Genomic DNA, 72,089 nt, shown 5'->3' on the forward strand with positions numbered 1-72,089 from the left:
TGCTGAGTTACATCGGCTGGAATACATTTATCAAGAAAAATGAGCCTCCTCTAATTTAGATGGAATTATCTCGACTTGCCAAGGCTTTGTGTAATCAAATTCAATAAGTTATATAATTTTGTCTTATACAAGGAATCAGTACTTTCCCCAACTGATTAAGAAATAGATTTCATTCTTTGGTGGTAGTGATTCATTTTTATATTCTTTCTTTTGATTTTTATAGCTTCATATTGAAACAGAATGATTGTGTCTGTTTTATTTACCGAAACAACTGAAAGTGATGATTTATAGCATCAACAGTAGGCAAACTGTACTCAGATTCACTGATTCATAATCAAATATAATAATCATCATCTCTTATGGAGTGCCTACTAAATACCAAGAACCAAGTTAAGTACTCTTTATCACATAACAATCTTGTCAGCAAAGTGTAAATACTTAAAAAGCTGCCACAGAAAAGGAGTATATACTTATTTTTTTGTTGTTCAAAAGAGATGAGTCGCATACAAAGATATATGCAGATCAATATAAAGAATGTTCTAATAATGAGAATTGTCCAAAAATAACCCGTGCAACCTCATAATATGCTCTAACCATCACCGGTTTGGGGGGCAGAAATAAGATGAATGTCCACCATACTTAGATGTGTTTTTGTCATCTCATCAGAGTTAGAACTAGATTTAAAGATGATTTCTAGCTCTAAAGTCCAATAATTTAGAATTTGACTATTTTAATGGTCTGATTGCATAAGAGTATGCATTTAATTGTCTTATCTCCACTTTTATAATTCATTATGAAAGTAATTGAGATTATTTTAAAAATAAATAAAATATAAACATACTCTTAAATAATAAATTATAATTATTACTGCACCATTGTTTATGAGTAAAAAATTAAAGCAAGGTAAATCTCCATTGTTTGAGAAAAGGTTAAACAAATCTTGAAACAAATATAGTAGACTACTATGTAGTGACTAAATATAGCTAATATATAGCTACTATATAGTGACTAATACTCAGGCCCAATTCCTTAAGTATTTGATATGTGAAAAACCGCTTATGATATAATGTTAAGCATAAGAGGATGTAACTTACAGATGAAAATAGAAATTTTATGACCTATAATATAAGCCTTCTCGTGGTTATCTTTAAAATGTTTGAACCTATAATTGTGAGCCTATATATTTTTATCAGCTATGTCCAAGTTCATCTCAATATTGTCACAGGGCCTGGCCCATTAAAAGTGCTCAATAAATACTTGATAAGTGAATAAGAGAGGAAAAGATGTGATGTATTCTTTTAATAATTGTTTTATTTTTTCAACTGCAGTTGACACAAAATACTATATTAGTTTCGGGTGTATGACATAGAGATTAGACATTTATATAACTTATGAAGTGTTCACCCTGATAAGTATAGTTCTCATCTGACACCATACATAGTTATTACAGTATTATTGACTACATTCCCTATACTGTACTTTACATCCCTGTGACAATTTATATAACTGCCAATTTGTACTTCTTAATCCCTTCCCCTTTTTCACCCATCCTCCCAACTCCCCTCCCTTCTGACAACCATCAAAATGTTCTCTGTAACTAAGAATCTGTTTCTGTTTCACTTGTTTATTTTCTTTTTAGATACCACATGTAAGTGAAATAATATAGTATTTGTCTTTTTCTGTCTTATTTCTCTCAGCATAACATCTTCTAGGCCATCCATGTTACTGCAAATGGCAAGATTTTATTCTTTTTTATGGCTGAATAATATTTCATTGTATATATGTTCAATTTCTTTATCCAATTGTCTATCAATGAACATTTAGGTTGCTTCCGTATCTTGGCTATTGGAAATAAGGCTGTAATGAACTTAGGGGTACATATGTCTTTTCAAATTAGTGATTTGGTTTTCTCTGGATAAATATCCAGAAGTGGAATCACTGGATCATAGGGTAGTTCTATTCTTAAATTTTTGAAGGAACTCCATACTGCTTTTTACAGTGGCTGCACCAATTTACTATCCTACCAGCGGTGCACTAGGGTTCTCTTTTCTCCACATCCTCGCCAACACTCGGTTGTTCATTTATTGCTGATAGCTATTCTGACAAGTGTGAGGTGATATCTCATTGTGGCTTTAATTTGCATTTCCCTGATGATTAATGATGTTGAACATCTTTTCGTATGGCTAACTGGCCATCTGCATGCCCTCTTTGGAGAAATGTCTATTCAGATCCTCTGCCTATATTTTAATCAGATTATTTGTTTGTTTGGTGTTAATATATGCCTTACTGTTAGAGTGTACAGCTGAAACTTATTGGACTTCGTTAACCAAGGAATCAAAAAAATAAAGAAATAAATTTTAAAAAAAAGAATTCTCTCAGTTTACATCCTTTTGTTTTATAGTCCTCTCTCTAGAGATTTACCTTAAGTTACTTCCAGTAGAAAGAAAGCAGATTAAATATACTGACACATAGATAGCAATGGTCATTTTATCAAAACCTCAAAAAAAATTAGAAACAAATTAAAATACCCAATAATATTAAAACTGTAGGCTAGATTTACAGTAATTCCACTTAACAAAGTATTTTTCAAATATTAAATTGAGAACCACGTGATTTCATTTATATGTGAAATATAAAACTGAAAGCAACAGACAAATAAGACAAACAAACAGAGACTCATAGACATAGACAACAGTTTCATGATTAGCAGAGGAAGGTAGATAAGAGTAAAGGGGGTCAAATATATGGTGACAGAAGGAAATTTAACTCTGGGTGGCGAACACACAATGCAATACCCATATGACATAGTATTGAATTGTACATTTAAACCTATATGATTTTATTAACCAATATCACCCCAATATATTTAATAGAAAACAAAAAGGAATATTATAAACACTATGAAAAATTGCACAAAAATTATAGCTATAAAGTGACAAATACTTATTAAAATTTATCTATTAAAATTTATCTGACATAAAGAAAAATTGTATATGTTCTAAAATTGACAAAATTATGAAAGACAAAAAGAATTTAAATAAGTCATTTCTGGAATGACTTATTTAGGATTCAGGAGGATTGACATAGTATTGTTTGTCGAATAAAAATAAAAACAAATTTCCAGAAAGACAAATACTTATGATCTAGATCACTTATATGTGGAATCTACAAAGTTTGACTTTATAGAAACAGAATAGATTGGTGGTTGCCAGGGGCTGCAGAAGGGGAAAATGGGTGATGGTGGTCAGAGGGTGCAAATTTCCAGTTATAAGACGAATAAGTTCCGGAGACCTAATGTACAGTATGGGGACTACAGTTAACAATATGTATTGCATACTAGAAAGTTGCTGAGAGTTGGATTTTAAATGTTCTCAACACCACAATATAGGCAACTATGTGAAATGATGTATGTTAACTCATCTTACTGTGGTAATCATTGTGCGATATGTATGTACATCAAACCATCATACTGTATACTTTAAACATAAAATGTTATGTCAATTATATATTAAAAAGCTGGGGGGAGGTGGAAGAAAAACAAATTCTTGGAGAAAGTTTAACTCTTCTTAGAACTGTTGGACATATTCTGATTCCGGTCCCAACTTATGTTGAAACCATCAAAGACAGACATATTCACTGAATACTCAAAGAAACATATAAAAGATTTTCTTTAAGTCAAGATAATTAGGTCTTTGCAATGTTCAGAAGTCAGTGACTTTATCTCTAGGGAATCCTAAATTTCTGACTCACCGCCTTAGGGACTGAAGAAGTTTGTAAAAATAGTGCTAAACTGACTTCCAAAAGAAGCTGAGTCTCTCTTAAGTAAACATCGACCTTAGGGTAAATCATGTAAAACTGGAGTTGCATCCTTGACTTTTATTTATAATGTTTTATTTCCTTGACACTCTCTTAAGAAGATTCATGTAAAGGCAAATTGCCTGACAGTATCTATTCTCTCCATTTCTCTCCATTTTTTTTTTTTAAGAAAGGGAGAGCAATCATCTTTAAAATTGAGTATCTTTTGGTCTCCTCTGAAAAATGCAAATGAAATTCACATTCCTGAGAATTTTTTCTATTACTTAATAGAGTATAATGGTGTGGATGACTTTAAAATCCAGTCAAGAGGTAAGATAATGAGAGAGGTTTTTACTGAAACTATTTCAAAAGAAAAACATCCTATCAATAAACAAAGATTTCTTAGTTGAAATGATACTTGCTGGTGAGATTTTGAAAATATGTGTGCATATACATATATATGTATATGTATATGTGTGTATATATATACATGTGTGTATACACACACATATATATGTACATATATACACATGTATATATATATATATATATATATGTAAAGGAACAAAATACAAAAACCCAGGCATCACCTCTAAGATCAGAATATTGTTTCAATTTTGTTTAATCCCAAAATAGTCCATGGAAGAGACTATTGAGGAAGAGAAAGTTGCTTGCAATGTAACAGACTCATAAATAATAAACTAATGACTAACGTATTCAAGTAACCAATTCACTAAAATCTTAAGTAAAAATTATGTGAAATCATCTGTTGAAAGAATACATAGTGATTTATATATTATTCGTGCATAAATTATGCTTAATAAGGGTTTGAGGAAACGTGTAATGAAATGTGTTTATGATAAAAATAGGATTAAAAACAAAAAAATATGTAACAGAGGGCAGAAGTAATTATAATCGTTAGTCCGAACCCCAGGTGGCAAAGGCAAAAGAAGAAATTTAAAAATTTTTTGAGTTCTCATTTATATAACAAATCAAATTGCACTATCCTAGACCTTAATGCTCCACACTAGGTTAAAAAAATTGGGGCCTGTATTTCATTTAAATTCATTATTGTGAATAATGTCTTCATAAGTAGAAGGCAATGAATGTCTTCAATGTTGTAAGAAGAGGGAAATATATTTTATTTGTGTAGTTTTCATGTGGATCCTTTATGAAAGTTAATTGTGTCATATTAAATTATGGTTTTATAAAACAATTATAAATTAGTAAACATGGTATAGTGGTGAAAATGGGGACTTGAGGATCAAAAGTAAGGGTTTAAATCATAGTTCTAGTACTTACCAACTATTAGATATTGAAAATTTTACTTCACCTTTGAAATCTCAAATTAATTCCTCATTGATAAAAATTTCATAATAATATTTGGGTTATTTTGAAGATTAAATGATAAAAATTATATGAAGTGCTTCATACTAGGACCTCTCATGTTGTCAATTACTCTTTATGAACTAAAATAGCACATCTTTCCTTGAAGCATATTAATTGAAAATTAGACTTCATAAAATCTATAAATTGAGAGTTGGCAAATCCATTAATCTTTGCACAGTATCAATGGTTTTAATTGATCTTTATAGAAGAGTTGAAGAGGATAACAAGATTATTTCCTATAATGAGAATTTAGAGTGCATATGGTATATATTCTTCAACAAAAAATCTTAGTACTTTAAACATTAGATCTTTAAGTAACTAAGTCAATAAAACAAAAGAAAAAACATAGAAAGTTAGAGGTCCTTCTATAGCATTAAAGAGTTTGACTTCTGGCTTGGGCAACAAAATCACAAACTTTCCTAGGTCTATTACAACACTAAAACCGTGCCTGAATGAAGTCTCAAAGCATTAAACCAGAGTGGTGATTTCCTGTAAAAGAACAGGGGTTGGGAGAGAGGAATTAGAGGATTAAGCCTTTACATTTTCAAGGACAATTCTGTTTTAGGAATCAGTGCTCTGCAGTCTCCTTTGATACATATGATTAAGTCAAGAACTCAAGTTCTTTTTCTTGGTATACCTCCTGAAAACTATAAACATTGTTACCTGGAAGATTTTAAGGGTAGGGATTATAAACGCCCTAGGTCCACCAGAAAAAGCAGCTTCCTATCGTTAACTGGACAGGGCACACAAGCACAACGTAGTCTCATTATGTAGTCTCTAGATATCTAAGACGATCAGTGTACTATTTACATTATTTTAACATTTTTTGTGACTTAATTTTCCTAACAAAATTGGGCACCTGCTTCAGTATTTTTCTCTATTTTATATTTTTTTCTCTATGCATATCTATCTTAGAAATTTGGGTAATTCAGAAAAGTAGAAAAACGGTCTTTAAGATAACCATTGGTGTTTTTGCTCTTTCCAGTCTTCCTATTCTGTCTAGGTTATTCTTAGTTTTTGGTTTTGCAAACAATGCTGTAACTGTTGTTTTGTTTCTGTTAACATGTAATCATTTTAACATAATTGAAACATCATTTTTATGCTTATACAAATTTGTCACAAATGTCTTATTAATAGGTGCATAATGATCTATCAAATAAGTGTATAATGATTATTTAATATTTCCGCTGTCATTAGCCAAAAAAGAAAAACTGTTCTACAAACAGGAACTATCTCAAGACTGTTAGGATATCAAATGCACACCATATTTTCTAAAAGTAATTTCAAAATAGCAACCAATCTGTAGGAGATGTTCTAGAAAAAAAAGGACTGTTGATTTGATTCATATCTTGCCTGCAAAAACTTTACCACAGGCTCCAAAGGACTGATGCTTCTTCAAAGCCTCTATAATAATTTTATTTCCAGATTCAGAGTAGGTGGATATATGCACCTACAGCCAATCAAATTCCAATCTTAATACCAAATAGAAGTATATCCTGGCCTACCCAACCCTTCCTATACTCTACATAATGTGCAGCCACAAAGTAGAGTGAAGCTTTAATTGAATGAGAGTCTTCCTTTCCATAGCCAACAGATATATAAGAATTCTATTATCCTGATTAATACGTCACACCATTAAAAACTGGAATTTTCATAGAAAGCAGCATAATCTGTTAGCAAAAACTACCACAGAGAGAAATGGCAAATCCTATACCAGAAACACTGCCAATGTATGAAAACACTTAGTAGAAACTCATCCATTGAATCAATTTTTTCCCCGCTAAAGATATTTTTAAAGCTAGGTAGAATTCCTTGAGGATAAAAAGCTGTTTTCAAAATTACATTCTTTATTAAACATAAAGAAGATCACCTACTAATATCTACGCTTTACATTTTTCTCAAATTAAAGTCATTTGCTCCATGTTCCATACATAGTACACAACCGAGATGCTTGAGCTGACCTCAAATTCCTGTTTTGGAAAATACTAACCCTAATTGCAAGTTCAACAAATGGAAGAGGAATGCTTTTTAGACGAGCAGCAATAAAAAGCAGGGGCTCTTCTGCATGCAATTTGATTGCTTATATATCTAAAATCTAAAGAACACAAAATTTATTGCAACGCACTTACCTCCAACTCTTACAAAATGTTCAGTTTTGCATTGTTTACTATTCAGTTACAATCTTACATTCAATCAAAACACCAGTGGCACTCTCCAAAGGTATTAGAGAGAGATGGTCTAAAAGTCCTTACTATTCACTTGAGTTCTGTAAAGGAGCAGCATCAACAACTGGGAACATGTTAATAAATGCAGACCTTAGAATTCACTTCAGACACACTGATTAAGAATCTTTTACAAAGATTCTCTATGTGATTCATCTGTATACTAAAGCTTGGAAGCACTCCACTAGACAGGTGGTTCTCTTCCTGTCTTCCAGGTGGTTGCACATTAGAATCATCTGGAGAGCATTAGATAAAAATATGCCTGATTCTCACTCCTTAGACAACTTACATAATTTTGGGAAGGAAATAAGCATGCAGTTTTAAAAAAGAGGGAGTATAAAGTAAGAAAATGCAGATTGAATACTGTGTTTTTATATACATTCCACTTATTATGTTTTTATATACATTTTACGTCTATGAATTTCATTCTCCTCAGAGAATTATAGTGATGATAAGTAATATGTGTGAACATATTTGTAAACCAATGGTATTGTTAATGATTGGCATAGTAAAAAATCAAATAAATCCTTTTACCAGATTAAGCATGCTCTTTCCAAAATAATAATATTCGAAATGAAGTCTGTGAGTCCACTGAATCAGAAATAATAGATGTTTGTTAAAAATGCAAATAGTTCCCTACCTCAGAACTTGTGCATCATAATCTCAGGAATAGAATGCAGAAGCTATATTTTTAATAAGCTACCAATGTAATTATTACAAATAATCAATCCCCTGCCTTATGATCTAGAAGAGGAATTCAAAAAGCTAAACTCACAGCTGTTATCATCTTTCCAGCTAGTGTTGACACACTCGTTGCCCCTCCTGCAATGATCTCTTACTCCGTTAACATTGTACAGATTCATTAAATTCACAGGCAGTTTTTTCTCTTCTGGAATACTCCAGGTATAAAATAATGGAATGGAAAGGACCAACTGGACAGAAATCGAGTTCATTCTACAGGGACTTTCCGAGTACCCTAGAGCTGAAAAACTCCTTTTTGTGATGTGCTTGATGATGTACCTAGTGATTCTCCTAGGGAACAGCACCTTGGTCATCCTAACTCTCCTGGATTCCCGCCTCCATACACCCATGTACTTCTTCCTTGGTAACCTTTCCTTCCTAGACATTTGGTACACATCCTCCTTCATCCCCACAATGTTGATACACTTCCTATCAAAGAAAAAAACCATATCCTTCACTAGATGTATTATTCAGATGTCTGTCTCCTACAGTATGGGGTCCACAGAGTGTGTGCTCCTAGCAGTGATGGCATACGACCGTTATGTGGCCATCTGCAACCCTCTGAGATACTCCATCATCATGAGCAAGGCACTTTGTATTCAGATGTCAGCTCTCTCCTGGGGACTGGGCTTTCTCAATTCATTGGCAGAAACTATTCTTGCAATACGGTTGCCCTTCTGTGGCAAAAATGTAATTAATCATTTTGCTTGTGAAATATTGGCCTTTGTCAAGCTGGCTTGCACAGATATTTTCTTGAACGAGATTGCTATAATGTTAGGTAATGTAATATTTTTGTTTTCTCCATTACTGTTGATTTGCATCTCCTACATTTTCATCCTCTCTACTGTACTAAGAATCAATTCAGCAGAAGGAAAAAAAAGGCCTTTTCCACCTGCTCGGCCCATGTAACAGTGGTGACTGTGTTTTACGGGACAATCCTTTTCATGTATATGAAACCAAAGTCCAAAGATGCTGTTTTTGAAAAACTGATTGCCCTATTCTATGGAGTAGTCACGCCCATGCTCAATCCTATCATCTACAGCCTGAGAAATAAGGAGGTGCATGGAGCTCTGAGAAAATTGATGACTAGACAGTGGTTCTGGAAGGAAGGATGAGAAACTTACATCTTTGAGTTCATTCACAAAATAATCTCATATAATGGAGGCAACGGCTTTTAATGCAAATGTAACAAAATAAAGATTATATGTAGAATCACAAAATTTGGGAGTTAGAAATTTCAAGATGATAATCTAACTATCTTTTTATGAAAATTACATAAATGTGAGGACGACTGGTTGAAAAATCGAGAGTGAACTTTTAAAAACAAAAAAATTGATGTTTAGCTTCTCCAAGAAAATCCAGTACATACATCTACTTAACAATAAAACACATGTTTTTCATCCCCCTTTTTGAGAGAACTATTTAAGTTCGTGTTTATCTGGGGGGGGTTGTATTTTTTGTTTGTTTGTTTATTATTAGTTTTTGTTTACCTATGGACTTGATCTGACCCAAGCCTAATTTTTCAGGTACATGTTTCCCCTTCTTCTGTCTGTCCCCATGATTCTCACACCCTCTATGCACACGCTGTGCTCCATTCACTATGTAGTTATCCAATTATATCATGTCTTCATGCCTAAGGACAATAGCATATGCCACTTTGTCCCTATCGTCACATTTCTCTTTGTATGGTTACATCCTAGCACACTCATTAAAGACAATGCAAGTGTTATATTTTCTGCAAATCTTTCCAAAATTTACCTAGAGTTAGTTATCTCCTCTTCCATGCTGCCTTGAATTTTATCTGTTATAGCAACTTTTCTTTCGCACTATAATCATTTGTTAACTTCTGAAATCTCCCCAATGGCAGAATTCACTGTTCTTTTTATGAAGACCAATGTCAAGATTAATTAAAAAGTAGACAGTAATTAACTGTTGAACTAATCAATTAATTAAAACTTTAAAAGGAGAACAAAATATAGTACAAGTACTCGATATAATAAAGGGAGATAAGAACATTTGAATTTATGTATTATTTCATTTCTCAAAAGACAAATCCAAAAGCTAATTTTAAATGTATAGAAAAAATAAGAGCAAATAAAAGATTGAATAAAATATACTGGAGTGATGATTTGGGCTGGATAAGACAAAAATAATATACACACCAGTGTATATTATTCTCTAATAAGCAATTGCTAAGAAAAATATATCAGTTATATAAATCCTTCTTAAAGAACACTGACAATTTCACTCAAAAGCAGAAGATACTCATTTAAAAATATTTTTTCAAAAACATACCCTTGAAATTGCTAGGGAATAATAATATATAATTGTATTTTTCATTTAATAATATCTCACAGCACACATTTATATGTTTATAGTTGAGCTGCCTGCTACGCTGTCATGGACTAAGGAGAGCACTTATACTCAAGGGCCACTCAGCAAAGTTTTAGTAACTCAACAGTGTTCAGGCAGGTATCTTTGCTTGTTCTGCCCAGCATAATGGTTTAGAGACTGATGGCATAAGTGAAATGTTAATATGGAAGGGATGTCTAGTTCAGGTTGTCAGAACCCAAGCAGAATGAAGAAGATGTCTATACAGGAAATGGCCCAACTTAGGTTGCTCAGGCCCAGCTCATGTTATACACACAAGAGGCAGGGTATGGATCCCAGCACCTGGTTGGGAATCACAATGGCAAAGGAAGGCTACCTAGCAGAAGATATCAGAACACAAGCAGAATAAGGAAAATGTTGACCAGAGAAAGGAGTGGAACAGGTGACCCAACATGAGTTATCAGAGTCTGGATGAGTGAAGGAGGCATCCACAGGCCGATGATTAAGATCTCGAGTGCTCAAATTTGAGAGGGGTGTAGAGGGAATCCCTGAATAGAACTAAATGGTGTGAGAAGGGTATACCTAAGGAGGGGGAAATGGTCAAGTGTGTCAGAATCAATCAGTCTGAAATAGGCATTCTTGAAGTGGGACAGCCTTGCCTAAAGTGTTAGATCTAAATCAACTTAAAAAAAGTGTTAGCGTGGGAACAGTGGGTAATGTAAAGCAAAATGGGAGATCGGTTACATACAGGGGATGAAACAAGTAACAAGCAAACATTAGGTACAATAAGAGCCAGGTTTCTCACTGTCAGAGAAGGAGTTACAAATATGGAAAAGGGGAAAACTAGTATAAACCCTGTGGTGTTGGATTAGAAGTAGAGATGGTGTGAACTGATGGTTTTCAATATGTATAGATATACAGAGTGATACACACATACATATAGAAAAATAGAGAGATGATGGCTAGATGTAAGTATATGTATAGAAGTTAATATGAATATAAATGTAAATGTTTGTGTATACATACACACACACATATATATACATTATACACATATCTGTATATGTGTATAATGTATATATAAAAATACATTTGTTCAATAGATATGCCCACTGAGAAGGCCTGAGAGCAATGAGATGCTAATAGTAATTGTGCATTTAGTACTGCATTTGTTCATTTGTACTATTCAAGGAGAAGTCTAAGCAACTTGATTATGATGTGCCTTGGTATGGTTTTCTTCGTTTCTTATTCTTTTGATTACTGAGCTTCTTACATGTTTCTTGTTTTCATCAAATTTAGAAAATTTCCATCCTTTATTTTTAGTTATTATTCTGCCAACACTTTTTCCTTTCTGGACTCCAGTTCCATGCATATCAGACCACTTAAAGTTGTCTAACAGCAATTAATGGTATTTTCACTTTTTTCAGCCTTTTTTCTCTGTTTTATTTTGAAGAGTTACTATTGCTCTGATTATAAATTCACTAATCTTTTCTTCTGCAGTGTCCAATTATTTTAATTCCATCCCAAGTATATTGGGTATAACCATGTTAGATGTATTCTTCATTTTTAGATCTTAGATTCTGTATTTTTAAAAATCTATATATCTAAATGTCATCTATATTTCAAATGAAATGCTTGAGTTTTTCTCTATCTTCTTGACTATATAGGATATAGTTAGAATAACTTTTTAATGCCTTGCCTAGCAATTCTGGTGTTTTCTTAAATCTACTTTCTTTTTTTCAGCTTTATTGATGTATGATTAACAAATAAAAAATGTATTTTGGTGTACAATGTGACTTTTTTAAAGGTATACAGTGTGTTGATTTTATTTTCATCCTTGTGTGAGTTCTGAATATCATTCCCTTTAATCCTCTCAAATGATTCTTTCCCAGACCCCAGTTAGTTTCTTCACTAATACACCTGCTAATCACTACTCAATTGCAGTTGACACAAAATACTATATTAGTTTCAGGTGTACAACATAGAGATTAGACATTTATATAACTTATGAAGTGTTCACCCTGATAAGTATAGTACTTATCTGACACCATACATAGTTATTACAGTATTATTGACTACATTCCCTATACTGTACTTTACATCCCTGTGACAATTTATATAACTGCCAATTTGTACTTCTTAATCCCTTCCCCTTTTTCACCCATCCTCCCAACTCCCCTCCCATCTGACAACCATCAAAATGTTCTCTGTAACTAAGAATCTGTTTCTGTTTCACTTGTTTATTTTCTTTTTAGATACCACATGTAAGTGAAATAATATAGTATTTGTCTTTTTCTGTCTTATTTCTCTCAGCATAACATCTTCTAGGTCCATCCATGTTACTGCAAATGGCAAGATTTTATTCTTTTTTATGGCTGAATAATATTTCATTGTATATATGTTCAATTTCTTTATCCAATTGTCTATCAATGAACATTTAGGTTGCTTCCGTATCTTGGCTATTGGAAATAAGGCTGTAATGAACTTAGGGGTACATATGTCTTTTCAAATTAGTGATTTGGTTTTCTCTGGATAAATATCCAGAAGTGGAATCACTGGATCATAGGGTAGTTCTATTCTTAAATTTTTGAAGGAACTCCATACTGCTTTTTACAGTGGCTGCACCAATTTACTATCCTACCAGCGGTGCACTAGGGTTCTCTTTTCTCCACATCCTCGCCAACACTCGGTTGTTCATTTATTGCTGATAGCTATTCTGACAAGTGTGAGGTGATATCTCATTGTGGCTTTAATTTGCATTTCCCTGATGATTAATGATGTTGAACATCTTTTCGTATGGCTAACTGGCCATCTGCATGCCCTCTTTGGAGAAATGTCTATTCAGATCTTCTGCCTATATTTTAATCAGATTATTTGTTTGTTTGGTGTTAATATATGCCTTACTGTTAGAGTGTACAGCTGAAACTTATTGGACTTCATTAACCAAGGAACTAAAAAAATAAAGAAATAAATTTAAAAAAAAAGAATTCTCTCAGTTTACATCCTTTTGTTCTATAGTCCTCTCTCTAGAGATTTACCTTAAGTTACTTCCAGTAGAAAGAAAGCAGATTAAATAGACTGACACATAGATAGCAATGGTCATTTTATCAAAACCTCAAAAAAATTAGAAACAAATTAAAATACCCAATAATATTAAAACTGTAGGCTAGATTTACAGCAATTCCACTTAACAAAATATTTTTCAAATATTAAATTGAGAACCACGTGATTTCATTTATATGTGAAATATAAAACTGAAAGCAACAAACAAATAAGACAAACAAACAGAGACTCATAGACATAGACAACAGTTTCATGGTTAGCAGAGGAAGGTAGATAAGAGTAAAGGGGGTCAAATATATGGTGACAGAAGGAAATTTAACTCTGGGTGACGAACACACAATGCAATACCCATATGACATAGTATTGAATTGTACATTTAAACCTATATGATTTTATTAACCAATATCACCCCAATATATTTAATAGAAAACAAAAAGGAATATTATAAACACTATGAAAAATTGCACAAAAATTATAGCTATAAAGTGACAAATACTTATTAAAATTTATCTATTAAAATTTATCTGACATAAAGAAAAATTGTATATGTTCTAAAATTGACAAAATTATGAAAGACAAAAAGAATTTAAATAAGTCATTTCTGGAATGACTTATTTAGGATTCAGGGGGATTGACATAGCATTGTTTGTCGAATAAAAATAAAAACAAATTTCCAGAAAGACAAATACTTATGATCTAGATCACTTATATGTGGAATCTACAAAGTTTGACTTTATAGAAACAGAATAGATTGGTGGTTGCCAGGGGCTGCAGAAGGGGAAAATGGGTGATGGTGGTCAGAGGGTGCAAATTTCCAGTTATAAAATGAATAAGTTCCGGAGACCTAATGTACAGTATGGGGACTACAGTTAACAATATGTATTGCATACTAGAAAGTTGCTGAGAGTTAGATTTTAAATGTTCTCAACACCACAATATAGACAACTATGTGAAATGATGTATGTTAACTCATCTTACTGTGGTAATCATTGTGCAATATGTTTGTACATCAAACCATCATACTGTATACTTTAAACATAAAATGTTATGTCAATTATATATTAAGAAGCTGGGGGGAGGTGGAAGAAAAACAAATTCTTGGAGAAAGTTTAACTCTTCTTAGAACTGTTAGACATATTCTGATTCCGGTCCCAACTTATGTTGAAACCATCAAAGACAGACATATTCACTGAATACTCAAAGAAACATATAAAAGATTTTCTTTAAGTCAAGATAATTAGGTCTTTGCGATGTTCAGAAGTCAGTGACTTTATCTCTAGGGAATCCTAAGTTTCTGACTCACCACCTTAGGGACTGAAGAAGTTTGTACAAATAGTGCTAAACTAACTTCCAAAAGAAGCTGAGTCTCTCTTAAGTAAACATCGACCTTAGGGTAAATCATGTAAAACTGGAGTTGCATCCTTGACTTTTATTTATAATGTTTTATTTCCTTGACACTCTCTTAAGAAGATTCATGTAAAGACAAATTGCCTGACAGTATCTATTCTCTCCATTTTTTTTTATTTTAAGAAAGGAAGAGCAATCATCTTTAAAATTGAGTATCTTTTGGTCTCCTCTGAAAAATGCAAATGAAATTCACATTCCTGAGAATTTTTTCTATTACTTAATAGAGTATAATGGTGTGGATGACTTTAAAATCCAGTCAAGAGGTAAGATAATGAGAGAGGTTTTTACTGAAACTATTTCAAAAGAAAAACATCCTATCAATAAACAAAGATTTCTTAGTTGAAATGATACTTGCTGGTGAGATTTTGAAAATATGTGTGTATATACATATATATGTATATGTATATGTGTGTATATATATATACATGTGTGTATACACACACACATATATATGTACATATATATATATATACACACACATGTATATATATATATATGTAAAGGAACAAAATACAAAAACTCAGGCATCACCTCTAAGATCAGAATATTGTTTCAATTTTGTTTAATCCCAAAATAGTCCATGGAAGAGACTATTGAGGAAGAGAAAGTTGCTTTCAATGTAACAGACTCAAAAATAATAAACTAATGACTAACGTATTCAAGTAACCAATTCACTAAAATCTTAAGTAAAAATTATGTGCAAATCATCTGCTGAAAGAATACATAGTGATTCATATATTATTCGTGCATAAATTATGCTTAATAAGGGTTTGAGGAAACGTGTAATGAAATGTGTTTATGATAAAAATAGGATTAAAAACAAAAAAATATGTAACAGAGGGCAGAAGTAATTATAATCGTTAGTCCGAACCCCAGGTGGCAAAGGCAAAAGAAGAAATTTAAAAATTTTTTGAGTTCTCATTTATATAACAAATCAAATTGCACTATCCTAGACCTTAATGCTCCACACTAGGTTAAAGAAATTGGGGCCTGTATTTCATTTAAATTCATTATTGTGAATAATGTCTTCATAATTAGAAGGCAATGAATGTCTTCAATGTTGTAAGAAGAGGGAAATATATTTTATTTGTGTAGTTTTCATGTGGATCCTTTATGAAAGTTAATTGTGTCATATTAAATTATAGTTTTATAAAACAATTATAAATTAGTAAACATGGTATAGTGGTGAAAATGGGGACTTGAGGATCAAAAGTAAGGGTTTAAATCATAGTTCTAGTATTTACCAACTATTAGATATTGAAAATTTTACTTTACCTTTGAAATCTCAAATTAATTCCTCATTGATAAAAATTTCATAATAATATTTGGGTTATTTTGAAGATTAAATGATAAAAATTATATGAAGTGCTTCATACTAGGACCTCTCATGTTGTCAATTACTCTTTATGAGCTAAAATAGTACATCTTTCCTTGAAGCATATTAATTGAAAATTAGACTTCATAAAATCTATAAATTGAGAGTTGGCAAATCCATTAATCTTTGCACAGTATCAATGGTTTTAATTGATCTTTATAGAAGAGTTGAAGAGGATAACAAGATTATTTCCTATAATGAGAATTTAGAGTGCATATGGTATATGTTCTTCATCAAAAAATCTTAGTACTTTAAACATTAGATCTTTAAGTAACTAAGTCAATAAAACAAAAGAAAAAACATAGAAAGTTAGAGGTCCTTCTATAGCATTAAAGAGTTTGACTTCTGGCTTGGGCAACAAAATCACAAACTTTCCTAGGTCTATTACAACACTAAAACCGTGCCTGAATGAAGTCTCAAAGCATTAAACCAGAGTGGTGATTTCCTGTAAAAGAACAGGGGTTGGGAGAGAGGGATTAGAGGATTAAGCCTTTACATTTTCAAAGACAATTCTGTTTTAGGAATCAATGCTCTGCAGTCTCCTTTGATACATATGATTAAGTCAAGAACTCAAGTTCTTTTTCTTGGTATACCTCCTGAAAACTATAAACACTGTTACCTGGAAGATTTTAAGGGTAGGGATATAAACGCCCTAGATCCACCAGAAAAAGCAGTTTCCTATCGTTAACTGGACAGGGCACACAAGCACAACGCAGGCTCATTATGTAGTCTCTAGATATCTAAGACGATCAGTGTACTATTTACATTATTTTAACATTTTTGTGACTTAATTTTCCTAACAAAATTGGGCACCTGCTTCAGTATTTTTCTCTATTTTATATTTTTTTCTCTATGCATATCTATCTTAGAAATTTGGGTAATTCAGAAAAATAGAAAAACGGTCTTTAAGATAACCATTGGTGTTTTTGCTATTTCTTTCCAGTCTTCCTATTCTGTCTAGGTTATTCTTAGTTTTTGGTTTTGCAAACAATGCTGTAACTGTTGTTTTGTTTCTGTTAACATGTAATCATTTTAACATAATTGAAACATCATTTTTGTGCTTATACAAATTTGTCACAAATGTCTTATTAATAGGTGCATAATGATCCATCAAATGAGTGTATAATTATTATTTAATATTTCCTCTGTCATTAGCCAAAAAAGAAAAACTGTTCTACAAACAGGAACTATCTCAAGACTGTTATGCACACCATATTTTCTAAAAGTAATTTGAAATGCACACCATATTTTCTAAAAGTAATTTCAAAATAGCAACCAGTCTGTGAGTCCACTGAATCAGAAATAATAGATGTTTGTTAAAAATGCAAATAGTTCTTCCCTACCTCAGAACTTCATAATCTCAGGAATAGAATGCAGAAGCTATCTCAGGAATAGAATGCAGAAGCTATATTTTTAATAAGCTACCAATGTAATTATTACAAATAATCAATCCCCTGCCTTATGATCTAGAAGAGGAATTCAAAAAGCTAAACTCACAGCTGTTATCATCATTCCAGCTAGTGTTGACACACTCATTGCCCCTCCTGCAATGATCTCTTACTCTGTTAACATTGTACAGACTAATTAAATTCACATGCAGTTTTTTCTCTTCTGGAATACTCCAGGTATAAAATAATGGAATGGAAAGGACCAACTGGACAGAAATCGAGTTCATTCTACAGGGACTTTCCGAGTACCCTAGAGCTGAAAAACTCCTTTTTGTGATGTGCTTGATGATGTACCTAGTGATTCTCCTAGGGAACAGCACCTTGGTCATCCTAACTCTCCTGGATTCCCGCCTCCATACACCCATGTACTTCTTCCTTGGAAACCTTTCCTTCCTAGACATTTGGTACACATCCTCCTTCATCCCCACAATGTTGATACACTTCCTATCAAAGAAAAAAACCATCTCCTTCACTAGATGTATTATTCAGATGTCTGTCTCCTACAGTATGGGGTCCACAGAGTGTGTGCTCCTAGCAGTGATGGCATACGACCGTTATGTGGCCATCTGCAACCCTCTGAGATACTCCATCATCATGAGCAAGGCACTTTGTATTCAGATGTCAGCTCTCTCCTGGGGACTGGGCTTTCTCAATTCATTGGCAGAAACTATTCTTGCAATACGGTTGCCCTTCTGTGGCAAATATGTAATTAATCATTTTGCTTGTGAAATATTGGCCTTTGTCAAGCTGGCTTGCACAGATATTTTCTTGAACGAGATTGCTATAATGTTAGGTAATGTAATATTTTTGTTTTCTCCATTACTGTTGATTTGCATCTCCTACATTTTCATCCTCTCTACTGTACTAAGAATCAATTCAGCAGAAGGAAAAAAAAAGGCCTTTTCCACCTGCTCGGCCCATGTAACAGTGGTGACTGTGTTTTACGGGACAATCCTTTTCATGTATATAAAGCCAAAGTCTAAAGATGCTGTTTTTGAAAAACTGATTGCCCTATTCTATGGAGTAGTCACGCCCATGCTCAATCCTATCATCTACAGCCTGAGAAATAAGGAGGTGCATGGAGCTCTGAGAAAATTGATGACTAGACAGTGGTTCTGGAAGGAAGGATGAGAAACTTACATCTTTGAGTTCATTCACAAAATAATCTCATATAATGGAGGCAACGGCTTTTAATGCAAATGTAACAAAAAAAAGATTATATGTAGAATCACAAAATTTGGGAGTTAGAAATTTCAAGATGATAATCTAACTATCTTTTTATGAAAATTACATAAATGTGAGGACGACTGGTTGAAAAATCGAGAGTGAACTTTTAAAAACAAAAAAATTGATGTTTAGCTTCTCCAAGAAAATCCAGTACATACGTCTACTTAACAATAAAACACATGTTTTTCATCCCCCTTTTTGAGAGAACTATTTAAGTTCATGTTTTTCTGGGGGGGGTTGTATTTTTTGTTTGTTTGTTTATTATTAGTTTTTGTTTTACCTATGGACTTGATCTGACCCAAGCCTAATTTTTCAGGTACGTATTTCCCCTTCTTCTGTCCCTCCCCATGATTCTCACACCCTCTATGCACATGCTGTGCTCCATTCACTATGTAGTTATCCAATTATATCATGTCTTTCATGCCTAAGGACAATAGCATATGCCACTTCGTCCCTATCGTCACATTTCTCTTTTTATGGTTACTTCCTAGCACACTCATTAAAGACAATGCAAGTGTTATATTTTCTGCAAATCTTTCCAAAATTTACCTAGAGTTAGTTATCTCCTCTTCCATGCTGCCTTGAATTTTATCTGTTATAGCAACTTTTCTTTCGCACTATAATCATTTGTTAATTTCTGAAATCTCCCCAATGGCAGAATTCACTGTTCTTTTTATGAAGACCAATGTCAAGATTAATTAAAAAGTAGACAGTAATTAACTGTTGAACTAATCAATTAATTAAAACTTTAAAAGGAGAACAAAATATAGTACAAGTACTCGATATAATAAAGGGAGATAAGAACATTTGAATTTATGTATTATTTCATTTCTCAAAAGACAAATCCAAAAGCTAATTTTAAATGTATAGAAAAAATAAGAGCAAATAAAAGATTGAACAAAATATACTGAAGCGATGATTTGGGCTGGATAAGACAAAAATCACATCAGTGTATATTATTCTCTAATAAGCAATTGCTAAGAAAAATATATCAGTTGTATAAATCCTTCTTAAAGAACATTGACAATTTCATTCAAAAGCAGAAGATACTCATTTAAAAATATTTTTTCAAAAAAGTAACCTTGAAATTGCTAGGGAATAATAACATATAATTGTATTTTTCATATAATAACATCTCACAGCACACATTTCTATGTTTATAGTTGAACTGCCTGCTACGTTGTCATAGACTGAGGAGAGTACTTATACTCAAGGGCCACTCAGCAAAGTTTTAGTAACTCAACAGTGTTCAGGCAGGGAGGCATCCACAGGCCGATGATTAAGATCTTGGGTGCTCAAATTTGAGAGGGGTGTAGAGGGAATCCCTGAATAGAACTAAATGGTGTGAGAAGGGTATACCTAAGGAGGGGGAAATGGTCAAGTGTGTCAGAATCAATCGGTCTGAAATAGGCATTCTTGAAGTGGGACAGCCTTGCCTAAAGTGTTAGATCTAAATCAACTTAAAAAAAGTGTTAGCGTGGGAACAGTGGGTAATGTAAAGCAAAATGGGAGATCAGTTACATACAGGGGATGAAACAAGTAACAAGCAAACATTAGGTACAATAAGAGCCAGGTTTCTCACTGTCAGAGAAGGAGTTACAAATATGGAAAAGGGGAAAACTAGTATAAACCCTGTGGTGTTGGATTAGAAGTAGAGATGGTGTGAACTGATGGTTTTCAATATGTATAGTGATACACACATACATATAGAAAAATAGAGTGATACAGAGTGATACACACATACATATAGAAAAATAGAGAGATGATGGCTAGATATTAGTATATGTATAGAAATTAATATGAATATAAATGTAAATGTTTGTGTATATATCACACACACACATATATATATATTATACACATATATATGTGTATAATGTATATATAAAAATACATTTGTTCAATAGATATGCCCACTGAGAGGGCCTGAGAGCAATGAGATGCTAATAGTAATTGTGCATTTAGTACTGCATTTGTTCATTTGTACTATTCAAGGAGAAGTCCTGTCGTTCCTAGAGAGGAACAAAAATCTTTTTTAGAACCATGACCTTTTTTTCTGATTTTAAGCAATTTGATTATGATGTGCCTTGGTATGGTTTTCTTTGTTTCTTATTCTTTTGATTATTGAGCTTCTTACATGTTTCTTGTTTCATCAAATTTAGAAAATTTCCATCCTTTATTTTTAGTTATTATTCTGCCAACACTTTTTCCTTTCTGGACTCCAGTTCCATGCATATCAGACCACTTAAAGTTGTCTAACAGCAATTAATGGTATTTTCACTTTTTTCAGCCTTTTTTCTCTGTTTTATTTTGAAGAGTTACTATTGCTCTGATTATAAATTCACTAATCTTTTCTTCTGCAGTGTCCAATTATTTTAATTCCATCCCAAGTATATTGGGTATAACCATGTTAGATGTATTCTTTTTTTTTAGATCTTAGATTCTGTATTTTTAAAAATCTGTATATCTAAATGTCATCTATATTTCAAATGAAATGCTTGAGTTTTTCTCTATCTTCTTGACTATATAGGATATAGTTAGAATAACTTTTTAATGCCTTGCCTAGCAATTCTGGTATTTTCTTAAATCTACTTTCTTTTTTTCAGCTTTATTGATGTATGATTAACAAATAAAAAATGTATTTTGGTGTACAATGTGACTTTTTTAAAGGTATACAGTGTGTTGATTTTATTTTCATCCTTGTGTGATTTCTGAATATCATTCCCTTTAATCCTCTCAAATGATTCTTTCCCAGGCCCCAGTTAGTTTCTTCACTAATACACCTGCTAATCACTACTCGGTTGAAGACTCAAGGGGTATCCCCTTACATCTCCAGAGCTCTTTTTCTCTGTAACTTTCCTCTCTCTGGTATCTTGTTCTTGAAAACTAGCTGCCTTGTTCTCTCTGGACTCTCAACTCCATCCCCTAAACTCACTCTCCCTACGTATTACCTAGAAACTCACTCAAAAAAGTAAGCTGGAAAAATTATAGGGCCCAATTTATTTGTTTCTCATCTTACAGGAATCATTGTCCTATGTTGCCCAGTGTCCAATATCTTAAAATTAGTGTTTTATGTATTTTTTTCTTAATTTTACTGTTATAGGGAGAAAAGTAAATCTGGTCCCTGTTACTCTATCTTGGTCAGAAGTAGAAATCTGAATACTCGCCACTTACCTGTTTTCCCCAAAGGAATTTTTTTCCTGCATATTCCAATATGCATGGCTATGGAGTAAAGATGGAAAAGAGAAAGACTAAAAAGAGAGAGACAAACAGATATCTTGGGATATTTTATGATTATATCCCTAAGTACTGCCATAGTAATAGGCCTAGACTTGTAATACACTAATAGATGTTGCTCAATATGCTTAAATCACAGTTAAATTCAAACTAACTGAAGCTAGTCTAGCCAGGACAAAAAAGATTCAAAAATTGATTGTATCAAAGTGATAACTCCATCATCCCTATTTCATAGGAGAGGAAATTAGAGTAGGCCATTTAATAAATTGCCTAAGAACCCTCAGCTTGCTTAGACGAACCAAATTTGAATTCTTTACTCCAGATCCCAAGTATATTGGTTTTTCCCCTCTACTATAGTTCTGACCAGTTACAGAAAAATATAGCTAACCATTTTATAAACATTTGTCCTAAACTTCTCCCTAGAGAACATCATCCACATCTAAGGCTCATTTTTCATCTCTGTTTAAAGGACTTCCCAATATATAGCTTTAGTCCTGATTTCTCTTCTGGACTTCACAATCTTTTCACCTGGAAGTCTGACCATCAACATAGTCAACCAGTCGATCAACTCACATCCTTATCTTTATGAAGTCATCACACTAAGCTTCTCCTCTCACCCAATCAATGGCTGCATCAGAGTTCTTTACTTTAGACCAATGGAATCATCTTTGATGATTGTTTGTCCATATATAAGATATCCTCAAATCTAATCCTACAACCCTGTAATTCCCATATTCATCCTATCTTCTTCATTCCGTTGCTATCATTGTTTAAGTCTTCACTGCCTCAATGGGCACTGCTGCGATGGTCCTCTAACACATTTATCCCATTCTTAATCAGTCCTCCACAAAACCAGTCTTTCTAACCTAAGAGATTAATCTGATCACATCACGAATGAGAAAAAAGTCTTCATTGATTTTACATTTTCTACAGAAAAAAAAAAAAGACCGATATAAAAGGTTCCTGACAATCTGGCCTCATCAAACCATTTCACCTTCATCTCTTAAATTAATGCTAATCAATAGTCCTGAAAGGGTCTTTCCCTTCCTTTGCCTTTGATAATAAATATTAGTAGCAGTTGGCTGCTTATTTTGAATTTATTTTCTCATTTAATTATCACAACCTCGTGATATAAGCATTGCTGTATCCATCTTCCAAATGAAGCAACCAAAGCATAGAGAGGTCAAATTAAGTTTTCCAAGGTCACACAGCTAAAAAGTGGAAAAACAGGAATTCAATCCTGAGTTCTTTGGTTGTAAAGGCTCTGATTTTCCATAATACCACATCACCACTCCTGTAAATTGACATTGACAAGCATTGACATTGTAAATGAGAAAGAGATTACTTTTTTCCACAAATTTTTATTTCTTCAAATAGAATAATATACTTTGTGATTTTAATGGAAAATCGGGTTATCATATATCTTATTTAATTGTGCTAATGAGGATTCAGTATTAGCTGTTCCTTATATATATTGTTACTCTCCTTTCTATTACCTCTACTCCCTCACCCTGCTATTACTCTTTGAGAGGTCATGGATCATTGCCTTCAAGGATTATCACTGGATAATGATTAGCCAATCCATACCCTAATCTACCTACCTGTCTCAATGAAGTTGTCATCTTTTAGACAGACTAGATAAATCTTTGGTATAATTTTCTCACATGCCCTAAAGTTAATTCCAATACATCTTCTGTCTCTTTTTTCTACACCAATGGGCAACCCTCAACCTGGGTCTAAACCACCACAATTCTACTGACTCTGGTGACAACTGCATGATAAAAAGCAAATAAGTTTTGCACAGTAACCTCACATTTAGTCATCTGGTCCAGAGGAGATGCAAAAATACTGTACAAGTTGTTGAGTATACATTTTTAAATCCCTTTTATATTGTGATTTATATGATAATATATATTTCGACATTTTATACAAATATTTCAATATTTTATATATTTCAATATTTTATACAAATTTAGTGTGTTTGGGGTATTGTAAATTCTGTAATATAAATACCATGTCTTTTATAAGTGCTAGTAGGTACATTAAAAGTCATTGATTATTTGTTATATGGAACATACCATTAAGAAACCAGATATCATGGAAAAGCATAATTTAAAAAAGCATAATTCACTGAGATACCCTGTAATTTCTTTGAATTTTCAAAATAATGTCAGTGCCCTAAAACAAACAACATACCACTAAACTCTCTGATAATTTTTCTCCTGAAGTATTTACCCTACTTCATTCCAGGTATATTTGTGCAGACCTTTTATATTTGTATATAGACATTCAAATCACACACATCTATCTGCATACACAAACATATCTATACATGAAAAACACAGCTACACATATATAAAATATGAAATTATCTCCATTAAATTTAGTTATGCTGAAAAAGAGGTTGTATTATTTGCTAACTGCCATAACAAAATACTACAGATTGGAGGGCTTAAACAACAGAAATTTATTTGCTCAAAGTTCCTGAGGTTGGAAGTCCAAGATTAAGGTGTTGACAAGTTTGATTTCTTCTGAGGCCTCTCCTTGGTTTGCAGGTACCCAACTTCTCATTATGCCCTTTCCTGTGTGTGAGCACCCCTGGTATATCTATGTGTGTGAAAATCTCCTCTTCTTATAATGACACAACTCAGATTGTATGAAGACCCACACTAACAGACTCATTTTAACTTAATCACATCTTTAAAGGCCATATCTCCAAATACAGATACATTATGAGGTACCGAAGGGTTAAAGCTTCAACATAAGAGTTTTGGAAGGAAACAATTTAGCCAAAAACAATCACGAATTAGGTTTAAAAAAATCTACTAGAGTTATATTTACATATTACAAGTATACCTATCATACGTATATGTTACTTCATTTCTAGAGTCTCAGCGCTTGCTTGGTCAAGGAAGAGACTTAGGAAATCACACATTTCATTTAAAATGAGTTATATTCTCCCATTATCCCAACGTTGTAGTGTATACCGACCATTAACTATCCCTTAATGTTTATCAATATTATTTGCTACTATGGATTAAAAGAACACACAGAGGATTCCTAATCAGCAATTTTTTCACAGCAGCTTTCACCTCTTTGTTTCGAAGACTATAAATGATAGGATTCAACATGGGGGTTAATCCAGCATATACCAGAGCCATAAATTTATCTATTTCCTGTGAATCTACAGCCGAGGGCTTCAGGTACATGGAGAGAGCTGTACCATAGAACAAAACCACCACAGTTAGGTGAGCTGCACATGTTGAAATGGCTTTGCTTCGACCATCCACTGAGGTGATTCTTAGGATATTGGAAAGGATGAACGCATATGAGATACAAATGAGAAGCATCGGCATAGGAAGAAGAAATACACTGATTATCAGCATGATTAATTGCACCTTGGAAGTGTCTACACAAACCAGTTTCAAAATAGCCAGAATCTCACAAGTGAAATGATCGATGATGCTATTTCCACAAAGAGACTGATGCAGCACAGCCATTGTTTCCACCAGGGCGGTGAGGCAGCCCGTCATCCAGGAGCCAGCTGCAATCTGCACACAAACTCTCTTGTTCATGATGATGGGGTATCTCAAGGGGTTGCAGATGGCTACATATCGGTCATATGCCATCATAGATAGGAGCACACATTCAGTGGAGCCCATGGCAAGAGAGAAGTACATTTGAGTGGCACATCCTGAGAAGGAGATAGTGTTTTTCCCTGAAACAAAGTTTGCCAGCATTGGAGTGAGAGCAGAAGAAGTGTACCAGATGTCCAGGAGGGACAGGTTGCTGAGGAAGAAGTACATGGGTGTGTGTAGGCGGGAATCCAGGATGGTGACGGAGATCAGAATAATATTTCCCAGCAAAGTGACCAGGTACATCAGCAAGCACAGCATAAATATGGTGGTTTCAACTTTGGGGTAGTGAGTAAATCCCAGAAAAATAAAATTTGAAATGACTGTCAAGTTGGTCTTGACCATTTTATTCCTTATCGTTCATCTGTCATAGTGAATAAAAGTATACATGGTATATATTTAAAAATTTAAACTCTACTAACTTTCAAGAGGGTTTTGTTAGGGGTATTTTAAAGAATAATCCTAGCAATACTATATTAATTATTCATTCATTCATTCGAAATTTACAAAATACACTATAAATCACTGAAGATCTAGAGCTGAATTATATAACAGCTGCTCTCAGGCAACTCATAATAAAATATAAGACACAGTCAAGTAAGTAAATAATTACAATAAAGTGATATAGGTATGCCCCATGATACTAAACAAACATAGAGTAAGAATCTTAACTCTATATTGGGGGCACTGCACAGTGAGACATTTTGAAAATTAGTTTAATCAAAAAAATGCACTGGACCTATTAAAATTAAGGCCCAGGGGAGGTTTTCTGGCAAAGAAAAAATTTTTATTAAAGCTACTACAAGAAAAGATTTTGTTGTGCTTCATAAAGCTGCAAATTAAGTAATATAACAGATGGATATGTGTCACACTAGGGAATATAAATAGAAGATACTCAAGAGTCCAATCACTATACTACTACCTGACTTCTGTCTTTAAGAAGGCATTTTGAATATGAAATAATCTCGAACCTATACTTTCTTAGAAAGAAAATTATTTTCAAAGGTATGCATTTTATAATGTAAATCAAATTACTTGCTATATATCTCACAATTGATCATATGTAAAAAGACGCTTAAAAGCTATTGTACTACAAGACAGAGTTCAAATGAAATCAATTACAAATACACAAGCCTCACATTCTCATCTTTCTCTACTTCTCCAGCTTCATCTCCCAACGCTGCACCTCCACATGCTGGTCTGAAACAACCAGCTTGTGGTTTCTCATACTTACCATGCCATTTATATTTTTATGGCTTTAACCTAGAGTGTCCTTCCTTCCCAACTCTAATCTTATCTTCCTTGAACATTTTATCCAGTCATTAAAACTGTACGCCATTGTTTCGAGGACACTTCATTCTTTGTACATATTTATGTTATTCCAGTGTACCACAGTGAACTATAGTCACGAGAGCTTGTTCCCCATGATACTATCAAAATAATAACTCACATTTAAGATTTTTAATAAGACATTGCTGCCTTAAACATGGTAAGTTTTTGGTACATGTTAAAATAAGTACATTTTTACTATAGTTCTCTGTTAACCTAAAAGCCTGAAGACTTCTCAATTTGTCATTTACATCCGCAATCTTATCTGAAACATTAAAGAAATTAGTTAAGAAACAAAGACATGAGCTCTTATCTTTAAATATTTGATATAACAGTGACAGGGAGAAAAGACAATGGCCACTTATACTCTTAGAAGAGGTGGAAATTCTTCCCAAACGATCATTCTCTGGAAGGAATTGAACTGTCCTCAGATTGTGAGCTTGGGGCTCTAAATTCAACCATGCTACTTACTGGTGTGCAAAATTAGGCAAATCATTTGACTTCAGGATGATCATCCCTGATTTGTGCAGATATCAGAGATCTAGATTAACTTCTTTTAAATTCTCCCTCCACCACCCCAATTTCATGGCTTCTCTAAAATTTCTGACAATAACAAAAGGTTTAAGATTTCCTGGTCTCTCTGCTTTCCAGAACCATAATCACCTGCATGCTGCTCCAGTGCTGGCCCACACTGACTGGGATTAAAAAACGAAACACACACACACACACACAACAACAACAACAACAACAGCAACAACAACAAAACAGCACCTTCTTCATAACCTTTTAAAGTTTCAACCTCCAGCCCCTGGCAAACTAAGAAGCACTTTACTGATTATTTCCAAAAAGGTGAATGTTAGACATCTCTGGTCCGTGTTGGTCACACACCACCACCTGCACTGAGGGTTCCTCTACTAGCCTTTCCCCAGCCAGACCTGGTTTTCTTGCTCTGGCTCTGGCTCCCGTCTTGCCCTTTCCTTTCTCCTGTCTTTGCCACTCTCTTGATCTCCTTCTCAGAAACAAAACAATGAAGTCTTCTTTTCCTGTGTTTATTGAGCCTCCACTCATTCCCTTACTGTTATCTTACATCTTTGTCAGAGTCTCAGCTATCCCAAGTCATTTTATTTAGATATTTTTTTCTTTCTCTAAAATGATTTCTGATGACAGAGCTAAAATAATTTAATGTTTTCCTTCTAACTTCCCTCTTTATTTATAACTGTCAGGGCTAGAATAGACTCAGAGAACTTCTAATCCAACCCTCTACATTTTAAAGTTGACAGATCCTTGAAAGAGTTTAATGAATTGTCTGAGGTAAATGAGAAAATGTAGGGTATAGTAACACTAACAGTTCTGGACTATATTCAGGAGTCATTTCTTTAACTCGATATTTTCATGTCAATTAGTATTAGTTTTTAAAGTAAATATCTCTATTCTGGTTTCCTGACCAAGCTGAGACCTGTTAGTAAATTTTGTAACTCTGAGAATACAAAAAGAGACTGATAATGTCTCCTCCCGTTTACCTCAGCACCTATGATGAACATCTTCCTTTTATGTTCATGTATGCTTCAATATTTAGAGTTAAAGTTATCTTCAGCACAATCTTTCTTCTGAATCTGGTGCAGTGATTAAAAGAGTAAAAGATTCTTAGTTTTGTAATTATAATAATATTTTATAAAAACTATATTAAATATAGTTGTATAAAGGTATTTTTATTCAGAAGATTGTAGTGAAAAAGGATATGGATGTTCTTGGTTTGCAAAAAATCAACCCAAATCTTGCCTGATTCACAAAGTTTCAATATACATAGCTTCTATTAAATAAAAATTTAAAAAACAACTTCTTAAGAGAAATCATGACATGAAGATTTGTTCTGCCCACATCACCACCTATGATCTGCTCCAAAAAACTTCCAAAGGGTTGTCCCTGGAATCAAGACTATGAAAGTCTCTTGTTGCTATTAGGGACTTTCCAACTCCCTTAACAATTTAATGTTGTGATTCTCAAACATACAGAAGTTAAGAAACTTTCCAGTTCTCAAGGGTGTGATTCTCCAATTTATGTTAACTAATTCAGGACCAAAAATAAATTAGGTAAATATTTTTTAAATTATTTTAAGTCATTTGGCCCAGTAAAAGACCTGATCCTTAATAAGTAGCATTTGTGCAAGCAGAACTGGAGGAGATTATTTGCCAATCCTTCTTTAGATTGCCCTTGAATTATACAGCAAACATTGCAATTAATAGAACTGTAGAAACTCCTTCCCATATGGCCTCTGAGCTCATAAAGTAATTCTTTTTTTTTTTTCAGAAATTTCTCCAAATATCTGTTATTTGAGTAATAGATGATGAAAAACATCCTCACCAAGTTTTTGCATGGCCACAAAGTGAAGAAAGAGCATTGACCAATCTAGTAATTTATTAATATCAAATACTCTTTGAATGCACTAAATTCCTAGTACAATGTTTGTGATTTTATAAAGATATATAGTAATCCCCAATGATGTAGTGCATTAGAATGAATACTAGACTTAAAAGAGTTATAGACCAAAACTCGGCTCAACTACTGATTAGCTAAGTGATCTTATACAGAGGTGTATTAATTGCATTAATGAACCCCCAGTTCTTCACTCCCTCCTAGGCCCACCTAGTCTGAGGCACTAGCAAATATAATGCAAACAGAGACTTGTAAAACATTTACACAATTAGGTTAGCCCTTTCTCTTCTATCTCTGCTCTTGTAGTGAGAATATGTCCAAGTTAGCCAACTGGAAGATGAAATGCACATTAAGCACAACTGAGTTGCCACAGCTGAGACCATCCTAGGTGAGCCAGCTATATCAGTCAGTCCTCAACAAATGAGTGAGCCCCCAGACAAGCCAACTCACAACTGATTTGAGATGCAAAGATAATCTGGTTAAGATTATCTGACCTCATCCTGATATACTGTATCTTGTAGAATTTAATAAATGTTTATTTTGGTATGACACTGAGATTTTATAATTGTTTATTATGCTGCAACATTGTAGCAATGTAAGACTGATGTAACAATAGATGCTTTGATTACCTATCCAACATTGACTCACCTGAGAACATTGACTTTGTCCTTAAAAGAATCACAATTTTGTTCATTTTTCAATCCCATTTTTATCCATAGAATATTCTACTTAGTTTAAGCTTCCTACCTTACTTTTTAGAAGCCTTCTATTTTACTTTTCATATTGAGATATACAATCTGTCTGGAATTAATTTTGTGTATGATATGAGGCCAAGGTCAAGATTTATTTTTTATTATGTGAATACTATTTGACTTAGCATGATTTATTGAAAAGATCTCTTCCCCCACTGTACTGCAGTGTCACTTTTGACATAAACTAATTGATCACTTTTCTTTGGATCTGTTCTGGACCCCTTGTTTTGTTCTGTTGGTCTATTTTTCTATCTTTGCATCAAGACTACATTGAATTAACTGTGGCTCTCTAATAAGTCTTGATTTCTGGTCCTCTAAATTTTTCTTCTTCATAGATGGTTTAGCTGATGTTGGCATTCATATATTTTAGCATATCTTTATCAATTTTCACAATATAGCTGCTGGAATTTTGATTGGGATTGACTTGAACTTACATGTGATTTTAGAGAGAATTAACATCTTTAAATTATTAAATCTAATTCATTAGGAAGATTTATTTTCCCATTTATAGATCTTTTTAAATTTTTTTCAATAATGTTGTGGTTTTTCTTGTATAAGTGTCTTGCACACATTATATTAGATTTATTCATATATTTTTTATGTTTTTGATGCTATTATAAATCGTGCTTTAAATTCTATTTTCTACTTTTTTGTTATTATGTAATGATTTTTCTATGCTAAACTTGCATTACTCATTCTTGCTATATTCACTTAATTCCAATAGTTTGTAGACCATTTGGGTATTCTGTGTTCACAGAGCATCATTTGTAAATAATGACATTTTTTTCTTTCTCTCATTTATATTGTTTGTCATTACTTATAGTACTAATTATGAATTCCAGTATAATACTGAATATAAGTAATGATGGCGTGCATTTGTGTCATCTTTTATTTCATTTTTTATTAGTAATAATGATATATATGAACTTTAATACTTTATTATTCATTTTCTATTAGTTCCAAATGTTCTATTTTATTTTCTGTCCCTCTTTTCTTGCTTACTCAGAGCAATTTGTCATTCTCCCTTCATTTTTTTAAACTTCTTTGGGGGAATGCTAACTATATATATATATCCCTGACTTATACAGTTATAATACATGTAATATCATATATCACTTATATATCTATTATCGCTTCCTAGAAAATGCTAAACTTTTAACTCCACTTAACCACTCCTAGTTTTTTGTGTTATTACTGAGTTTTAATTATATGCATAACGTGGAAGCTAAAAACATTATGATTGCTATTTGTTACATTTGCTATTCATTAGTCTCTGGGCTTGTTATTCTTTCCTATTTGTTTCTGAAATTATTTTCTTTCCACCTGAAGAGTTATCCTTTAGTAATTTCTTTCTAGGTAAGTTGTCTAGAGATGTGTGTGTGTGTGTGTGTGTGTGTGTGTGTGTGTGTGTGTGATGTATACAAGATGTATTTAGGAGGAGGGGTCTGGAAATGTTTTCATTTTGTTTTTAATTTTGAAGGATATTTTTACTGGGTAAATAATTATTCATTGGCAATTACTTTCTTTCAACACTTTTAAAATGTTGTTCATTACATTCTAGTATCCATTGTTTCTGTTGAGAAGTCACCTCTAAGCTTTGTTTCTGTTTTTTGTTTGTTTGTTTGTTTTGAAGAAAAGTCTTTGTTTTTCCTTTGGCTGCTTTTTATATTGATCTTTACTGCTGGTTTCTGAAATTTTACCATGACGTTCTTAAATGTGGCTTTCTCTTTAGACATTGTAGATCTTCATGAGTTTGTGGCTTGATATTTTTCATAAGTTTGAGAAAAACATACAGTATTAGTCATTTTCTCTTCTACCCCATTTCTTCTTTTTTTCCTTCCTGTGAGTGTTCAGTTATACATGATAGACTTTCCCAACATGTCCCATATAGCTCTTACAGTCCTTGCTGTATTTTCCTTCCTTTTTTCCCTCCATGCATCAGTTTGAATATTTTCTTCTGATCTATATTCCAGTTTGCTAAGCCTTTTTTCAACCTATGTAATCTGTGGTTAAATCCATCTACTTAGGTCTTAATTCTAGTTGTATTTTTCAGCTCCATAATTTCTACTTGATTTCTATCATAATTTCTAATTCTTCAGAGGATTCCTCATCTTGTTGAGGGACATGTTAAAATCAGGTATTTTGAAATTTATGTCTGATAACTTCTACATTTGGCTTCCCTGAAGGTCTTCAATTTGTCTGTTTTTGTCCCTTGATTCTGTATCTTAGTATGTATGCCTGGAAATTTTTAAATTAAATGCCAGATTTTGTATACGAAAAAAATGCAGAATCTCTGGCTTATGTTTTATTTATACAAAGAGAATTCACTTTATCCTCTTGTAGAAACCCAGAGTAGGGGCTATTGCCTTATATCAAAGAGAGGTTAAGATAATTTAGGAATAAATTTCAGATTTTGTAAGGCTTAGCCAAAATCTGGTTCATCTCGTTTTTAAGATTTAGCCCTCTGGGGTCCGAATTGAGACCCTGAAGTTTATATAAGGGAATTTTCTCTTTCATGAGTCCTAGACTTCAGTGTTGATCCTTCTCCTTCATATAGTTTCAGAAAGGACACCATTCCATAAAGTCAGTTGGGTCCTTTTATAGGGCACGGGGGACATTCTCAGAAAATAATTATTAATAAAACTAAAAGATGGATTCAAGGAGACAGAGATAGAAGTGGAATGACAATGAAATAAAGGATCCATTCAACTTCTCTCTTTGTAGTGTGTTCTACATAAAGCTCCCTCCTGCATCATTTCTGAACTTTCAGGGGGAAAATGGATGTCTACTTTAAGTTAAAAGTAAATACAAGACTTAAAAAAATTTTTAAGGCTAAAATAGAAAACCAAGAATATTTAAAAGTCTAAATAAAAACTAACGATTAAATAATGTGGGATTTTAATTAGCATTAAAAAGCTAAAGCAAGGAAACAGAAATAATAAAAAGTAACAACACCTTATAGTTTTCTAAAGTTCTAAAAGAATGTAAGATAAATGACATAAAACTTAAAATAGATTTTGAGAGCAGGTAAAGAAAAAAGATGTAATATTAAAATAAACATAAAAATCTAACAAAAATTTCAAGTATGAAATTCAGACAAGAAGAAATAAAATTATAAAGGTATAAACTTTTTTAAAAGCTGAAGGTTACTATAACTGAGGAAAGAAGTATAAATTCCATGTAAAAATATCAAATGCAAAAATACCTAAAAGGCAGCTATAATAATAAGGTAACTAATAATAATAAGGTAGGTTAACAAAAAATTCTTCTTGGATCAGCAACATACTTTAAGAATGGAGAGCCAACGGGACAGAGGAAAAGATGTAGTTCTATCTTTATTTGACAAAGTGAATATTTGACAAAGAAGTTATTTACATTTAATTTTCAAACAGCTTTAAAAATCAGTTATTTGGTTTAAAGTTCAAAAAGCAGTTAGATCCCACATACCAGAATATCTTTGTAAATAAGACTACCACAAATGTTAAAAGCAGAAAAAAAAAATTTAATGCCTCCTAGAGATAAACAAAAAAGTAATCAAAATAATAGTATTCTAGAACCAAAAGTTTTAATAGTATACAGCTACCTAGACAGAAGACAATCACCATTACATATTTGAATAAACTCCAAATACATTAAATTATTTTAGGAATTACAGTATTAAAAATAAATAATTTTAACTGAGTTTTAAAAATCTAAAACCAAGTTTAATTCTGTCTTATAAGGAAAATAAGGAAGTGTGAACTTGGTTTTAGAAATAATTTTATCAAAAAACTTTGAAGGTTTTAAGACTAGTATAACTTTTTCTTGTCTGGAAATTTCTCTCCCTATTACATTATCCCTTCATTTGCCCTCACAATCAAGCTCATCATCAACAACCAGCTACAATCATTAACTCCTAAAACACTGAAGTTTATTTACTTATTTTCAAAGTGCACTGCACCTAAAAAGAATGTTTTAGAGCTTGAAAGTTTTGAGAGATAAATTTAACACAGCAGCAAGTACCATCTATTTGACTCTGGTTTATCTAGCTGATGATCTCCTCACTGAGACTATAAAAATTACCTGTCCCTTTCCCATTTACTTGTTAAGAACTTTTCTAAGTAAGTGTTTTACTGCCTACTTTACATCCTTTTTCTGAAACTGTATATTAAAAGATTAATTCATCATAGTAGTTGTCACCTTGTAAAACATAGATGTGTTTTTTAGCAGCATCCAAGTCATTTAAATTAAGTATCTCTTTAGACTTGGGCTTCATGTACATGAAGAGAATGGTTCCATAGAATACAATCACCACTGTCAGGTGAGCAGAGCAGGTAGAGAACACTTAGTTTCTCCCCTCAGAAGAATGAATTTTGAGGATGCTGACCATGATTGATGTGTAAGAGATAATGATTAATTACAGTGGTGTTAATGTTGTAGCCACAAGCATGATGAACTCATTGCCTCAGATATCAGCACGAGCCAATTTCATGATGGCCGGAATTTCACAGGAAAAATGACTGATGACATTATTCCTACAGAAAGGTAATTGTATTACAAACATGGTTTGTATTGCAGAATTGACAACTCCTATGGTCCAGGACCCAGCTGCCATGAGCACATACGAATCCTTGCTCATGATGACAGGATATCTCAGAGGGTTGCAGATAGCCACATACCGGTCAAAGGCCATCATACTTAGGAGCACATACTCTTTTGTCCCCATAGCTAAGCCAAGGAACATCTGTACTGCACATTTAGAGAAGGAGACGGTATTTCTTTCTGAGAGGAAGCTCACCAGTGTGGAGGGAATGGAGGTGGAGGTGTAGCAGATGTCCAAGAAGGAGAGGTTCCCCAGGAAGAAGTACACAGGAGTGTGAAGGTGGGAGTCCAAGATGCTGATTAAAATGAGGGTACCATTGCCCAGAAGAATGACCACATACATTATTAAGATTAGCACAAAAAAAGAGTAGCTCAAGCCTTGGGTAACCAGAAAGCCCCTTTAAAAAGAATTCCACCAGAATGGTTTGGTTTGCCCATTCCAATTCACTGTTTCTCTTTTATCTGTAAGATATTAGAATTTGTTAAGACAAAATATGTATCTTACTGTGATTACTTTGAAATGTGTACCAGTGCACAAGTATCACACTCCCAGAGAAAAAATGAATAAAAAGGAAAAAAACTAAACAAAAAAGAGAAGAAATCAAGAAAAGTACACTGCAGAGAGAAAAGGTATTAATGGAAAGAGGAAAGTCACATGTCTCAAGCTGCACACAATATGCCATGAAATTCATTTAATCTTATCACAGTTCTAGGAGAAAGGTATTAATATCTATATTTTTATAGACAAATAAAGCAAAATATTAAGTAAAGTTGACTAAAGGTAAATACATAGCAGAATTAAGACTCAAACCTGTCTTCCTTGTTGAAGCCTGAGCTTTGTGTCATATTTGTCATCACACATGTAAACTAGGGTATAATAAAAATGAGCATTGTATTATGTATGTGTAACTGTACAATAAACCATTTTTATTGGCTATAAACCACCACACAATAGATCGATGATCCTGTCACTAATTGAAATTATACTGTGTTACATTTAGTATCTGTCTTGCCCAGTAGCATGCAAACTTTATAAGTGTAGGTACTCTTTCTTGTTTACTTTCACAATCCCAGTACCAATAATAGAGTGAACATAGAGATAGATGTTAAAAAATATTTTTAAATAAATAAATAAAATCAAAGACAAAATAGTGACTAACATTTCTTACTATGTCAATCCTCTATTACTGTTTCCTTTGTTTGTTACCTAATTTAGTCTGAATAGTGACCCATTAGGCAATTATTATTATTATCACTATTCTTCATCATCCTCATTCTACAGAGGAAGAAAATAAGGCACAGGAAAGTTAAATAATTTATTTAAGGTCAAGATTATATATATAAAAAAAGGTAGAACCAGGACTTTAACCTAAGCCATGTGGCTGCAGAGTACAAGCTCTTAATTGTTCAATTTGAAGAGAACTTGGCTTACAGGCTAGAATACCTTGTAATCTGATTGGCAATACTAACATTTCAAAAGAAATAGCAGACTGAAAAACATGATTGATCAGAAAGAAGCAAGATTCCAACATGGTGATTTTAAAGCAGTTGATTTTTGATGCTTTATGTTACGCTAGGAAATTATTCATATCTATGACAATAAATGTGTTGTCATATCATATTTAATCCTTATAATTCTGTATTCTCTTTTCTATGAAAAGTTCTATCTCTTTTTTCATTACTATCATTAACTGATTTTATTTCTTTATAATCTCACAAAAAATTTTCCTGTACTATGTCTACTCCAAAAAAAAAAAAGCTTTGATTTATCCTTTCCACTTTTTACTGTCTCATTAACTTAAGTTTTTGTCTTTATAAATTTCTTTAATCTTATTTGGAATTTTCTAATTTCATGAAATAAAAATGAAATTCTTTAATATTTCATCTTTGTCACTATTTCTAGCTCTAATTAAAGCAATTAAAATACTTTCTGTTTTACTGTAGACAGATTTTGATGTGAAATGCTCTTTTCATTGGTTTCAATAATTTTTTTCCTTTTCATTTCTCTTTGAACCAAGAAAATTTGGTGCTAGGTATATGTTTCTTGCATACCATATGATTAGATATTTTTGTTCCATTTTTGTTATTTATTTCCAATTTTAATTTATTATAATAAGAGTACGTGACCTGTAATTACTAGCTATGGACTTTTTTGAGAGCCAATTACTTGATCCATGTTGTAAATGTTAACAAAAATATGAATTCTCTTTAAGAGGGATATATGGTTTTATATATATACATAATACACATATACATATAATCAAATTTATTTGAATGTATTATTCAAATCTTTGAAATAATTACTTTCTATCATTTATATTGAATCAATTCTATATAATTATTTGTCATCAAGCTCTACTTGTACATCTAGAATTTTTTTAATATGCTTAACCTTTGTGTTGTTTAGTGTATACCTGTTTGTGGCTGATAATCCTCATAAATTGTGAATGTTATCATTAATTGACCTATCTTGATCCTGTTTTGTACTTTAAAGTTAAATTCTACTTTTAGGATATTTATATTACACTTTTTTTCTTTTAGTTTGCTTTGCCTGCTATCTCTTTGTACATCCTATTATTTTCAACTTTTCTTTTTCACTTTTATACTATACTACTTATATCTAGGTTTAGGTTTTAATCTCTTTTTATACTCTCTATCTTTTCTGAGAGAATTCAGTTCATTAGCTTTAAATGTAATTATTAATATACTTCATTTTTTCTTTCTATAGACTTTATTTTTATTATTTATTTTGCATTACTGTATTCTCTTTTTCCCTTCTTCTTTATTTTTGCTGGTTGATTAAGTTATCATTCACTATGTGTTTTCGTTAACTTGAATACTCTACTCATTTTTTCCATTCCAGATGTGGTTACTTTCTCTTTCTCTACTCTCATAATTCGACTTAGAATTATCCCTCAAACACTAAGTATAGAACTACAAGAATATTTTTATTCCTCCATTTTATCCACACCCACATGTTACTGAGATAATTTAGACATGTTTATAATTTCTTTATAATATGTCTTTTTGAGAGTTCTTCTTCAGCCCTTACATTATACAAACTTGGATAGTCAATCTTTTTTTAATTTATCAATATATGTATCTCTATACATCCGCACATTGCTCATTACTGGTTCCTCTTCCTTTCGTTTCTCTTTTATTCTCTTGAGGACTGTATTTTAGTTTATATTTTGGTTTGTTGAGAGTATATTTGCAGAATTTTCCTCAGATGGAAATGTGAGTAGTTAATATATTATCTGAATGCTTAAATATCATCAAATATCTTTTTTTTATTGTGAGTAAAAGAGTATAACTTTTGACCTATAAATTGTACATCTAAGAACATATTTAGGAAATATATATATAAATTATTTATAATGTACAATGTATCATTATATATTATATACAACAAATACATTTATAACTTATATAAGTATATAAGTCAAAAATGTATACTAGTAATATGCGAACATATGTATATATAAATTGTGACTATTATTGTTAATTTACATCTTTATAATATTCAGTACTTTAAAGTGTATATAAATAAAGGGTGTTAAAGACACTCAATGATCAAAATTCCATGGAATTTCCAAACAAATATTTCCTAACATCTCTCACTATGACCCATTCTTTATGTAGCTATGCACTGATACTTCATAGGCACAAGGTATGATTCATGTCTAATAACATTGCCTCCTAGAGATAGACACTCCTGTAGAGTCTCAGTGGACACACAAATTGGTACATGCTCTATGGAGGATAATTAGGTATTATTTATCAAAATCACAAATGCATACATATAACTTTTGACTACAGATTTACTTCTTGCTGATTGTCACCACTATGTTTGCACATGTATAAAGTGATTTACATATGAATTTATTCATTAAAGTATTGTTTATATTAGCAGATGCGGAAAAAAATTTAAATTTCCATGAGAAGGGGACATAGAAATAATGGAATACCATTCTGCTGTCAAAAAGAATAAGGGATTATTTTTGTGCATTGATATCAAAAGATATTCAATAAATATTAAGTGGTAAAGGAATATGCAGATGAATTATATGGTAAACTAACACTTGTGTAAAATGATTGCATATGTATACATACATTTTTACATGCACATAGAGTATCTTTAGAAAAATAAACAAGAATAGTTTGTTATCTCCAGGAAAGGAAATGGACAGTTTCCAGGAATAGAAGGCAGGCTGTTTATTGTATACCCGTTAGTACCTTTAAAACTTTTGAACTTTGTGAATATGTTACCTACTCATAAAATAAATAACAATCAAGCTAAAGAGTTCTTGCCTTTGAGATTCATAACCTTTTTCCTTCCACTTTTCTATTGGTACACTATATCAAACCATCCATTGCCATAGGACATGACTACATAGGTTTAAAAATTGTTCTAATTTGTTCAGTATCACACACCACATGGGAACTGCTAAGGACTAACAGGTATTTAAATACAGGCACATTCTCAATACTCAAGACACTTTATATAGTATCATTAAGATTTCCAGGCCCATATCAATCTCCTGTCCCATCATTGAGCTATAAGCTATTCTTTTACCAGGGTAAGGGTCTGTCCTTCTACCCCATGTCATTTCCTTTCCATTAAATGCGTTACTGCTTTTATGAGCTAGTAAAATTCCTAGAACAGAATTACAGCCAATAAATGTTAGCTATCATTCTTATACATTCTCAAGGTCAAAGAGCCTTCCCTCTTCAGAATCCTTTGTCAATCTCACTTTAAGAGATACTTTGCTCTGAATCTCAGGTCTTCTCAAATTTCAGGACATAATCAGTCTCCTCAGGATGATCTCAAACCCAATCTGATATCGCTATTCTAAATTTCTCCTAACCCCAGCTGTTAACATTCTATAGATTTTATAAAATTTCCATTTATATATTTTTCAGATTTTCTAGGTTATGGTGTAAACCATTTGAGACTCTACATGTACATGTGGAGGTAATACATACACCTGTAAAAATCATCTCTGCAAAAGCCATTGTTTCATGAGCTTCCTCTATGCTACACAATATTCTATCAAGCGCATACCATAATATTGTCAAGAGTATAGGCCTTGGAGAAAGGCTTAGTTGAAATGCCATCTCTGCCCCTTATTAACTAGGTGGCCTGGACATGTTTCTGACCATCACTTTCCTCTGCATAGAATGAAGATGAAGATAGGACCTATACCATACATTTGTTGATGATATTACATAGAAGGGTGTATGTCATTCAATTAGCACAATGATGGTTCCCGTTGGTAGTGGTATTCTTTATATCTCTCTTTTATGGTTCTTCCTTCTGTTAGAGTCTTTTCACACTCTGAACTAGTCACCACTGTTGTTCCATAAGGTCAGGTATAAGTAGTATAAAAGCTTAAGTGTTCACACACACAGTATTCTTGGATGCCAGCAAATTAGCAAAAAGGAAAAAAATCACCCAAAAGATTCAATTTAATCTATAAAAAAAATAGGGTTTTAGAAAGGTGTCAGAGTATTCTATGTCTTAAAACACATAGCTAACTGATTTTGACTAAGATTATTTTAATGTTTTTAGCAGCCCTCTTAACATAAAAAAGAAAAGGAAAAGTCACTCACTTTTATAATTATAACTTAATAGTAGAAAAACAAATATCCAAAATACAGTTGACCCTTGGACAAAATAGGCTATGTAGGTCCACTTACATGCAGATTTTTTTTCAATAGATATATACAGTACTATAAATGTATTTTCTTTATAATTTTCTTAATAACATTTTCTTTTCTCTAGCTTAATTTATTGTAAGAATATATATAATAAATAAGAATATATAATAAATATAACATACAAAATGTTTTAATCAACTATGTTATTGGTAAGGCTTACAATGAACAGTAGGCTATTAGCTGTTAAGTTTTTGGGGAGTCAAAAGTTAGACTTGGATTTCTGCCTGTGCAGAGGTTTGATGCCCTAACACCCACATTGTTCAAGGATCAAGTGTAGTCAAAAACTTTGCATGCAACCACACTACTACAATGCCCAAGTGAATCTCTTTCTAAAGGCTATTCATTGCTTCAATAACTTATCTTTTTCAGATCTCAGAAAATAATTATGTTCAGTTTTTTTTATTTTAATCCAAATTGGTCATAGTATATTCCTCACAGGTTAGCTCTGTAGCACGAGTCCCTATAACAATACCTGGTACCATAGTTCACCTGGTTCTCAGCTGACTAAATCAAATAGAACTGAGTTGTTGCTAGAAGACTTACAAAAACTTGTTTATTATGAACTTTATACTATAGAACATATAGCCTCCTACCTACTGTGTAGTGAGCCTCAATTAGCTAAAGTAGAGAACACAGTGTACACATATTTTGCAATGCACGAAAAAGCTACACAATAACAAAAAGTAATTCATACCTGCTGGGCAAATTCCTTTCAGCTTGTTGCACAATTACCTTTGCATACAAAACTGCTCTTTTGGTCTCATAGCTCTTTTTTTTCCTGCTATGTCTCAGTGAATAGTCCCCAAAATTCCATTTATAATACTTGTCTCTCCTCAGTGATAAAAACATCCATTTTCAAATTTGACACCTTTAACCTATTAGTCCAACTCTTGCTTATAATTGATAAAATTTGTTTCTTTTCTTGGTAATAACTTACCTCCAAACCAAAGGTTTCAGCTCTTTCTAGGTTTCAGTAACAACAAAGTTACAGGTATTTTTATCTTGCTTTTCTACTTACAGCCAAACTTCATGACTCCTCATTAAGTAGCTGAACCTCCATAGAGGCAGCTACCAGTGAGCAGTAGTCATTTTATCATAAAAATTCATCGATTTGTTGACATTTATAGAAACATGATTGTTACAGGTGTGATTACAAGGATAAATTCCTCTAGTTCAGATAAAGTATCATTATATTTCTCTAGTTCAAAGTAGGAAGAAAATACTTAACAATAAATTTTAGGAGTAGGACAATTTGCCCCTGAAGCCCAGGTGGAAACTGCCCCATTGTGAAGAACCCCCAAATACTTAAAGAATCAGTTTCAGTCTTTAGGACACAATCTAAATTGTCTTAAGGACCTCATGAACCTCTATGCACAACTTTAAATTGTTTCAGAGGTAAAATATGTATAAAACTTATGAAACTTCATAAATAAAGCCCTGAAGACCTAACTACAGGAGGCCTATAACTCTTGCATACACAAAATCAGAAGGGGGCTTGTGTATTGTCATCAGTTTCCCCAGGTGAATTCTCCTTTGGTCCCTCAATTTCTCTCCCTCTCTCCCTCCCTCTCCCTCCTCTTACACACACACACACACACACACACACACACACACACACACAATTTTGGAAGTATAATTGATTATTTACTGTACAAATTTCCTGTTCACTTTATAAATTTTGCTTAAAAGTAAAAGTTGACTTTTTGAATAAACATTATGTTGCAAATATTCTAAATGTAATACATACTCATTGTAAAAGAAAACTATTTTAAGGAAGGACGGAAGGAAGGGAGGGAGAAAAAGAGGGTGGGAGGGAGGGAGAAAGAAGTGAAAAGAAGGTAAAGCAAAGCACAAAAAGGTATCCTCAGGCAATACATAGAGGGTAAAGAACAAAGCCGAACATAAATTATAAACAACTTAATGATAACCATAGCTTGAAAAAGATCCTGAACGTCATTATAAAACAGTATAATAACTCAGCATAAAATCATTTGCCTCTCTCTCCTGAAGCACTTTAAGGCTAGACACTTTGGAATAAGTTTTTTCTTTTTCTTCTTTTTTCTTTATTTTCTTTATTTTTTAAATTTATATTTAACTAAATAACTTCAAATAATTTTGTTAGGATAGAATTCTAGAAGTGAAATGAGTAGTTCAAAAAAAATGAAGATTTTTATAAATCCAAAAGATAATACTAATTATATTCCCACCAGTGTTATGGTGTTGCTAATTTCTCTTGCTCTTATTATTAAAATAGTTTAGAGTTTTTTCTAATGTAAAGGGCTTAAAGTGATATATCATTATTGCTTTAAGTGGCAATCTTAATTACTAGAGATATTTAACTTTTTTGTCTTAAATAGTTATATCTTCTTTTATATGTATTTTGTACTCATGTCCTCTACCTATATTTCTATTTGGCATTTTATATATTCTAATCACCTCTGTTTACATGAAATTTATTGCCTACTCAATGAAATTCATAGTAAGAATCTCTATGAATATAAAAATGCCCAAGACACATTCTCTACTTTTAAGAATTCTGTAGGTAGTGAGAAAAATATCCATACAATCAGATGATTTCAATAAAAGGTGGTAATTGCTGCCATAAAAATGATGGCTTAGTGTGCTATGAAAGTATAATTGACAAGTAACACGAAAATCAAGACATAATTTCTAGAAACATTGATACCTGAAATGATTCTTAATTTGTGAGTGAGAATTTGAGAGGCAAAGTAATATAGAGAAGAACATTCCAGGAAGAAGAAACAATAACTTTTATGGTATAAGACAAAAATAGCATGATGAAGGCAGGAAAATAAAAATAACTCAGCATCAGGGGAACGCAAACAGAGAGGTAGATGAGGGTTAGTGGAAAATGAAAGTGAACAAGACCAAAGCAAAGAGAGCCCCATATGCCATGTATAAATCAAGGCTTAGTTACAAATGACAGAATACATTCTGATTTAATCAGAAAGGAATTGTTTCATTTACCATTATTATTAAATAATAATATGGGACTGTTTTCTTGCAATAATTCCTTCCCGGTGTTCTCAGAAAATTGATATTTTCCAAATCACAACTCCTAAGAAAAGTTAACTGAGAAATTGAAAAAATATAAAAGCTTAAAAAATAAATTTCTGAATAGAAAACCCTAGCAGCAGTCCCCACCTTTTTTGGCACTAGGGACCGGAGCTCCTATGAGGATCTAAATGCCTGAAGATCTGAGGGAGAGAGCTGAGGCGGAGATGCTAGCACTGAGGAGCGGCTGCAAATACAGATGAAGCTTCCCTTGCTCGCCCACCGCTCACCTCCTGCTGTGCAGCCCAGTTCCTAACAGGTCACAGTACTGGTCCGCGGCCCAGGGATTGAGGACCCCTGTTCTAGAGGCTCAAATATTAAATAAAGCATCAGTGTTATAATGACAGTACAGTAGGTGACTTGCCTTTCTTTACTTCAGACCTTGATTCTACAAATCCTATGGGGGAAAACCCTCCTTGTCTCCTCCTATGAGGAGAAATATGCGCATTAAAAATCTATTTGTTTTAATTAATTTTCTATCAAAAGTTTATAAGTCTGATATAAGACTAGGACCTAGATCAGTCATCTCAGAGAGTTTATGGAAGCAGATGGACTTAAGCTGTGAGAAAAAAAAAAAAAATTATCCAACATGGCCTGTGGGTTAAACATAATATGCCAGACTCCAGGGTTTTTCTATCTATTTGGAATGCTGGCGTGGGGGGAGGGAATTCTATGAGCTTGTGTAGCACAACTAATAGGCTCTCTTATAGCCCATTTTGTCAGGGTGCAAATCTGATACATCAGTGGTCTCAGCCTTTGCTATTAGATTTAATCTGTGAATAATTATGATGAAACTAGAGTAATTAAATATACTTCACAACTGTTTAATACTCCTGCTATGAAAATTGAAAAGTGAACTTGGAAAAACTAAATTAACATACCCCAAATCCCACAAACATTTAACTTTTATTCATCTGCATAATATATGTTTATCTCCAGCGTGCTCTGAATCCACTGATCCATCTGTATAAAATGGATTCAGCCAAATGGATTTCCCAGAATGTGGCTCACGCCAGAACATATTTCCTCATTCACCTTGGGCTGTTAATTAGAAATGTTCTTCAAATAGAGTAAAAAGTTAATGAAAAAGCCAAGGAAAATCAAAATAATGTCACTTCCTACCTAAGATCCCCCAGGCAACAACTTCCTCGAATCACTAAGGTCACAAAGCTAGTTACTAACAGAGAAAAGGTGTCGAAGGAGGTCTACACTGAAAATCAAGAGCTTGGATATTTTTCTTCTAATTCCAATACTGGAAAAGTATTGGAATTTCCTCGAGATAGCAAAGAAATCTGGCTTCTAAATGGACACTGATATGACACCCTCACCCCCATCCAACCCGATACTCGTCCACATTATTATCTGGACCAGTGGGAGGTTTTCAAACTCAGTTTTAATTTTGCAAGATTTTCTTTTTTTATGTTAAAGCTAACATGTAAGCTGAAACAAAGAAAGGAAATAAAATAAGGATATCCTGATTGATTGCATAGGCTCCGCCTTCGAACTCCACTTACCCATTCCCTAAGTAGTCCCAAATACTCATCATCCTTGAAGTTCCATAGGAAAAGTATTCTAAGTGTTGAACAAAAATACTTTTTAATGGCTTAGGAAGATTTGGAGATTAATGTGAAACTACAGCATAAGGCTCTCCACTGGAAAATGTGGATGTGATGTTTCTGGGTTTCTCTGTTTTACATTTTTCACAACAGAGAGTTTTATTTATTTTGATGAAATAAATTATTTAATGAAGTGTTGCCTATGAAATAGTGTTATATAAAAAAAGCAAATATAAAAAGCTACATAGCAACCAATTCCAATACTGCAGTAAATATATAATATGAAAGACATCGTTCAAAGTGTTTGAAAGTGCCATCTCTTAGTGTTAGAATAATAAGTGAAGTTTCACTTTTCCTCATCCTACTGGCCTGTATCTTGCAAGTCTCTATAATGAGCATGTGATGATATTGAAGTGCAAAGTCATTATAAAAATTTTTAAATAATATGTGAAAGTGCAATAAAGTAAAAGTAACCAAAATCCCAACATAATTTTAAAGTTTCAATAATATATATATAATGTGTTCACAATCCAATACTTTTTCCATTCACTTGCTAAAGAAGCTTCTGTTAAATAGATGTTTTACTGCCTCCTTCACATCCTTATTTCTGAGACTGTAGATTAAAGGATTCATCATGGGAGTCATCACCCCATAAAACATGGATATAAGTTTGTCAGTGGCATCCAAGTCATCTAAATTGTGTGTCTCTTTAGACTTGGGTTTCATGTACATGAAGAGAATAGTTCCATAGAATATTATGACCACAGTCAGGTGGGCTGAACAAGTGGAGAAGGCTTTGCTTCTCCCCTCAGAAGTGCGGATCTTGAGGATGCTGGAAATGATAAATGAGTAAGAGATGACAATCAGGAACAGGGGCATCAATGTGAACAATGTCGTGGCCACAAGCATGATGAACTCATTGCCTGAGATGTCAGCACAAGCCAATTTCATGACGGCCAGAATTTCACAGGAGAAATGATTGATGACATTATTCCTGCAAAAGGTCAATTGTACCACAAATGCAGTTTGTACTGCAGAGTTGATAATCCCTGCCAACCAGGACCCAGCTGCCATGGGCACATAGGAATCCTTGCTCATGATGACAGGATATCTCAGAGGGTTGCAGATAGCCACATACCGGTCAAAGGCCATCATACCAAGGAGCACACACTCTGTTGTCCCCATGGCCAAGCCAAGGAACATCTGTACTGCACAGCCAGAGAAGGAGATGGTCTTTCTTTCTGAGAGGAAGCTCACCAGTGTGGAGGGAATGGAGGTGGAGGTGTAGCAGATGTCCAAGAAGGAGAGGTTCCCCAGGAAGAAGTACATGGGAGTGTGAAGGTGGGAGTCCAAGATGCTGATTAAAATGAGGGTACCATTGCCCAAAAGGATGACTACATACATTATTAAGATTAGCACAAAAAAGAGTAACTCAAGCCTTGGGTAACCAGAAAGCCCCTTTAAAAAGAATTCCACCAAAATGGTTTGGTTTGTCCATTCCATACTTTCTCTCTTTCATCTGTAAATAAATATTCAAATAATTTAAAAATAATAATAATAATTTCTTTACTATGGTAAGTCTAAGTTCAGCAATACACAAGGTTTGCCATACATCCAATGAGATGACAAATGAAAGAAAACAGGGAAGGGAAAGAAGAGAGAAAAGATAAGGAAATGAAGAAATAAACAATACAGGAAGAGAAGTATGAAGGACAAGCTCTTTCTGGACCAGCAACTTTGTGAGGTTTTATTCATCTATTACCTCATTTAAACCACACAATTATTATCATTTTTACAATAAAGAATTTAAGTTAAACTACAAGAGTTTGGCCTAAAGTCATATAATTAATAATTAACATATAATTAATATGTAGCAAAGCCTAAGCTAAAACTCAAGCCTGCTTGTCTTCCACAACTATGTTTTTTATGAACTGTAAAAGCAATACTGAATGCATTATATCAGAGATTCGGTTAGCTAACTCAGAAAAAGCAACCTAGTTCCTAGGTCAGGGAAACTCAACAGTAATCCACTGCATATTAAAACACCGAAAAAAGTGTGTCAATCTGATGGGAGAATGGTCAGCAAAAAATCCAACCAGTGTTTATGGACTGCCTGATTGCCCCAATACCGAGTGCAATTCATGTAAAGTCCAATAATCTGATGTCTTTTTGTTACAATGTAAATGGCCTTTTTCTTGGTGAGACAGAGAGCAATTTTTAAATTTTTACTTTTTAAATTATCATATAGTATAATTGATTTTGTCTCTTTTAGCATACAGTTCTAAGAATTTTGAAACGTGTAGATTCATGTAACTATCACTACAATCAGGACACAGAACTCTCCTATCACCCTAAAACTTGCTTGTGCTATATACCTTTATAGCCATCCCTTTCATCCACTCATACATCCTAGCAAAGACTAATATTTCTTATCCCTACAGTTTTACCTTTTTCAGAATGGCATATAAATGGGAATATATGCGCCATTGGTGTCTGGCTTCTTTCACTGAGTATAAAGCCTCTGAGATTAATCCAAGTTGTTATTGCTGAGTAGTACTCCATTGTATGGATGTGCTACAGTTTATTCAATACCTGTTTTGAATTTATAGCTGCTGTAAATATTTATGCTCAGATTTTTGTGTGAACCAGGTTTTCATTTTTCTAGGGTAAATATGCAAGAGTGGTATACTGGATGATATGAGATATGCATATTTAAGTTTATAGGAAACTGCCAAACAGTTTTCCAAAAATGCTATATCATTTTTGCATTCCAACCAGAAACATATGAGTTCTAGGTGCTTCCCATCCTCGTCAACACTTGGTAATGTTAGCATATATTTTTTTACACATTCTAATAGGTATGCAGTGATATCTCATCACAATTTTAATTTCCCTAATGACTGATGTTGGGGGGGGTGGTTGCCATCCTTATATTCTTTTTAGAAAAATATTATTCACGTCTTTTGCTCATTTTCAATTGGATTGTTTGTTTTCCTATTGTTGAGTTTTGAGATTCTATATATATTCTGGCTATGAATTATTTATTAGATATATGACACATATATTGTCTATAAGTCTGTGACTTGTCTTCTCATTCTCCTAATGCAAACACCTTTAGTTGCCATTTTAATTGGTTGCTGCTTAAGCCCAACTGAAAGAAAGACTATGACCAAACAGACACCTTCTAAAAGTTCTTTGATCTCTCTCACCTTGGGTGATTCCTCAGGGAAATAATCTATTACCACCATGCAGGGCTCAGAAAGGGTAGGTTTTGCAAAGACCTTGACTCATAAATTCTCAAGCCATTCCTTTTTATTTTTCCTCAGAAATAGTGCCTCTCCACCTGCCCTCCACACACACACAAATTTCAAGTAATATCTTTGTTTAAGGACATAGAATTCATTGAAAGTGCCCTGATTCATTCACAAAACAAATAGGCACTTAACATATAGACCATTTCTCCTTATTCAGGAAACTCAGTGAAAATTTTAGGTCTGAATTGAATCCTTTGGACATATTTCACCTAGCTTCTAATTAATAGGGTGCTTCTCTTTCATCCTATTTTGTCCTTATTTCAATCAATTCCACATTTATACTTTGGAATTTTTTTACGCACTAAAGATTCATGCTTCTTTTACTGAGTCCCAGACTCACCTTCTTAATACTAACCACCCAAATCCCAATTTCCTGGTAAGTGAAAACTGAGAAGCAATTTCACTCTGCAAGCTTACTTTGTCTGTTGAAGAGAACATGCATTTTTAAATAAAACTGAGATTTTTACTGACATGCAGATGTGCTTCAGAGCTACGGATGTACCCCAAAATTCTATGAACGATAGAAAACATCTAAGCATGAAGACACAGGATGTTAAAAATATTACAATACAATAAATACAACTATACCCTCTACAGCCCCAACCACAGAGGGTAGGCAGCTATCCAGTTTGGAGGGAAACATGCTCTGACATGGCTTTCAGAGTTCACAGGAGGAAGCTCAAAGCACTACCAAACAAGAAGGCTTGGGGCAAGTCCGTGCGGCAGAAACAGCTACAAGGGACTCGATCTCCTGTTTCCCCAGCTTTGCTTCTTCCCAACCCTACCCTGCCTTGGGGCCTGCACCAGCTAAAAGCTATAGCTTCAGTCCACACTGCTCCACTTAGTTCTCACCAAAAATCTCGTTAGTGGATGGGATCAATGACAAGCCTCTGGCTTTGTGCAGAATACATGGACACTCTATATGGTTTCCATATGGCCAGCAATGACCTCAGCACCAGGGTCCCACATCCATGCCCCCTCTGCTTAAAGGGTCAGTAACTAGCTAGATGACCTTGGGCAATATAAATAACTTTGTTTCTCAGCATCCTTACCTATAACAGGGGATTTTAATAGCTTCATTTTGGTGTTCTTGGGAGAATAAACAATGCTGCAAAGCACCAAGCAAAAGGTAAGTACTATTTTTGGTGTCCTTCATCTTTCATTGATTTGTTCTTTTTTCAGGTTCTTTTACATTTCTGTCTTGTGCCATGTTCCTACAAAAGTATCTTTAACTTTTTATAGTCAGACTTGTTCAGCTATCTGGTCTCTTCTTACCCAATCAACCTACTAATTTTCATCACATCTACCGTATGTCTCATGGATGCCCATTATATTAAACTCTAATCACTCTGAAATGAAGAATATTATACTACTATAGCAAAAGCCAATGCCATTTAAAACAAGGAACTCTCAAGTAGACACTATTTTAAAGAAAGGCTATTTCAATTCATTCATTTAAAAGTTAAATGAGAGTATGTGCATGTGCGTGTCTGTGTCTCACAAATATTATGTCTGAAGTTATCATAGGAATACATTACCAATAACAATAAAAAAAAATAAAATGCTCAAAACAATTCCCGAAATACTCATGGAAACATTACTATGAGAGTTAAAATTCTTTCCTGTTAGCTAAAAACTCATTGCTCCTCTTCGTTCCTTTTTTACACAGATCAACAGATGTATTCAAGAATAAGTAATAGTGTTTTCCAAATAATGCTCTTATTGAGAGGCTCCAGGACAGGTACTATCTGCTCACAATAAGCACTGGCCAAACATTTGCTAAACTGAAACCAAAGATAACTGAATTGGTGCTATGAGGTAAACTGCTACAGAATAAAAACTTTAGTGACAGCAGCCTACTTTACATTCTGGATCAAGGGTGCAAATCTGCCTATTATACATCAACCTCATTGGACTGGTGAGAAATTAAATCATTAGACATGTAGACACTTGTACTGAACCAAAGAACAGGAAACTATAGTCTAACTAAATGAATCTTTATTCCCAGTAAAATAAATTTAATACCTAAATATCCATCTGTTTTTGGATATTTGAATTACATTGGATTTCAAATTACTCTTTTGGTCATATTTTTCAATTTTTCTTCATTTTCTCACTATAGCCAAATAAATCCTCTTAGACTTTTTCTTCCTATTCTCTGTAGACTCTCTATGGTAAGAAATATTCTATCCTTAAAACATATGGCCTATTTCAACTCAGTTCATTGGACTAGCATGCCCTTGGATTTGTGTTATTAGTATGTTTTCAGCAATTACCTCTAAATAGAAGGTCGACTCACCTCTTAGATTGTAAAACAGGTTGTTTTGCGTTGATTTTCTTTTTGCAGCCTTTTGTACAAAATTTTCCATGAGGTTAATGAATTTCTGAAGGTGTTACCATGGAGGAGCCACAGTGTCACAGGACTTCATACCTGAAAAACATTGATGGCAAAGAGACTATTTCAAAATTGTTTTAAAGCCTTATATACATTATAACCAAATATGATTGATTAAAAAGGACTTCATTTTGGATCTGCTAGTTTAAAAGCAAGAAGAAAATGAATGTTTGAGAATATGGAAGATTTCATTTGCCCTTCAAGGCCAGTTGGAAATACTGCCCCATTGTGAAGATCTAGGAAATCCTCTAAAGAATCTTCTCAGGCTCAGGAAGGCCATTTAAATATTTCTTGCTCTCAGGGACTCATGCAATTTTCTCAGCTATAACTTTAAGTTGCTTCAGGGGAAAGATGTTTAAACTTTGAAAACTACAAGGATAATCCCCTAAAGACTTAATTATATTAGATCCATTACTGTATTTCAAATAATGAATCAGAAGTCTTAAGGATGTATCTTATTCCATTCTCAGTCTATTACCATACATTGCTGGAATCCTCAATCCAAACATATTCTAATGGCTTTGTCCAGACCTTTGTTCTTATGATAGTAGAGTAGAAAGAACTCAATTAGCTACATTAATTCTCAGCTATTAATAATAAGAATAAAAACTTATAAAGTTCTAGGCATGGTTATAAAATTTCTATACATATTGTTATTTAATTCATATTTGTTAAATTAGTGAGCAAAAAAGGGTTTATTGTACAAAATAATCTAAAAATTATTGCATTTTACTCTGAAACTCAAAACAGATATACCTATCACCAAGATTAACTGGCATAAAATTGCCATCTAACTAACTTAAACTAATTAGGAGATAAGGAGGAGATTATATATATATAAAAAATCTCAGGTACTCTCAGCCATATTCCGCTGCTATAGGGAGGGCTCTGTTTTTATTAAACTACTTCACCCAAATAATGAATGCAATGTATTCATCCCAAAACCATTTACCCAGGTAAAAGAGACTTTGACTAATGATCTAAAGAAAATGGGTTAAAAATCAGCACTGAACAGGAAACAAGTTAAAACTGGATGTTCAACATCATTGTTTCTGAAGTTTAGTGACTTGATCACAAGAAATTAATTCCCAAATATTTTAGATGCTGGTCTGTCACTGTATCTAAACTTCCTTCTCAAGAACGGAGCATTTTACCTGTTTTTTCCTTTCTTCTCTCCGAATTACAAGAGATCCTCAAAATCCTATATCCAACATTATTTAAGTGAAGTACCCAAGTAAATCACATCAGAACAATGTTTCCAGAAAATGAAATTATTCTTTTACTTTTTTGGCAGAGAAGTTTTAGTTACTATTTTTTTCTGACCTATCTAGGACATGGGACATAATTTTATGAAGGTAAATAAAGCTGCCCACAAAAAAAAAAAAAAAAAAAAATTAAGCCATAGTTATCTGATCTGTCATCACCTAGGATGTAGAAAATATTCCAATGGGCATGCAATGCAACTCAGCTTCAATGTGTACTCTCCAGACCTAAAGCAATTGCTTTAAGGGTTTAAATTGAGATTTTACATTTTTTTTACTATGAGTTAAAGTTTCCAACATAATTAGACACCTGCCTCATTTTTTTCTCTTTTTTAAATTATATTTTTTTCTGTTATCCATATGTATTCATATTTATTTTAGAAACTTGGACATTTCAGAAAAAAATCATGGTTAATTTATTAGATATATCTTTCCAACCTCTATTATGCATAAGCTTTCTTGGTATAAGCTTTGATTTTGCAAATGCTGAATACTAGTTTTTGTTCTTTCACTCAACCATGTTAACGTTAAGTATTTTTGTATTAATACAAATTCTTCAAAAATATTATGTAATAGTTGTAAAATAGTCTATTAAATGACGTACTGTGATTTCATAATTCCCCATCAGCAAAATAGACAAGTATGAAAAACTAGTTCAAAAGATAGCAGGCAGTGATGGCAAAATTATCTAAAACTCTAAGTCTTATGGAAAATAGAAATTTGTTAGATAATATCCACAGTCTTAATTGTTTTCATTCCTTTACCCAAATAGATTATGAGACTCCATTTTATACAAGTAAACAAAAATGATGCAGGAAATATTTCAAATACAAAGGTATTCAATATAGTAATCTTTTTAAGGATTAAGGATAAAACACTTGGAATCTATCGATTGCTTCTTAAAGGAGTTACTCTAGCATTGCAAAAGAAATACAGATAATGACCTCTACTCATTTAATTCAATTTTTAAGTATCAAAAGAGATGAGTGCAATATAAAGATGATATATTATTAAACTGTATACTTGAAACCTATATAATTTTATTAACTGACGTCACTGATGAATTTAATTTTTAAAAAATTTTAAAAAGAGAGAAAGATGGGTGCTTTCCTATAGGGATGTTTGCAAGTAAAATCTTGTGACAGCAATCATTTTGGGGCTATTAGAGTACCAAATATACTACCTTAAACTCAGCATAAAGTAATTATTTTCTGAAAATAATTTCCAAATAGAAATAAACATTTTAGAAAAGTTTAAAAAGAAGAAAAGCATTTGATCTGATTTGTACCCTCCCGCTCTACAGCTTCAGTAGAGATTCCAGACTACTGATACTTGTTCAAAGCCTCTATCAGAGTTTTATTGTCAGACTAAGAGGTTGACTATGCTTTTACAGTAAATCAAATTCCAGTCTTAAACGGTACTGAACAGGAGCGTATCTAGGCCTATCTATCCTTTCCCCTCTCTTAGTATGCCTGCATAGTTGGGCACAGCTTGCATTGAATAAGAGTCCTCCTTTCTATAGCCAACAGAATTATAAACTGCCTTCTATGCTGACTAAATGGTCTGAGCATTGTTTCCTTAAGCAGCAGCATAACTTGTTGGCAAATGGCTATCACAAGGCAAATCCTGTATCATCTCCATAGGCTTTGTTTGAAAATGTTAAATAGTAGCCCATTCATTAGATCAATTAATTTATTTATCTAGCGATATATTTTATGGCTGTGGTAGAACATCATAAGAATGCAGAGCTGTTTTTAAAAGGATTCTGTGATTCATTTACTATAAAGAGGAAGATCATTTGCTAATATTTATTCTGAAAATTTTTTTTCAAATTAAAGATGTTGTTACATGCTCTTTGGTACACAACCCAGGTGCTTTAGCTGACCCCAAATTCCTTCTTTAAAAAAATATTGGCCCTAACTGCAAATTCAACAAGCTGGATGACTTTCATATAAACAGCGATGTGCAATTTGGTTACTTACACATCAAAAATCTAAAGAACATGAAATTGTTTGTAATACACTACACAAAAGTCTCACCTCCAAGTCTCAGCAGAAAGTTCAGCTTCACATTGTGTACTATCTAATTACTATTCTACGCAGTTGAAGCACCAATGGTGCTCTCTAAGGTATTGGAGAGAGACCATCTAAAAGGCCTTGTTATTCATGTGTGCTCTGCAGAAAAACATCCATCAGCATCACTCAGTAACATGTTCATAAATGCAGATCTCAGAGCCCACCTTAGCCTCACTCCATCAGAATCCATATTTTTCAAAGATTCCCCCAGATTCATCACATATATACTAAAGTCTGAGAGACTCTCCACTAGATCGATGGTTTTTGTACTTGGTTGCATGTTGAAATCATCCGGAGAGCATTATTATTAAAAAAAAAAAAAAAAAAGATGTCTGATTTCTACACTTTAACCAACTTATATAAATTTTGGATGACAATAAAATGTAGTCAAAAACACATGAGATTTAAAATCAGAAAAACCAAATTTGAATAACTTACTATGATTTTATATAAATTTATTCTCTCTGGATTTCATTTTCCTCAGAGAATTATAGTGATAATAAAATAAGTAATGTGCATAAACACATTTGTAAATGATAAAACTTGAAACAAATGATATTGTTAGTGTTTGTCATAAATATAAAATCAAATAAATAATTCTTCATTGAAAAAAATAAAGCATGCTCTCTCCGAAATATTGATTTTAAAGTGGGCTCTGCAGATCAGCTGCATCACAAATAACAGATGTTGTAAAAAATGCAAATCATTCTTCTCTGTCTCAGATCTTGTACATCACAATCTCAGGAAACAGAATATAGAATATTTAAAAACTTGCATTTGTAATAAGTCACAGTTGCTCTTTTAGCTAGAAGAGGAATCTTACCAGCTAATCTCTGTTACCACTATTCCAGCTAGCACCCATATAGTTGTTTGATTTCCTGTCCCAATTACCTTACTTTCTATAATATGGGACCACTCATTTAACTTATATGCTGTTTCTTTTCCTGTATTGTTCCAGGTATGAAAAAAAGGAAATGGAAAGGGCCAATTGGGCAACTGAAATTGAGTTCATTCCGAAAGATCTTTCAGAGTACCAAGACATTAAAAAACTTTCTTTTTGTCATGTGCTTAGTGATGTATCGGTGATCCTCCTGGGGAACAGCACTTTTATCATCTTAACGCTCCCAGAATCCCGCCTCCACAGATCCATATACTCCTCCTTTGGCAGCTTCTCCAACTTGGATACACATCTCTTTTGTCCCCTCTATGCTGACAAACTTCCTATCATAAAAAAATTCTCATTCACAGTTCGTATTATATAAATGTCTATCTCTTTATGTAATGGGGTCCACAGAGTGTGTGTTCCTGTCAGTGATGGCTGATGGCATCTAGAAGGCCATCAGCAAATATCTGAGCTAGCCCATTATTATAAACGAGGGACTTTGTGTGTTTAGATGGGCAGCTATCTCCTAAAGATTAAGCTTTCTCAAAGTACTGGCACAAAATATATTCACATTACCAGTGTTCTTTTATTGAAGTAATAGCATTAATAGTTTTTTTATGAAACATTTAGCTGGCCTACACAGATATTTTTTTGAATGAGAGTGCAATAATGTTGAGTGCAATGTAATAGTTTCATTTGGTCCATGACTGCTAATTGCTGTTTCCCATGTTTTCATATTCTATGCTATACTAAGAATCAATTCAGTCAAAGGAAGAAAAAAGGCCTTTTCACCTGTTCAGTCCACAATAAAAGTGATAATTATGTCTTATGGGACAATCCTTTTTTTGTACATGAAGCTGAAGCCCAAAGACATGACTTCAGACAAACTGATCAATTTATTCAATGGGATAGTCATCCTAATGGTCAATACTATCATCTATAGCCTGAGTAACAAGAAGGTACAGGCCTGAAGCTATAAGACACTCGTTCTAGAGAAAATGATGTGAAACTCATATCTCTGAGTTCAGCTGCACAAAAGAAACTCATGTATTTTGAGGCAAGGATTTTAAATACAAACAGAAAAAAAAGGTCAAATGTTGAATCGCAGAATTTCAGAGTTAAAAAGAAATTTCAAAAGCAACAGTCCAATTATATCACTTTCTGAAAATGACTGTGATCTCATAAAAATGTAGGGCTACATAGTCTATGAAATGCAAGTAAACTTACGGGAGCAAGACCAAAAAAAAATTAAATTAGGCCTTTCCCCATCCCCTGAAAAAAATACTACCACAAATAGCTACCTAACAAATAATACATATATTTTCAGTATTCTTTATTTTAAATACTTTTGATATATTTGTTTGTTTATGCTTGGTTTTGTTTTTTTCATTTTACCCAGAGACCTCATCTGGCCCCAACCTACATTTCCAATTACATCTTTTACTTTCATGTTGTTCCCTGCCCATGTTGCAATATTGTGCGCCACTCACTGCATAGTTACCCTATTATTTCATATTCTTTCGCACCTAAGGAATAGCACATGCGATTTCTCCTGCTTTGTCACATTTCTCTTTCTTCTCTAGTGAAATCTAACAATAATGAAAGAAATAGGTCAAGTGTTACATCCTCTGTAAAGTTTTCCAATACTCCCTTGAGTTAGTTATTCCCTCCTCCATGCTGCCCTGACCCTTACCTCCTACAGTAATTTTTCTTTTATGCTATAACTGTTTTTTAGATTCTGAAACCTAACCAATGGCAGAACCATGGCTCACTATTTCCTGTATGAAGTACAATGCCAAGTTAATTAAAAAATAGTAGGCAATCATTAACTGCTTAATTAATTTAAATTGAAAATGAATACTAAAAATACAAATACCTGAAATACCACACAACAAGATAAATGGACATTATATAGTATTTCATCCTCCAAACTACAATTCCGAATATTTTTGGAAAATAGTAGCTAATCTTTAAATGTAAAGAAAAAAAAGATAAAGGACTGAATAAAATATACCAAAGAACTCATAAAAATTTCCCCTTTCAGTGATTATTGAGTTATAAGATACAGTGGTGTTTCTTTTTTTTTTTAATTAAATTCATTGCAGTGACACTGATTAATAAAATTATATAAGTTTCATATATTGCATTATGTGTTTACCACCCAAAGTCAAATATCTTTCTGTCACCATATATTTGACCCCTTTTACCCTTATCTATCCCCACCCTGCTTTCCTTCTGGTAACCAGTAAACTGTTCTCTGTGTCTATGTGTCTCTGTCTGTCTTGTTCGTTTGTTGCTTTCAGTTTCATATCCCACATATGAGTGAAGTCATATGTTTCTTCACTTTTCTGGCTTATTTTGCTTAGCATGATAATCTTAAGACCCATCCATGTTGTCACAAAAGGCAGTATTTCATCTTTTCTTATGGTATATATGTACTATATCTTCTTTATCTAATCACCTACTGGACACTCAGTTGTTTCCATGTCTTGGCCACCGTGAATAATGCTGCAATGAACATTGGGGTGCATATATCTTTATGGTTAAATGTTTTCAAATTTTGGGAGTAGATACCCAAAAGAGGGGTTGCTGGGTCATGTGGTAGTTCGATTCTTAATTTTTTGAGGAAACTCCATACTGTTTTCCATAGTGCCTGCACCAATGTACATTCCTACTACCAGGTGTATGAGAGTTCCTTTTTCACCACAACTTCTCCTATACTTGTTATTGCATGTCTTATTGAAAATAGCCATTCTTATAGGTATTACGTAGTATCTCACCGTGGTTTTAATTTGCATTTCCCTAATGACTAGTGAAGTTGAGCATCTTTTCATATGTCTGTTGGCCATTTGCATGTCTTCTTGAGAGAAGTGTCTGTTCAAGTCCTCTGCCCATTTTTTAAGTGGATTGTTTGTTTTTAAGTTGTTTAAGTGAACTGTTGTTGAGTTGTGTGCGTTCTTTATATATTTTAGATATTATACCCTTATTGGAGGTGATATTTATGAATATCTTCTCCCATTCAGTTGGCTGCCTCTTTGTTTTGTTGATGGTTTCTTTGCTATGCAGAAGTTTTCTATTTTGACATAGTCTCATTCATTTAATTTTGCTTTTACTCTCTTACCTTTGAGGTCAAATTCATAAAATCCTTTCTAAAACCAAGCTCCATGAGTTTAGTATTATATTTTCTTCTATGCAATTTATTTTTTCAGGTCTTATATTTAGGTCTTGGATCCATTTTGAGTTAATTTTGGTGAATAGTGACAGTTAGCAGTCTAGTTTCATTCTTTTGCATATGGTTGTCCAATTTTCCCAGCACCACTTATTGAAGAGGCTTTCTTTTTTCCATTGTATGTTTTTGGCTCTTATGTTGAATATTATTTGTCCCTGTATACTGGGGTTTATTTCTGGGCTCTCAATTCTGTTCCCTTCTGTTCTGTGTGTCTGTTTTTCTGCCAGTATCATGCTCTTTTGATTATTGTCGCTTTGTAGTATTTCTTAAGATATCATGACCCCTCTGATTTTATATTTCTGCTCCAATTCTGTACTATAAACTCAGATTTTATTTTTAAGAAAATTTTAAAATTTACCACCAAATTTACCACATATATGGATTTCTAAAGAATATTGTCAAAATACCTTACAAGAGAAAGATTTTTTATTGTTGTTTTGTTTTTGCCACAAAGGAAATTCAGTTTGCAGCACAAATAGAAAGACTCTGGTTCAAAATCAAAAATGAGAATCAAAATTGTAATTCCCCTTCAGAGAAATGTCATATCATTAAGAGGCAACATTTTTATCACTTTTTAAAAATTTCTCATCTCTTCTTGTCCTGCTGAAATCTCTCTTAATATTTAACTTGTTAAATATCTTCTAAAATTAATAGAGGAAATAGGGACAGACAATAAACTTAAGTCTTGTCTGTCATTTATGACCTAGGTGACCTTTATAGGAGCCTAAATTTTCTCATCTACCTTAAAAGCCATATGGAGCTAATCCTTGAGCATAGGGAAAAGAGCATACCCAGCATTCGATCTCCAGCCCCTAACAGGCACATACGCAATGCTGAATACATGAGAGAAGTAATCAAGAAAAAAAAGAAGGAAACACTTACATTAATGCTATCATTACTAACTAATAAAAACAATTTTAAAAGATACATTATCTGTTAAAATCCACTTACTGCCTTCCTCATTTGCTCTCTGGTTCTTAAAAATAGGGGCACTAAACAAGGAGTTTTAGGCACCTGCATCTGAATGAAACAGTGAGGGGTACTCATGTTGTACTTTCCACCAGCATTAATTAATGAAAAGGTACTTAAACGGAGCATATGTAAGTTACTTTGTAAACACTGCATATGTGTGTGTGTGTGTGTGTGTGTGTGTGTGTATTGCATTAAACATTTATTTTCATCTCATCACTTATCTTCCTCATTTGTTCTCTCAGTTCTAAACAAAATAATATAGTAAATCATGGATTCCTGGATGCTTATATTTGAAAAAGGCATGAGAAAGGAGGGAGCATTATCAGGAAGTGATGAAAGATGATGATGAGGCTAAAGGAGGTGAACTCTGGAGGTCAGCCTTCATTTTGTCTAATAAAGGAAAGAATGGACTAGGGGTAGACTAGGAGTGGAAAGAGACTAAATAACCAGATAGAAAGAAAGAAGATAATAAAATGTAATGAGCTCCTCCTATGAGCCAACTGCTTTCAAGTAATGCCACATTTAACCCTTAATAAGAAAATGCATTCAAATCTTACTACTGAGTTGTTCCATATTATTTAACTCTTATGGTATGCCCAGGAAGATTTCAAATTCCTTATTCATTATAGCATATTCTCCATTCCAAATATCAGCATTACTTTGTTTTTGAGGTATATTAGGTAAAAACATAAGTGTGATCAGTTAATGAATCAGAAAGGGTGCCATCACAGAGGAAGGAAGAGATGCAAACATTCTAGTCATAAAATCCGAAGGGGGGACTTCTGATTTCTGCTGCTTTCACTATAGCTAAGCTCCTACCACACTCAAATATCTCAAAGATGACAACTATAAACTCTATACAAAATAGCAAAAAAAATCACTTGGGAGAAGTAATGTTTAAGTGTGAGTTTCACATATTTATGGCTATAGGCTGAATGATACACTGTATAGAGTGGCAAAAACTCTAATAACAGTAAACTGGCAGTCTTTCTGAACAAACCAGAAAACTTCTGGAGAACACAGCCACAGTAAAGTAAGGGAATTCCAAGAAGAGGAGACAGAAGAGGAAACATCAAATTCTGTATAAATCTTGCCCCAATTCTCTAACTGACCCCTGTGCCATGTATGCACAAACTAGCTAAATATGAAAACAATTTTGAACTAAGATATGAACTTTTAACTAAAAGGTGGAGTTTGCGATTTGAGTTAAACCAAGTTCATTCTAAAACCGTTCAGAGGAATTTAATGGAATTCAGGCTCCATAATATCAAATTCACAATGTCCAAGATACAATCCAAAATAACTCAATATATAAAGAATCAGGAATCTGTGATCCATTTCAAGATAAAAAGGCAATCAAGAAAACCAACCCTCAGATAGCCCAAAAGCTGAAATTACAAGAAAGAATGATGAAGCAACTTATTATAATTATTTAAGTGAAGTAAAGGAGAATATGCTCACAAGGAAAGAGAAGATACCAAATTTCAGTGAAGAAATAAAAACTATAAAAAGAACCGAATGGAAATTCTGGAATTGAAAAGTAGAATGTCAGAAAATTAAAAATTCACTAATGGGTTTAACAACAAAATGAACTTGGTAAAGAATGAAAGACCTGGAGATAAAATCAAGGGTTTAATATACATGCAATTGGTTTACCAGAAAGAAAGACAGTGAATAATAAAGATAGCAGAAATCAATGAAATATAAAATAGGCAAAATTCTCAACAAAATATGAGCAAACTGGTTTCAACAATACATTTAAAAAATTATATACCGTGGTCCAATGGGATTTATTCCCGGGGCTGCAAGGATAGCTCAACTTCTGCAGATCAATCAGTACGATACACCACATTAACAAAATGAAAGATAAATTCATATGATCATCTCGACAGATACAGAAAAAGCATTTAACAAATTTTGAAACCTATTACTAAAAACCTCTCAACAAATAGTATAAAGGGAACATAGTCAACATAACAAAAGACACACATAAAAAGCTTACAATTAACATCATAATCAATGGTAAAAACCTGAGCTTTTCCTCTAAAATCAGGAACAAGACAAGGATGCCCACTCTCACCACTTTTATTCAACATAGTTCTAGAAGTCCTAGTCAGACCAATTAGGCAAGAAAAAATAAAAATAAAAGGTATCCAAATTGGAAAGGAGAAGTAAACTATCTCTATTTTCAATTGACATGTATTATATAGAGAAAATCCTAAAGACTCCAAAAAAACAAAAAACAAAAAAACTTAGAACTAATAAACAAATTCAGTAGAGTTGCAGGACAAAATCAATAAAAGTCAGTTGCATTTCTATACACTGACAATGAATTTTCAGAAGGAGAAGTTAAGAAAACAATCCCATTTACAGTTACATCAAAAACAATGAAATACCTAGCAATGAATGTAGTCAAGGAGGTAAAAAAATATTTATAATCTCCTCCTAGAAAATGTTTTTCTGTGCTTTTACTGCTTTGAGTTTTATAATAGGTTTTATCACAATGTCTAATTGTTTTTCAGTTTACCCCATTTCTGCCACAGAAATACATAAATGGAATACTACTCAAGAGCAAGATGCAAAGCCTATTTGTCTTTTCTTTTCCATTTTAGTAAAATGCATTGATTTTCCACACCTGGGAATTTGAGTCTTTGTATGAAAAAATATGTCTTGAACACTTTTAAATATTTTTCTTCTGAAAAATGTCATAAATTCTTCCAATTGCACATAAATCAAATTGTTTCTGGTAGCAAACACAAATTCACTTCTATTTAGTAGGGGCAAGTCTTTCACTTTCTCAGCAGAAATATTTGTGTCTGTGACTTCCAGTTATTTTATCTTTTCATTCACCTTAGCATGATAAATGCATTGTTTCACTGGTATATCCAAATCCTTTGGATGCAAACCAAAGGATCGTGATAGTTATTTGACAAATTTTATTCCACAACCAGTCAGGAAGCTCCAAGGAACTGTGTAGGTCTCCGTACTTTGAAGCCTACAGGATGGAAGACAAGATGAGAGCTAGTGACTGGCCAAGAAATGTGACACAGTCCTGCGAATTTATCAGCAAAAGGTATACCACTTTGTTATCCCCAGTGCCAAAGGGATCTTTCTAAAACACTAATCCAAAGCATCAGTCTCTTTCTTATAACTTACTGGATTCTATTGCCCACCTTAATGTCTTAAAACTTTTCCTAGAATCACAACATTTTTTCCAAATAAAACATTATGTGGAGCTCTGAGGCATATAAAACAGACAAAAGCAGAGCCAGGTAGAGGGTTAGGGGTATCAGAGATCTACCTCTTGGAACATGCTCATATGTGTGGCATCTCTGATGCACCCTCCTGAGAACAGAAGGTGACCACCTCAAACCGACAGAGATATTGACTGCTTATCTTAGCATCTGAAGCCCCCACAGTTTGGCTCCAAGCTGCCTTTCCAGTCTTTTCCCTTGTCACCACACTAACAAACAATACAACCCAAGTTCAACCAACTAAACTCTTAGTGGTAGGGCATTCTTAGTACTATTGCAATATACATGCTATATTCTATCTGAAAATTTCTTCTACACAAGAATTTCTTCTGCATCACTAGGATAATTTTTTTCCCAATTCAGCCAAGCAGAAATAACCCCTTCCATTCCCAGGATTCCTCCTTCTACAGGAATTTTACATATACCCCTATAACAGCACTTAACACACTGCATTGTAATTGTGACTCACTTAAATTGACCAATCTTATGGCTGGTCTCAGTATGGTGAGATTGCAAAAGAAACAAAATCCATTGCCAAATGTCTTAAAGAACACTGCACATCTTTACTGCGATTTGCAAAAGACACTGAGGAAGGATCACGGAAATCAGTATCAAAGTTTCCCATTTAGCCATTTTCTTCTTTCCCCCTCTTTTTGTAGTATCTATGTAATGTCCCATACCTATCTTCAAAATCTCTAGTACACACTGCTTTCTTCCTCTTTGTATTATCCCCTCTTTCTCATTGCCCTCTTTTAATTCTCTCTTAGAGATGGTTCAAGCCCTTTCATATGAAGATCTGTTTATTCCATTTAAACTATTTCAAGTTCACACATTCTACTCAGCCCAATACACTATGGATGCAAACCAAAAATCCAGCTTAAGAGGTAGGGGAGAGGAAAAATTTGTGAAAATTCTGTAATATTTTTGTCTCCTATTTATACGTCAGTCTGTATTCCACAAGACTGTAGGCTCTTTGATCATGTTTTGGTTTTTGTTTCCATGTTGTTGAGATTTTTGATATCATCAATAGTTATTACAATTCTTGAGACAAAGCAGGTATTCAGTAAAGTCTATTTGATTGAATAATTGAAATAAGGAATAAATGAATAAAGAGAAAATTCCTATTCTAAGGAAATTCATGTAACTGCAAAAATATCTAGTTTGTGACACTAAACGCATTATCACCATGTTCTCAGAGAACTGTGCAACCAAGTTCTTTAGAAACTAAGTAACTTTTTTATGTCATTTAATAGTAACAATGGTTGTCACTCAGAGATTCCACTGCTCATCTATTGAAACCCAAGACAGACCAAATTTCCCCATCGGCTAGGGTGGCTGCACAAATTCTCACATTGCCTCAGACATCTCTGCACAGAATTATGCTTGCCATTTTTCGGCCAAAAGGAAATCAGCCCTAAAAAAATAGCTTCATTTGTCTACTCTTGTCTATCTATGACGTATACACAGGTCAGTTATCTAACGCCCTAAAGTGCTCACTCTTTCCCTCTAAATGATCAAAAACTACCCCATTGTGAATTATTTAATGTTGAGTTCATCTAGCACTCTGACCCTTTACAAGGCACTTTTTACTTTACCTTCCTAAAAAAAGATATGAGACTAGAAAACTGATACACATTGAGGATAAAAGGCTGGGCTAGTAAAATGGTATTTCCTTTTACATAAGATTAGAGAAATCACCATTCCTAAGTTAAACTAAATTCTATTATTCATGAGAAGGTGGGTGGTTTGCATAAGAATCCTTTTACCCATAAATTTATGTCCCTTTTCTCCTCAATCCAGTCATGAAGGGAAACAGGAAGCCCTAGATTTCTCTTACATTTAAGTACCAGGAACAGAAAAATTAATTTCAGAAATAGATGGTCCCACCTATGTTTATTTTGGAAACTCCAGGTGAGAACTGCATTCAGGGAAAAGGATTTCTTTAAAAGTAGCACTCACATTCCCTCTGAGGACCATTTCTAACACAGCATTTTCTTCACAGCTGCCTTTACATCTTTGTTCCTCAAACTATAGATGAGAGGATTGAGCATAGGTGTCACGACTCCATAGAAGAGAGATATGATTTTGTCTGTGACTTGTACTTTGTCTGCACCAGAGGAGTCCTTGGCCTTGGGTTTTGCATACATGAAGAGGATGGTTCCATAGAATACAATCACCACTGTTAGGTGGGCAGAGCAGGTGGAGAAGGCTTTGCGCCTTCCCTCTGCAGAAGGAATTCTCAGGATGGTGGAGATAATGATAACATAGGAAACAAAAATGAAAAGTACTGGAACCACAAGAAAAATCATGTTAGCAACAACCATGCTAATAACATTTATGGAGATATCAGCACAGGCCAATTTTAAGACAGCCAAGATTTCACAAGTAAAATGATTAATGACATTGTCCCCACAGAAAGGAAGACGCATGGCAAGAGAGGTTTGCAACACAGAATTAACACATCCTGCAATCCAGGACCCAGCAGCCATGGGCACATACGAAGCCTTGCTCATAATGATGGGGTATCTCAGAGGGTTACAGATAGCCACGTAGCGATCAAATGCCATCATGCTTAGAAGGACACACTCTGTGGCTCCCATAGCAAAGGAGAGAAACATTTGCACTCCACATCCAGCGAAAGAAATGGTTTTCTTTGAAGTTGAGAAACTGCTGAGAAAGAGGGGAATAGAAGAACTGGTGTAGCAAATGTCCAAGAATGATAAGTTACTGAGGAAAAAGTACATGGGGGTATGCAGGTGGGAGTCATAGACACTTACAATGATGATGACTCCATTTCCCAGCAGGATCACCAGGTACATGCATAGGACCAGCACAAAGTAAATGGTCTCAAGCTCTGGGTAGCCAGTAAGCCCCAGCAGGACAAATTCTGTCACAAAAGACTGATTGGTCTTTCCCATGTTAATATTTTCTTTCACCAAAAGGAATTCAGCAGTAGCCACAGTACACATGAATCTGTTAAAGCAGCGCTTGTAAGAGTTATCTTCATCCTTAAGTAGCTTCCCTTGTGGGTAATATGGACCTATTATTGGATATACAGATAGCATAAGAATATGTTATGATCATCTAAGCTAAGATCAATGAGACTTTTAAATTTCATGAAGAAGTATGTAGCTAAAAAAAGTTCTTGTTAAAAAAACAGATTCAGAACATATACAACTGAGTTAGAATTACAAGTCTCACATTATGAATTTGAAATTACTTTTAATGCAATGTCTCTATAACATTTTAACCAAACAAATCTAAAATTTATAAAATACTATTGGCCGCCAGGGGTTCAACTATATATATATATATATATATATATATATATATATATATACACACACACACACACACACACACACACATATATATATATTTCTCCACAATATGTTAACCTTAACAAAAGTCACTGTTCTTCGGTTACTAAATCAAAATGGTATATGTAAATCTTGCTTCAATGGTAATGTAACCCCAGTTTTAGAAGAATTTTGTGCTAGGAGAACAAACTGAAAAGATAATATTTTTACAAAAAGAATTTTTAGTTATTTCTAATTTGAGAGAAAATGTATACCTGTAAAATCTTAAGAATATTAACTATAGGCATTAGTAATATTTGTAAAAGAAAAAAAGAAAACATTTTTAGATAAAATTATTATTCTGTCTTTTTCAGTACAAATTAGAGCATCTAGGTAATGAGTCTGTCTGATATATATAATGAATGACAAGTTGATCTCAGAAAAATTCTAGTGTGCATGTCTCAATCTAGAGTCAAACCATAAATAAATGTATAAACTAAGAAATTTAAGTGTCAAAGGATTTACTCTTTTATCTCCAAGTATAAGAATATATATTATCTTCAACTTGCACAGGAATCAGCTTCTCGTACTCTAACGGCTGCTCTTCTGTGCTCTACTTCTCACAGCATATTCAGAATATCCATAATAAAGAGGGGTAAGTTACTCAAAATATTCTTAAGTATTAGCATATGTAATAATTATTTGTATCCCCACTTCACTGGAACATAGACTATTTCTATACTAAAATGCCAGAAACAGAAAAAGACCTACATTTTTAATGAAATTGCTAGTCTCATGAATTCCATCTCAGTAAATTCAGTAAGATGACTAAAAAAACTATCTGCTTCTCAGTTCTCATTCATATCAAGTAGCTGCCATTGCCACTGTGTTTTGTTTTTTGTTTTTTGTGTTTAAAATTAACCAGTGGCAAAATAGAACTGACTTCCAGTAAAAATGAAAGTTGGGGCTCTTTATAGTCATTTCACCGTGAGAGGCTCCTTTAAAGAACCAGCCATTTGAGCACCAAAGCAACTTAAAATCTTTGCTGCTTTGAGGATGCTTCTAATCCCAAAAGCAGTTTCAAGTTCACAATGTGGACTGGATAGAATTTAGAATTAGAAACGTTCTGGTACTTTCAAGATCAAGTCCCTTAGCAGCAATTAAAACAAAGTTACTAATACAATTTAATTGCAGTGTAACTCACAAAACAGAAATAATTCTTCTGACTTTACACCCTCTGGGAAGAGCAAATTTAAAACTGCTACCAGGTAAAATAGTCAAGAGACGGATATTAGAATTGACTACACCTGATGGAGAGATGTGGTAGTAATCTGTGATACTTAGGTTAAAATGATACTTGACCTTTATAAATTATCTGCTAATCACCTTTATTTTGACCTTTAAATCTTGGGAGTCTCAAAGTCTATAAGCTTTATTCTGGTATTACTGGCCTCTCTGAATAGCCAGAATCACATGCACCGTCATTATAATTTTGCCCACTCATGCTCTCTGTTCAACTACATACACAGTACCCCGAAGTTGTCCAACCTGTTCTTCAGTCATGCCCACAATGGCATGACAGAACTCAGAGCAGACCACATCAACAATTTCCCTGATGAGAGCAAAGCACACTTTACTTATGAACAGGATAAAAAGTTCCAACTTGAAGTGGATAATTATTATGGCATCCGTCATGACTCTCTCTTGAAATCCATATCAAACTTTAAGAATTCAATCATTTTATATAGGTATTATGAAACACACTTCCAGCAAGAAAACTATGAAATCATAGTGTGTACTGTTAAAAAGAATGGAATAAATTTTGATAACAGCACTCTTTTGTGTCAGTGAACATTTTTAAAAAGTTGTTGAACAAAAGATGCAACATAATCTTGAATAATAGGAAAGCAATTTATAACATGAAAGATAGTCATATATGCTTCAACAAATCTAATTTGAACAGTAATTCTCAGAAGTGTTAACTTTATGCAAGCACTTTTTTAGTATACTGGTTCATAATGCAAATGTGGAACATGTTTTCTCATTAATGAGTGGACAAAGGAATTAAACAGTTTTGATGTGACCACAGTAAAAGCCGTATAACAATGCAAATGGAAGATAGACCGTAACTGCAATGAGCTTTATAAGCAAATTATGTAAAACAAAGAAATCTTAAGTAGAGCCAAATAATTATAGAAATATAATAAAAGTTATGTAGTCTAGATGTCTATAATTTATTTCAACTACACAAGTAATTTTAGTACAAGTATTCCCTATGCAATATTTTTCTTTTATCCCAGTATGCATATGCAAAGGCAATTAGAAAAAATTCATATTTAACTGGGTGTCATTTATTTGTATTTGCTAACCTGGCGACCCTAACTTCCTGTGACCAAGACTCACATAGAATTCAGTCTAACCCTGGGTTGCCCCACCCAGTATCACTGCCATTTCTGGTCATTCCCAGAACCCAAGTGAATGTGTGGTACCACTCACAATAATACTGTGAGACAGTACTATTTTCAGAACTTTCAAATCAAATAAGAAACAGAAAGAGAATATTTAGTGTATTTCCCTAAGCCATTCTGAGAGGTAACAGGATTGATTATCTATTGTCTCAAATGTACACAGCCACAACATAAATATCACCTATAACTACATCCCTTCCTCCCTCTCCAGGACAAATATGGTAAGGAGAAACAATTAGGCTGAACTTATTGAGATGTGATCAATTACCACTCTTCAACATTTCCAAGCCCTAGTCTATTCTTTTGTCCCCCTTTCTGATTTCATTCAATTCAGTGTTTACTAATTGAGACCTTCTTATTCCAGAAACTATGTCTGCTTCTTCTCTAGATGCCACGAATTACTTTAGTCCCCTGCCAGGTACTACATCTCATTACAAGAATGCCAAGCCAATGTCTAGGGTTTTAGTAGCCGGATCAACTCCCCTAATTTCAACTACCTATCTATACTCCAAACAAAGCTGGCCCTAGATTCTATCTTCACATTGCTCTCCCCGATGCTTGGGCATGTATCAATCAATACTTTCCCCTGAGGGGCTGGCACACTATTCGAGTTCCCTAACTCCCAGGACCCTCTGTATTTCTTAGTTACATGGCATTCAATTGCCGTCTTCTTGTCCCTTTACCAAGAAGCTGGTATATCTGTCCATTTCAGTCTGTCTAAAGACAAACTAAAAATGTAATTGAGGACCACACATATAATCTGGCTCAAGCCTCTTCTGTTCCCTAAAATAATTTGTTCCATTCGAATATGGCTATATGTTATCTAAATTTAGAACAAAATTTTGATTTTATAGTAAGCCTAGAAAATTGTTTAATCACCTTGAAGTTAGATAAAAGCAATGTTTTCATAAATTTTTGTTGAATAGACACAGAACCTTTTCTAGGTCCTCAAGCTAAACTTTATCAAAACGGTTAATATTCACATAACACAGCTATGTCATGACTGGTATATTCACTCGTTTCATGAAAGTCTCTCTCACAGCCTCATTATCATTCTCTCAATTGCTTGCAATATGTTTCTCTAACAGGTAGAGTTTGTACCTGATAGTAAAGAACATATAAAGACATAAGAGTGGCAGATTGTACGGACAGTAAAAGGCAGCAAGTGAATACCAATTAATCCATTGTTGCAGTAAGAAGGAGAAGGTCATTACCTGTCAAAACTGGTCTATAAAGACTGGAAGAAGTGACTGCTACTTCAAATGCACGGACATCAACACAGGCTACAAGGATAATAAAAAATCAGGCAAAAATGACATAGCCCAGGAAAGTAATAAAGCTTCAGTAACAAACCCTAAAGAAATGGAGATCCATAAACTATTTGGCACAGAATTTTTAAAAAAAAATTTAATAAGCTTAATGACCTATAGGAGAACACAGACAGCTAAGTAAAGTCTGGAAAACAATACATGAACAAAACGAGAAGTTCAATAATAATAAAAAAAAGAAATCATAAAATAAAAGAACCAAACAAAAATCCTGGAGCTAAAGAATACAATGACTATGAAACTGAAAAATTCAATAGAGAGCTTCAACAATAGACTCAATCAAGTAGAAGAAAAATTCAGCACACTCAAAAACAAGTTATTTGAAATGATCCAATTAGAGAAACAGAAAGAAAAAAGGAATAGAATAAGAGTGAAGAAAGCCTATGGGCCTTACAGGACAGCATCAAAAGTATTATGGAAAGAGAAAGAAAGGGAACAGAAAACTTTTCAAGTAAATAATGGCTGAAAAGATGCCAAATCAGGAAGGAAAATGGACAACCTAATGTACATCAACAGATGAATGGATAAAGAAAATGTGCTATATAAATACAATAAAATATTATTCAGTCTTAAGAAAACAGAGAAATCCTGCCATTTGTGGCAATATGAATGGACCTGGAGGACATTATGATAAGTGAAATAAGCCAGACACAGAAAGACAAATCCTCCTTTACATATGGAATCTAAAATAATCAAACCTATTATGAGTAAAATGATAGCTGCCAGAGGCTGGGGGAAGGAAGAAATGGGAAAGTGTCAGTCAAATGGTCCAAAGTTTTAGTTACGCATTATTAACAGGTTATAGAGATCTACTGAATAATAGAGGGCCTATGATTACAATACTGTATTGTACACTTAAATTTTTGCTGAGTGGATTAAATGTTACCTCTTACCACAAAAGAAAAAGAAAAGAAAAACCAAAGGAGGCAGGAGATAACTTTTGGAAGTGATAGATAAGTTTATGGCATTTATTGATAGCAATGGTTTTATGGGTGTGTACTTATCTTTAAACACATCAAGCTATATAAAATAAATATCTACAGCTTTTTGTATGTCAATCATACTTTAATAAAGTGGTAAAAAAATTTTTCTTAAAATGACCTTTAAAGTTGTCTGTGATCTAGATCCTATAAAACTCTTCAGCCTCATCTTTCACCAACTTTACCTCTCCTCACTGTTTTGTATCTTATGTTTCAGCAAAATTGAACTTCTTTTAATTATTGGAACATTCTGTCTCTGTATGTCAATGTGTTGACTGACTGTGTATTGTTGATATTGTGTGTGTGTGAATATCTCTCTCTCTCCCTACCCCTACCCCAATAATGAAGCCCTTTTTTCCCCAAAATCTAAGTGTTTGGATCCTGTCAGTACACTCTATTGTAATCCATGCTTTTTGTTTGGGGGTTTTGTTTGTTTGTTTTTTGTTCGTTTGTTTGTTTTGTTTCACTTTGCTTTTGGTGATAAAGAAAGTAATAATATAATTCTACTGCTGAAAAGAGTCATATCTCAACAAGTCCAAGCTGAAAATCAGTTTCTAGTTTCACATTGACACACTATTTTCTGTTACACCATTTGACACCCTCACTGATAGAAACAAATCAGAGCACATCCAATTACTAATGTAATAACTGATGAATGTAAGATACACTATTCTTGTAATATTAGAAGTTAAAATCATTTTACTATGCTGTCCAGTGGGAAAACAGTCTGAGAAGATTCAAGAAATTTAAATTGTGACATACTGGTAAGAATTCTTGAGGTGTCATTACAAATACTTCTGACGAAGATGTTGCAAAGGTTATACCCTATATAAGAAACATTCTCAATGTCTTAGGATTATAAAACAAAAACAAAAAACAAATAATAAATAAATGGTGATAAATACTCTGGCTTTGAAATTTCAATATATGATAATTAACTCATCAAAACATTTAAATAAAAATAGGTAAATGCGTCACTGAGGAAGAAGCTAGTTTATGCTTCCTTCTTTTGAGGAAACAAGGCAGCATTTTGTTTGACCTACTAAGCAGGTTTAAATATCTAAATTTATAATAAAATAAACAACATGACAGAGAAGAAGGTTTTCTCACATCATCAAGAGATTATTCTTTATTAAAGCAGTCTTTACAAGACTCCCTGAAATATTTTTCTAATATTAAAAATATGTACATACTTCTAAACTCACAGGAAACTCGTCAATTTAAATGTATGATGCAAGATAGACTCTAATGGAGTCAAGAGTAGCAAATGAATTTTTTTAAAGTGTAATTATAAATGTCCTTAAACTTCTCTC

General features: G+C 33.3%; 5 protein-coding genes and 1 pseudogene across 5 annotated transcripts; 2 read left to right on the plus strand and 4 right to left on the minus strand.

Moving 5' to 3' along the window:
* The first annotated feature begins 8,324 nt into the window (after positions 1-8,324).
* On the plus strand, positions 8,325-9,540 carry LOC120608772 (olfactory receptor 13D1-like). Its single transcript, XM_039870747.1, is given in 2 exon segments — positions 8,325-9,021; positions 9,024-9,540. Coding segments are annotated over 2 exon segments (936 nt in total). The 3' UTR covers positions 9,263-9,540.
* Positions 9,541-17,963: 8,423 nt separating this feature from the next.
* On the plus strand, positions 17,964-18,902 carry LOC120608765 (olfactory receptor 13D1-like). The gene has a single exon (XM_039870741.1). It carries the CDS (start codon positions 17,964-17,966, stop codon positions 18,900-18,902), a length of 939 nt encoding a protein of 312 aa, XP_039726675.1.
* Positions 18,903-25,255: 6,353 nt separating this feature from the next.
* Positions 25,256-26,215, minus strand: LOC120608766 (olfactory receptor 13F1-like). Its single transcript, XM_039870742.1, has one exon. It carries the CDS (start codon positions 26,213-26,215, stop codon positions 25,256-25,258), a length of 960 nt encoding a protein of 319 aa, XP_039726676.1.
* Positions 26,216-34,539: 8,324 nt separating this feature from the next.
* On the minus strand, positions 34,540-35,402 carry LOC120608773 (olfactory receptor 13C9-like; annotated as a pseudogene).
* A 10,439-nt stretch (positions 35,403-45,841) lies between these two features.
* On the minus strand, positions 45,842-46,827 carry LOC120608775 (olfactory receptor 13C9). Its single transcript, XM_039870748.1, has one exon. It carries the CDS (start codon positions 46,818-46,820, stop codon positions 45,864-45,866), a length of 957 nt encoding a protein of 318 aa, XP_039726682.1. The 5' UTR covers positions 46,821-46,827; the 3' UTR covers positions 45,842-45,863.
* Positions 46,828-64,680: 17,853 nt separating this feature from the next.
* LOC120608776 (olfactory receptor 13C7-like) lies at positions 64,681-65,619 on the minus strand. Its single transcript, XM_039870749.1, has one exon. The coding sequence runs from the start codon at positions 65,617-65,619 to the stop codon at positions 64,681-64,683; it is 939 nt and encodes a 312-aa protein (XP_039726683.1).
* Between the last annotated feature and the right edge of the window lie 6,470 nt (positions 65,620-72,089).

This window comes from Pteropus medius, unplaced genomic scaffold (assembly GCF_902729225.1).
Source record: "Pteropus medius unplaced genomic scaffold, Ma_sr-lr_union100, whole genome shotgun sequence".
NCBI classification, from domain to species: domain Eukaryota; kingdom Metazoa; phylum Chordata; class Mammalia; order Chiroptera; family Pteropodidae; genus Pteropus; species Pteropus medius.

Coding starts and splice junctions, on each gene's coding strand:
- LOC120608765 (XM_039870741.1), top strand. CDS start 17,964: ATGGAAAGGACCAACTGGACAGAAATCGAGTTCATTCTACAGGGACTT.
- LOC120608766 (XM_039870742.1), bottom strand. CDS start 26,215: ATGGTCAAGACCAACTTGACAGTCATTTCAAATTTTATTTTTCTGGGA.
- LOC120608775 (XM_039870748.1), bottom strand. CDS start 46,820: ATGGAATGGACAAACCAAACCATTTTGGTGGAATTCTTTTTAAAGGGG.
- LOC120608776 (XM_039870749.1), bottom strand. CDS start 65,619: ATGGGAAAGACCAATCAGTCTTTTGTGACAGAATTTGTCCTGCTGGGG.